The 72,089-nt window shown below is 38.7% G+C and overlaps 1 protein-coding gene across 1 annotated transcript; it reads left to right on the top strand.

Moving 5' to 3' along the window:
* Positions 1 to 15,202: 15,202 nt before the first annotated feature.
* LRRC9 (leucine rich repeat containing 9) lies at positions 15,203 to 54,582 on the top strand. The gene is made up of 27 exons (XM_026087292.1): positions 15,203 to 15,256; positions 16,717 to 16,935; positions 17,508 to 17,648; positions 19,046 to 19,109; positions 19,773 to 19,843; positions 20,846 to 21,028; positions 22,489 to 22,644; positions 24,655 to 24,863; positions 25,832 to 25,960; positions 27,523 to 27,699; positions 30,204 to 30,321; positions 31,693 to 31,828; positions 33,010 to 33,156; positions 34,157 to 34,275; positions 35,262 to 35,471; positions 36,261 to 36,503; positions 37,224 to 37,358; positions 37,864 to 37,994; positions 39,664 to 39,772; positions 40,162 to 40,301; positions 43,201 to 43,337; positions 43,925 to 44,142; positions 44,334 to 44,402; positions 46,064 to 46,186; positions 49,803 to 49,986; positions 50,609 to 50,780; positions 54,549 to 54,582. The coding sequence occupies exons 1-27, from the start codon at positions 15,203 to 15,205 to the stop codon at positions 54,580 to 54,582; spliced, it is 3,828 nt and encodes a 1,275-aa protein (XP_025943077.1).
* The last annotated feature ends 17,507 nt before the right edge of the window (positions 54,583 to 72,089 follow it).

The following is a 72,089-nucleotide window of genomic DNA, read 5'->3' on the forward strand; positions in this document are numbered from 1 at the left end:
AGATTTTTTCAACCTAACTCATCCTAACCATTGTCACACTGCATTATCCTTGTCATTCCCAGGAAACGCATCACCAGTAAGTATAACTCTGCCTTGTTATAGGCCTCGGTTGACTGTCCATACCTGCCTAGCAGTGTCTTTAAAAACTTCTCACAGGTATCAGCACACAAAAAATCATACTTCAGATGTTCCTTCAATAGCTTTTTGCCTCAGTGGTTCTCTCAGAGGAAAATCCCATGCCTGATGCCCTATGCTTCCCTTCCTAACCTACAGAAATAAAGTAAGAATTATAAATGGTCGTGATGGGTCAGGCCAAAGGTCTGTACTGCTCAGGATCCTGCCTGTGAAACTCTCCAGCTGCAGATGATTAAGGAAAGCGCATACAAACAGGGAAAGCATGCAGTGAAATTCTCTGCCCTCCTTCCTCAGTATATCTTTGCAGGTTTCCTGCAATCTGTGCTGAAAGACTTCCCGAGTCAGATATTGAAACCACATCTTTCTGCTTAACAGTCCTTAATGGAGGTATATCCACAAACTTGTCTAATCACATTTTTAATTCATTTATGCTTTCAGCTTCCATGACATCCTATAGCAACGAGCTCCACAATTTAATTATAGGCTGTTTGAAGAAATACTTCCTTTTGTTTGTTCTGAATGATTTTGTGATGTGCTCCAGATCTTGTATTGTAAGAAATAATGGCTATTGTTCCCTATTTACATCTTCATGCTGCTTGTGGTTTTATATACCTCTGTCATTTATCCATCTATTTTCCAAGGTGAACACTTTATTTAAGCTTTCCTCATATGGAGATCATGTTAATTACTCTTCTCTGCATATTTTCCAGCTCTATGTAGATTTTTTTGCCACGGGGGAACTGGGGAGAGCCCAAGCTGCATGCACAATTTAAAGTGTGGATACACAGGGGATTTACTGCTGCAGTATGATGTTATGTTTTGTTGTCTACCCCACCTCTAGTGATTTCTAACCTTTTGCCTGCCTTTCGATTGCTCCCAAACACAGAACTGATATTTTCATTGGATTATCCATAATAACTGTGAGATCTTTTTTCCTGAGATATGATAGCTAATTTAGAGCTCATTAGTGTATAGCTGCAATCATGGCTGTTTCTCCTCATATGCAGCAGTCTGCAGTTATCAACATGGAGTTTCTTCTACTGTTTCACCACCCAGTGCCTCAAATTTTAAGAGGTCCCTTTTGCAACTCTTTGCAGTTAGCTTCTGTTTTTACCACCCTGAGTAATTCTGCATCATCTGTAAACTTTGTCACACTGTTTTTCACCATATTTTCCACATCATTTGTGAGTATGTTGAGTTGCACATACCAGTACAAGTACCCCTTAGCCATTACCGGGAGGATCCATCCACTGAACAGTGTCCCCTCTTTTCAGCCATCATTTCCCTTTCTCCACTCTCCTGTCCCTCAGCTTGCTAAGCTTCCCCTCCCATTTCCCCTCCTCATACTCAGCTTGCTAGATGCTCCTCACAACACTAAATACCACCTCCAGCCCTTTGTTGCAACAAAAGTAATAGCCATCTGTGTCCTGTTGTTTTGGAGACTGTGCACTTCAGGGAGGATGGTGATACCAGCCTGCCTCTGACCCCAACTTTCCTGCAAGGGAGCATATCTGGATTTGCTGCGCTCACTGCTCCTGCACAGTAAGGACACTGGTATGTCTGGAGAAGGGCCGTGCGGCTGTGTAGAGACCGCACTGCACATGTGCAGCAGATGAGCATACAGTGCACACAAACCCTACGTGCACAAGGTGGCTCCATGTTTGTTAACTCCACCCAGATGCATTCATCTGTCTTGGGCAGTGTGGCGACTGAGAGGACTCCTTTGGTGCCAAAGGGTGAAGGCCATCTCTCATTGACTCTCTGGTGAGGCCTGGGTTTTGAGAGAGCAGCTGCAGAATGTGGTTCCCAGCTTTCTTTCTGGACTGGCTTGCAGGCAGGTCCCAACAGCTAGAGAGTCCTGCTGGAGTGGTTGCAAAACTCATTGCAGAAATTTGGCCCATCTCCTTCTCTTCTGGTGGAACAGTAGACAGAGGGGACACAGGCTTTACCCTCTGTAACCACCTTTTCAGTCTAGTTGCAATCCCTGAAATCTTCCTACAGACTATGAACTGCGTATAAACCCAAATGCAAAAAGAAGCTATTGCCTTCTGCCTCTCTTTCACCAACTAGGAGCTGTGATTTCTTTTTTGGTGACTGAATGTCTAGAGGCATCAGAAAGGGACAGAAAGAAGAAATTGGTCCTGCCAAGACTACTGCCAGTGCCGATCCCCAGTGCCATCAGAGAGCAGTGAATATTTTAACCACTGAACCAGAATATGAGAGCATGTTGCAGGCTGTTCGCTGCTTCTCCACCCAAACATCACCAACTTCTGGTTTTGTCTCTTACACCATAATCTCACAAAAGACCTCTCTAATTCTCAGGGAAATGTGTCATGCTTATCTTCCAGGCAGATGACTTCTATCATAACTCTAAGTGGAACAGATCAAGACAGCATGGACTATGTTTGGTATTTCCTCCCACAGGATGTTATATGGGTAGGAGGATCAGTATGGCCATTTCTTCCCCTGGAGTAGAAGTAGCATCCATCTGCATACTCCTGCATTCTCAGTAACTGATTTGCTTGAGGTTACATTGCATTATACTTTCTATACTATGTGTCAGAACAATAAGCCAGAGATTTCCTTGTTTTATCTGAAAGCTGAAGATTTCTCTTCACTTGATGAAAGGCCACTTTTGTTACAAGGTCTAATAAAGTGTTACTCCTCTGCCAGTGACAGTCCCCCCCACCCGAATCCATTTGAATTAAGTTTTGAGAGGTATCTGTTTCAAATACATGTTCCTTCAAATACAAGGAAGATCCTGGATTCTCACTTTCCATTACATTTTATAATTCTATTAAAAAAGCATTCAAATCTGCCCGGCAAGAGAGGATTAGTCTAACTTGATTCAGCTAGTTCAGTCCTCAGAGTTTCATTATCATCCCCATATCTAACATCTTCAGCAGTTTTTCCACCATATTTTATTCCATATTTCCCTACAAATGTAAACTAGCCTTGAAGGAGAAGAATCACTGCCTGAGCCTGTTTTTATTATCTCTGTGGCAGCACAGTCCTAGATCTGTCACACTGCAAGATGCTGTTAGTGTGTTGGGTGACCTTTTCAAAGCATCCTTTGTGGTTGACCAGTACCAAAGCCAAGTAACAGTAACAAATTAATTAACCTTTGCCCTTTCCTTTTGTGGTCTTGAGGCTGAGAACTTGTTTTTCAGACATGCTAAGACAGTTTCTTAAGGCATTATTCACTACATGCTACCACATTTAGTTTAGTACTAAGTTCATTGATGCCATGAGTCAGCAAACATTTTGGCATACACTTAGCTTTAAATATCTGAGCATTTTAAAGTCAGACTTGTTCTGAAATTTAGTGCAAATCTGGTTCTGAAGTAGCACTTTAGCCTCCTTCATGCTTTTTTTATTATTATTTCTTATTATTATTTTCTTATTATTATAATTATTTTCAAACATCTTTGTTGACCACAAATTGCAGCCTGAAACCTGGGAAGAATTTACCTGCCATCAATGCTTAGAATTTTTAAACATATATGTCCCATGGTATGAAGTCCAGGGAGTAGAGCTGGGAACAGTGCAGAGTGTTAGTTCTCAGTTTCTTCCAGAATAACTATTTATCTTATGCTCATAGCCAATTTAATCTCACCAGATAAACTCCTTTATATATTTTTCTCTAGATTTCTCTTTTTCTTTCATTCTTGTTTTCCATTAAATATTTTCTGTTTTCTTTCTTCAAGACATGAACTCCAGGCAAAGCAATTTATCTTGGCTATTTCTCTTGTTTTTCTCCTCTTTTTATGTTCCCCTGAACTCCTCCTATTCTGTTCCGTCTCCCTCCATTTCTTGTCTCACAACCACGACTGTTCCCCATCACTCTGGTATAATGGCCTCACCTGTGATTTTCAATTCTATCTTTTCCCTTACTTTCTCTTTCTTTGTATAATTTCTTGTGCTGAATACCTGCCCAGAGCTGGGCTGGGGAGCATTTTAATACTGTGACTTCTTTCAGGATGTTTTTTCTCATCTGCAGAGAACTAAACCAAAGCCTTCCATAGTTTTACATGAAAGCAAGTGATCTCTTCTCAGTAGGACCATGAGGGTAGGTAAAACACTAATCTCAGAAAGAGAGGTAACACTCCAGAGAAGTGTCATAGCAGAACATCTTCAACCCCAAATCCAAAACACTGGGCTTGAACCAATAGTCTGGTAGTCAGGACTACCTAAGACTTAGCTTCAAATGCTGACAGGCGCCACACAGGCAAGAGTGGGACTCCAGACGGTGCAGCCCACAGAAGAAGGCTTTGCTCTGGGGTGCTCCCCAAGAGCTAACGAACCCGGCTGCACCACGGCCAGAGCCACCACACTGTGAGGTTGCTGTAGCCTAGGGGCACACCCTCTAACGACCTCATGATTGACAAGTCCAGACAAAGAAGAAGTGACACCGCAGACCCACACCATAAACATCCGGGTGCTGCGCAGTCCCCCAGAGAACGACCTGTTAATGGGCATATTGTTACCAACTGAGCAGTGTGGTGGGCTGAGCGCTAGGTTACCTATAGATATGCATATTGTCATTGACTAGAGCCATATGGCTTTTGTATAACTGTGAGCTGGCATCATTTTGACTGGCTATAAAAGAGAGTAAGCCACACACTTTTGTTGTGGACTCGGACCAATCGTCAGCAGCTGGCCTGTGGACCCGAGGATCCACCCCTGATGGCAACAGCATGGTGGGGAGAAACCGGGGAAAGCTGCACCAGAAGGGTGGCCCATAAGGGGCGAGAGTGGTCATAGTACCATACACCCATTGCTTGAGAATCCGGGGAAAACTATACCGGAGGGGTGGCCAGTCATTGTGCTGTGCACCCATGATTTAACTGTAGAGCTCTGATATGTATATATATTCTCAGTTCTATTATATTTCTAGCTTTACTATACTTTTAGCTTTGTTATAACCTCTTATCTCTAATAAATTCTCATACTTGACAAATGATGATCTCTCAAGTTCAGTGCAACTAACCCTGGAATCCAAAAGAATCTCGGACGCCCCTCTATTGGCGCATCACAAACGCCCACCTAGTCTAATTCATGGGCCTTTCAGCTAAAGTCTCCTACATCCTGGAATGTCCTTGCTATTGGAATACAGATTGTAATGAAACAGGGCTTTCATCATCTAAGGGCATGTATGGTCTATATAAATAAATATTCACAGGTTTCATAGATTAATGGGATGCAGCTCACTTCAAATACTGGAAATACATGAATGTGACCCTTGTGTTGGAAAAATGGTAACTTGGCCACCATTACCTCTGAGAGCATAGACAACACTGAGGCTTGTCTAGACAGCTAATTAGATCTTGAAATATAGAACTGGTTTATAATGAAGCATGTCTTTCCATCTTTCACTCATCTCTTGGAATTAATTTGGTCTGTGGGAAGCACAGTCAAGAAGCAAGTCTCATGTTCTGTCTTCGTTAGGTCTCCTCTCCCTTTTAATCCTGGAAGGTGCTGTTCCTGCCCACCTGTGTATGTTGCTGTTGATAACAAGCCAGCCTTTGCTACTGTTGCTCCACTTTCTTGCAGGGAGTTTGGTTTAGTAAAAGAAGTATCTCTTCCTGGATATACTGGCTGGAAATCCTCCCGGAGATCCACACCCATGATTTAGCCTACTCTTGGAATGAGTGTTGAAGGGCATTGGGCCATGTGGCCTTCATGTGTGTTTTCTGTTTTTTTTCTGGGGGGAGCAGTTGCATTGCTTTGTTTTTGTGGGTTTGTTTGTTTGTTTTCTTCCTACTCTTTTTCCAGCTGCATTTAAAAGACCAAAGAGCACCAGTTTCAGGTATGAATCTTGCAAATGGTTACAGAGATGGTAAGATGAAAGTCTGGGAATAGTGTGTATCTAAAATTCTCAACATCAGATGTCACAGAGACAATAGAAGCATCAGGGCAAAGACACATTCTTCACTCCAAAAAGACAGAGTCTTCTGAGACTTCTGACTCTTCCTCTAGTTTCCATATTCATCTCAGGAAGACTGGTATATTATACTGTTAAAGCAAATTTTCAGAAATATGAATGAAGTTTTTCAAATGCATTTCAGAAATTGTAATCCCTTGCTGTGAACAGAGGAAAGGCAGTTGTCAGGTCTCTTAATACTCAGGTGCACCACAGACCTGGCATGTCTACTGACAGAATCATTGTACGTTTCAGATGGATTCCGTCACTTGGGCTTCTGGAAATTCTCCTTTGCTTTGGCAATATCAGTAGCTTGACACATGTCATAGCACAGTTACTTCCATAACAGAAATTCATAGCAATCTTTCTGCCCTAGAATATTTTTATGTATGCAGAGAAGAATGAAAGATACATTTTTGCTAGATGTTTTCAAAAGAAATACATCAGTTGTGGTTCTCAGAACAAGGCATGAATTCTTCAATTTTTTTTGATTATATCATAAACAGAGCACCTGAAATCCTGAAGCCCTTTTCCAAAAAGTAGATTGTTTTATAGCAATAGAGGTTAATCATTCCTCAGCTTTCCCTTCCCAAAGTATAAAAATGTTTAGCAGCCTTTGGGATTTTTAGAAGGGTGTTTCAGTAACTTCTTCAGAATATTAACTTCGTGTTTTTAATAATTTTGAGTCACATCCTTCAGACTGTGTTATGATATAACATTTTTACAGCATGAACCTAGTGATAGATGAATGATTATGGGAAAAAACAGGTTGATGATTCCCTGTCAGATGATTTCAAAAATGGCTTTATGATTTGGAGGTTTTAGATACATTAACATGTTCAAAATTATATTTTTTTCTCTGTCACAATAATAAGTCAAGAGCATATTTATTCCATTTCCTGCTATCAATCTCCAATTCAGGCATCTGAACAAGAAAATGGATGCTTAATACAGCATAAAGGTCCATGAATTCATACTAAGAGTTCAGAGAAATGATGGAAACTCCTGACTTAAGTAGAGCATTAGAAACTTCCAGGTTCTCTCCTACAGCAAAATCTAAAAAGCAATGTAAAAATCAAAGTGCCATTGGACATACTGCTGTTTTCTCTTCCACTCACTAACTTTCTCTGCTAATCGGGATCAACCTTTGCCATTTGTCTTTGGTTTTGGAATTTCATTACTGGAGGCTTTTAGAAACAGGTTAAAAAATAAAAATATTAGTCAGGGAAAGTTTGGAAAGAGTCAGTTCTGCCTTGGAGCAAAGGAGTGAATTACGTAACTTATCAAGGTGCTTGCTAGTCTTGTTTCTATGACAGAGGAAAAAAGTTTGATGAAAAAAGAAATACAACAGAAAAGAAAATATTTTTTAAGATTTCCTTAAGCTGACTGTATAGGAAGACCATTACAAACTCAAATCCATGTTTTGATACATAAGTCTTGCAATATCTTTGTTCTATGAATTATGTTACCAGGTTTCTTCATCACAAGATGCAAATAGCTCAGTGAGGATCTTGAGGATTTTATAATATCAGATCTAGGATGCTTTTTTCATCATATCTCTCAGCCTGGGTGAGAGATCCATGCAGACAGACCAATTAAGGTATTATTTCATCCTGGAAAGCTGAACACACTTGTTCCAGTCCAGCAGGTTTTCAATTTCCACTGTGCCTCAGAGACAAAGAGATATGCCAGTCACTATGGAAAATGTGAGAGAAGAAAAACAGGTGGAAAATTCCTCATTGCTTTTCATTGCTGCTTTTGAATGCAAATCTTTTGCCCCAGATGTTAGACAAAATGTTGTAATGTTGCTTCTGAGGTGTTCTGGGAGTTCATGCTTCTTAGATACCTCTGGTGACAGGCATTACAGCGTGAATGCAGAATATAGTATAACAGCTTAAGAACTTTCTTGAATACTTTTGTTTGCTTCTCCATACAAAATTGTGGTCTTGATCTCTGTGTAACCAAGCTCTGGAAAAAGAATACTCGTAAGTATGCCGCTAAGGCCAGACTGAAATGATTCTTCCACAGCTTATCTGGTGTGTGAGGTTTCAAAAATTTTGATTCCCTGTGTGTAGAATAAACCCATCATGAGGTAAAAATATGACCAGAAAACAGTTCTGGCCTTCAGTAACCACAAAACTGGTCTCATTCCACTGGATTCAGTGGAGCTAGAGGAGTACACACGGTCTGGAACTTAGAGCCAAAATTACTTCCTTTGACGCTTTGTGAGCTTGTAATGAATGACAATCTATGTCTCCTGCAAGATTTACATTTGTTTCAATGGAGTTTGTTCAGGCCCTTGATGAATATAGGGAAGAGAAAGAGGAAAAGGATGGACACAGAAAAAGGTACTGTTCTCAAACTACTGGTGCAAGCAGAGTTTGTTCCCTTATAAAAATTGGAAATATTCACCACTAAGAGGAGAAGCCCACTCACATTTATATACCAGGAGATCCTCTTTAGAAAGGATGAAGAATTTGACCCCCCTATTGGAGAAATGGTTTACTTCATCATTTATAAGCATTGAAAAATATATATTTTAAGCTTTAAAGAGCTTAATAGCTTTGGATTTTATGGATAGATTATAAGGAAGGATAGCATTAAAGACAATAAAACGTAAATCTTGACATTTCTTTTTAAGGATTACCCATGAAAATATCCAGAAGGAGCTTCACAGGTGCTGATTTTGAACCTAACTCAGATCCCACTGAGATTAATGGCACAGAAGAATTCAGCATTGACACAGCACTACCCCCGCTAATGCTGACGATGCCTGTTACAATACTTTGTTCAACCTCAATTTTCAGTGACTTGATCTCATTGTACCTTTCCCTGACAGACTCAAAAGCACTCTGCCGTCAGTTGTATTTTTCCATGTGTATCCATGTACAGTCATTCGGTTCAGCTTTAACCTTCCCTTCATTCGTTAGGGTCTGTTAGTGGTATATCATCAGGTTTGGTTTCCAGTTCTTGGATAAGTTTTGTGGACTCCTTGCCTGGAGTGAAGTCATGAAATGAATACGCTGCTGAAGGAGCTGTCTTACCAATGCCATATATGAAAGAAAGATCCCTTCCCTGTGTTATTCAGTGTTCACCTACTTTATTAATTCATGGATCACGCTGCTCAGTTTAACCAGAGCACTACACTGGGAGCTCAGGCTGAAGCAGTTTGCTATGATGACCCCATATTCTTTTCCTGAGTCAGAGCACTTCAAGACAGGGTTTTTCATCCTATAGCTATTGCCCATATAGCCCCAGTGTATTAGCTTGCATTTAGCTGTATTGCTGGACTATGACCATTTAATTAGGTGATTCGGACCATTTTGTAAGTGTAACTTCATTATTTACTACTCAACAACCCTGTGCCATCTGCAAATTTAACTGGCAAAGACCTATATTACCATTTAGATGGCCAATAAAATGATTAAATAGCTTCATTAAATTGATTAATAATCATTATAATGATTTTTCCCAAGAGATCTGCTTTTAAGCCAATTTCTAATCCATTAATACGTGCCCTGCTAATTCTATTTTATGCTACATTGCTTATTTTAAAATATTTTGAACAAGATTTTTTTTTTTTGCTGTTTTTATGGTAATATTCCTTTGTAGGTACCTACCCTGCTTTCATTAACATTTCCTATTTTCAAGTTATGCTCCCTGTCGTTTACGCCAAATATTCCTATAAGCTCTGGGACAGTGACCCTGCCAAAAAATTGGCATACATCCATTACTGCGTAGTGCTATTTTTTGTTTGCATAAACTAAGTGTGCCAGGATCATGAGTCACTAGGCAACTGCTAATTTATAGATCAATGCTGAGCTCATTTCTGTCTGTTAGCATGACGTCCAGTCCTGAGCTGGCTCAAGGAGTTACTGCAATAACAAAAGATTGTGCAAGTAGTATCTTATCTATTGTTTTTACAAGCACTAAGGAAGTTTTATTGGTTTGGTTTTGGTTTTTTATCTCCCTTCATGGGACTTCCAACAACTATCCCCAAGTCAAAGTCATCAGAGATAACTCAGGTTTTCCTCCTGCATGTTATCAACAGATACATAAGTAGCTTGCCTTGTACCACAGGGAAATTTCATATAGATGCCCAATGCCCATGTCAGTTTTTATGGCCTGTCATCCAGAGCAGTGAGAAAGTGCTACAATCCAGATGCTCTAGAAATAAGCAAAATACAAAGCACAGACATACATATTCTGCTATATGCCCCTATTTACTTCATTTACCTTAGAAAAATGGTGAACAGTTTCCTGTAAAATCAGAGGAGCTTTAAATGCAGCAGAGAAAGCAGAGCACCATAGCAGTGACATCTGTTCTGCAGCATGTGCTCTGTGGCATGGGGATGCAGCCAGGGCTGCTGTGGAAGGGCCTTGTTCACCCACAATTCGCAGTCAGGAGCTGGTTCTAGATAAAAATAATAAATATTATTATATTAATTATTCTATTGATTATTCTATTAAAAATATTATTGTAAATAAATATGAATATGCATTTAAAGAGATAATTCTGGATTGACTGTGACCATTGCCTATCTCCAGCGACACACTTGAAACAACATGCTTTTATCCCATTCTGTCCTACGGGTCAAGCTGCAGCTACCCAGGGATACATGCCAAAACGCTCCCCAAACAACACCCATGAATGGCAGCGCCAAAAGCAAGCAAGCAAGTGCTCTTCTCCCTGCTCCACACTCGTGCTCGGGGTCACAGGACTGTTGTGAACACAGCTGCTGCATTACCACTGCTGGATCAAATCCTAAAGCCTTCCTCAGTCTTGTTTCAGCAGTACTTTTCTTGATGCCCCTGGTAGTCAGGACTCTGCATTAGCTGAAAACACGGGTATAACTAGCTTCATTTTTCCGACTACTGTCAGTGCTTATTCCCCTAACCTACCTGCTGTCTATCACAGCTGAAAGGGTGAAATTTCCTAAAGACTTAATGAGTAACCTAGTATTTTAAATACTTTGAAAGTCATCATGTCTCACATCAAAATGACTGCTAAAATTAGACAAAACAAACCAAAAATTACCTCATATATCTTACCTCACACTAAAAGCGAGTTTAAGTGCTTACAGTTTTATTAACGATACACCTGGAGAGCCTAGTTTCTAAAAATGTAATCTATTTTAAATATTTATACAAGGCCTAGCATCACTGCTTCTAGCCACTTAATCTGACATTTTATCTAAATATACACCAGTTTGCAGAGATGATACTGGAAGCACTTGGATTTTGAAATGACACAGTGGAAGTCAGAAATATTCCAGTGATACCTAGCAGGAGCAGCCAGAGCTGCACATAGATTACAAACAGTATTATTTTAAGGCTGGAGACCTTTCTAGAAAAAAAATTTATGACGACTGCTTCGCATTCTCAGCGAAAACAAATCATCTACCACCCTATAAAAATATCAACAGCAGTAAAAGACAGAGGCAGAAATGCATGTCCACCATGCACAGCGACCCATGAGAATCTGATGAACATCAGCTTCAGAAGTTTCTCTGGTGGTCAGCAAAACTACAACAAGGACAGCTTCAAAAGTAAATATGCAGCAGCAAAGCACCATCAGCACTTGAACAGTTGCTTTGACTGTGCTATGAAATGGTTTCAAATTATACTGAAAGGCTTTAGCAGAATTAGAGCAGAGTGTGCCATAGCAGAAGGTGAAAGATAACACACTTAAAATGATTAATTCAGTCTGAGATAAGTTTGAAAATCCTTTGCATTAAAAGAGAAACCTAGCAACTGCTGCCAGACATTCTGAAAATACTATATATGCAAATATTATATGTTTTAACAGCTTTATAAACCAACACAAAATTATCTAGCAGTAACATTATCTAGGTCTTAATGAGCTGTGCTCGTGATTAATATTGTAACGCTGCCCTGCCTGTTTGCTGCAGTTGAAGAGATTAGGGATATTATGCATACAGATTTTAGGCAGCCAGAGCAGGTCACCCTGAGATGATTGAGTCACCTAGAAAGGACTGAAGGTGTTTCACCAAGATGTTGATTCTTATAATAATTCCCTTCTGGTTAGAGAAGAGTGCTTCCCAGTCAAACCGTAACTCCTATATCCAAATTAGATCATTTGGCTTTACTCACTCCACTAATAATGAGTCACTTAGTTACATGCTCAGAAACAAAAGCAATTGCATTTTGCTGCTGTTTATACCAATGAATATCTGGATTTGCATGAAATGTCCAGTTTTAATGCTTGATCATTCAGCTACTGCTTTAAAAATACTAAGCAAGTCACAAAATGGTATCAGTTGGCCTAGACACAATTTACCAAGAGGGCTGCCCTTCTGATTCTTTGTCAATGGGATATAAAAGAAAAAGAGTCATTTGCTAAACAAGACTATCTTTCTTCCAGAATCCAGTATAAAGGCAGAACATGGGAAGGGAATATGCTCCGTTTAAGCAAAGCTACATATAAACTTCTCTGGAGAGGAAACAATCATAAAAGTGGATGATTGTTTGGGTGTTTTTTTTCCTTGAATTAGAAAGCTGCACTGTTTTCAGGGCGTTAATATCCCCTTTTTAATTTAAAATTGTTCCACTGTGTATTTGTTATATGATACGTTAATTTGGGAGGGCAAATTTGATGCCTAGATTTGCCTTTTTACAAACTTCTGCTAAAAGAAACTTGTATTTTTTGTCTCTGAGTAAGTGAAACGTTGCACCTGTAGACAGGGAAAAATAAGACCCGGCTGGAACATCTTTTACAGTGTAGAAATGGATGGAAGCTGCCTGCCTTATGTGGAACTGGAGGGACATCTGGTGACATGAAGAAACAATGCAAGTAAAGAGCTACAAAAGGGTTTATCAGCCTTCCTAGAACTACAAAAGCTGCTTGAGCAATTTTCTCCCCCTCCATGGAAAATGGTAATAAACATAAAACAGACTTTAACAGAGACCCTTGCAAGTTTTAATGAAATTAACCTCCTTAACTCACAAACCTGACATCTTTAATGACATTTGTTTCAGCAGAGATCCAATTCTCTGCTGCGAGATACTGCCATTGAAAAATGTGCAACCAGTCTCAGCGCATGCAAAAAAATAAATTCAGTGATTATCATTGTTCTTAAATTGATAAAATTAATTCAGTGCAAATGGCTCCGTGAACACAGCCCTTTTGGTTTAAGAACGGCCTATTTTATCGCGCGCTCACATTCCTAATTGATTTAAACTAAGGGGTACACAGCAGTGTGTGGGAGGGCACACAGTGGGATCTGGGGTGCGTGTATGTGAGGGGCACACAGCTCTGTGTGTTTGTGAGCGTGTGAAGAGCGCACGGCTCTGTGTGTGAGGGGCACAGCTGTGTGTGTGTGAAGGGCACACAGCCGTGTGTGTGTGAAGGGCACACAACTCTGAAGGGCACAGCTGTGTGTGTGTCTGTGTGTGAGGGGCACACTGTGTGCACGTGTGTGTGCGCGTGTGAGGGACACAGCCGTTAGGCGGGTGCACGCGCGGAGGGGGGGGGGCCACAGCACGCCCTGCAGGGGGCGGGGCGGGGCGCGTCGCCGCGCTGCGCGTGCGCGGGCAGGAGAGCGCCGGCAGGAGAGCGCCGTGCAGCTGTGCGCGTGCGCAGGAGGGGGGGCGGTGCTACCTCTGCCCGCTTTTTCACCGCCGCCGCCCCTCGCTGAGGTAACCGCCATTTCCACAGCCCCGCCCCGCCCCCTCCGGGGCTTGCCGCGTCACGCTCTCGCCGCTGGTTGGCTGCCGCCCCGCCGGTGGGAGGGGGGAGGCGGTCGCCTAGGCGACGTGCGCAGCTGGCGGCGCTCTGGGCGGTGGGTCCGGGCGTCAGGTACGTGGCTCCCCTGAGAGGTCGGGGCCTGGCCTGGCTCCCGACGGCCCTTGGAGAGGCTCCTGGCGTGGCACCCCCGGCCTGTCCCTCTCCCGGGTTGCCCTGGTCCCATTACCTACCCCTTGCCCGCCTTACAGGGTGGCCTGCCCAGCCCCAGCCGTGCCTGTGTGAGGCCTCGGCCCTCGAAAGGCAGATTGGGGCCTGGGGGCCCTGGGGGTGTCGCGGGCGCCCTGCTTTGTGGTGAGGTGCGCTTCCCTCCTCGCCCTCTGGCAGCCTGTGCCAGGCACCCCAGGGGCCGGGCATCCACCCTTGCCAGCAGTGGGCAAAACACGTGCCGTTAGTATGTGGAAATATATTATGGGGAAGTTACCCGTAGAGCCAGGGCTCCGGAAGCAGTGCTCACAGAGCTGTGCTATTAGTGCACATGCTGTCTTTTGAATGAGGTGGAAAAAATAGCTCTGGCTTCCTTCTGCTCCCATTAGAATCCCAGAGGAACCTGCCTCCACCCAAAAGCTAATTCCAGTCTAATGTAATTCCCTCAGCTGTTGTAACTGGATAAAATATTCTTCATTTCCTGTCCTAAATCACTGGCTAGAGGAGCTGCGTGTCATTAAATACTGTGGCAGGGAGTCAAAGACAGCAGTGGTGTGGTGGTATATTAAGAGTGACTAAAATGATCTTTTGGGTTTAGTTTGTGCATGCTGCGGTTAATATACCATTTAAATGTTTTCAAAGGGAGAAGGAAGCTGCCTCAATCACTAATAAGAGGTTGATAGTGCTAAAGATTAATCATAGCAGCTGTGTGATTACTTTAAAAACATTGTAGCAGAGGTGTTACACTCTCAATTACGTACAGATAATTTCAACATATTTTCCTATATGCAGATAAGCTTTTACTGAGGATTATTTTTGGTGAATTATAAATGATTTGTTCATTCATACTGCACCTTTGTTCTTTATGCAAATACAACTTACTGAATCCAATACAGGGATAAGTGGGTGCAATTCATCATCTTTCCTTACGGAGGTGGTGCAAATAGCTTATCCTGTAGTACTTTCTAGACTTTCAGAATCTAAAAATATTAACTAAAAAAGTAATCAGTCAAAATATTCCAGACATCTTCAGTTTTCTTCCCTTGTGATCACTACTGTGATTCAATGAGAAATACAGATTTTGGAACTAAGTCTGTTAGGAGTTTAGATCTTCCTTTCAAACTGCTTGGAAATCCTATGACTTATGTGGGTGGATACACAGCTGATAATTATACTGTCCTTTTTATAAGAAAATACTAAGAAATGAATAATCACTGTGGAAAACACAAGAGATGATGCAAAGTGATAACCAAAACCAGAACCTTGAGGAAATAATTAAGGAGCTGGTAAGCTTTTCATTCGTATTTGTTTTTAATTTTCTCTGACTTTTAATACTTCTATAAATATCAGTATGTCTTTGCTAAAACATTAGTTATTCTGGAATATCCTGGAGGTGGTGTAGGGCATGCATTAATAACGGTTTATGATGGTCTAAAGGTTTCAGAACTCTGGGAACACACTAGTAGTTAAGATGCAGAAACACAAATCTCTCAGGAGAGAGATACCTGTGTTCAAAGAGGATTTTTAAGGTACAATTCACCCTTTGTCGCTGCTTCTTGTGGCATGCCTTGCAGAATATTCATATATTGGAAGAAAAATAAGTTTTTTATATGAATTTGATCAAAATAAATCATGTAGTTTTGACTCAGTCATGCATTTTCATAGGCATTGGATAGTTATGAGCAGAATCGGGTGGCTAAGATGATAAAAATTTTACCTAGTATGAAGTGGTTAGAATTTTAAAATGGTGACCAACTCCGGAGTAAGGCACCTTAATTTAGGTGTCTGCTGATAGTTGTCTACATATGTCTTTGGTTTTTCAGCCCTCATTTTATCCAACAGAAATCTATGATACAATTCAGTTGCACAAATATAGCTGTCTAGTGCCATTTTAGCTGCCTCAAGATATCTAAGACACCACACAGGGCTGGGATATATTACAGAGGACATTTAGGAGACTGCACCCTTCTGGAACAGCAGTTGCAGGATACCCTAAAGCACCTGAAATAATAGCACTAGTTATCCTGTGCAGCCAACTGAATCCCATTCTTAGCCAATGTAGAATGAGTCAGCTTACTGTAAACATCTACTGTCTGTACACCAGAATGGCTTTCCAGGATCCGTTGGCTGTATTGGTTAGATCTCATGTTGACTAAAATGAGAGCTTTGACAAAGGGCACAGTTGTTTATACCTGATGTTTTGTGTTGTAATCTTAAGCTGAATCTCACCTTTAATGAAATTCCATGTCATCTTTTATGTTTTCCTGGCTAACAGCTTATATTGTTATATTTACTTAATACAACCACTTTGAAAGTGAAAAGCTACAAGACTGATAGAGCACACCATCTATCCCCTTTCATACACATACAGGGGTGTGTGTGTGTGTGTGCGTATACACACGTATGCAAACACATATACTAGTTTATAGAGAAAGTTATACATTTGTGGTGGTTTTTAGTTTGCATTAAAGTTAGCATGACTGAAAATTATTTTGTTTTAAATTGAAGGTGTATTTTGAGGTTTGATTTGACATACTCATGCAATAATTGTGATTGTGAGCAGAAGAAAGCTACTTAACCGTCATATACAGAATGTGGCCAAAATTGCAAATACATCTGAGAGCAGAGCAAATTTTAAAAGACAGTTGATTTTAAGCAGTTAACTCTAATGACAGCCAGACATTCTGCTTCATAATGTATTTTTTACAACACAGACGTAAAACGAATAATTGCCTTTCATTTCCAGTGCACATGTAATGGATTATCTTATGAGAAAGTCGAACAAGAGGGACTAAAAACAACAGCACTGGAGATGTTTTTCTCAGGTTATCCCCAAATGGTAGGCATGAAATATTTCCCAAATTTGACTACACTCACTCTTGTTGGGCAAAGGATTCAAAAGATTTCAGACCTGGAGCATTGCCTGTTACTCAGAGAGCTGTGGATTGCTGAATGCTGTTTAGTGGTAAGTTAACTATGAATTTTATTTCTAGCCAGCTTGAGCCAATTTTAGCCCCTTACAATGATTATTTTATTCTTTCATGAGCAGTTCTTCATCTGTTCAAATAAGAAGGCGCTATTTTGAGAGAGTCAGGATCTGGCACTTCTTTAGTGAAGTATCCAAAAATCTCGTTATAGGCATGGATCAAATTACCTCTGTTGCGCCTTACAGGTTTTTGTATTTTGCAATATAAAGTTGTTGTTTTTTTCTCTTTCTTTAGAAAAAATATTTTTTAAAACTACAATAATTGCATTGAAACCTTTTTCAAGAAGCTGATTATGATGAAGATATTTCAGTGAAAATAATACTGTACTTAAAACACATCATTTATCATGAAGCATTGTAGCTTCTATTACTTTTTCTTTGAGGGCTTAATTGAAAAGCTTTCTAAGTCAGTAGAATTCTGCTCAGTGGGTGTGGTCTCAAATTGTTTGGAGCTACCTTACTATTTTCTATGCAAGTTGATGGCATATGGACAAAAAGAGAGACATTTTGTTGTCCAGTGCTGCAAATTAATACCTCTTCTTCTATTGCAGAAAATAGACGGTCTACAAAAATGTGTAAATTTGGAAAAACTTTACCTTTATTGCAATGAAATTTCCCGGATTGAAAATCTGGAAGCCCTAACAAAGCTGAATGTAGTTTGGTTGAATAATAACCTGATCAAGAATATAGAAGTGAGTCTGGTGTCCTTCTTGTGATTTATTTCCTTCCAATCTGTATAATGTATATTATATTAATAGTATAGTACCTACGTGTATCTAATAAGTAAGGCTAATTTTTAGAATTATTGAACAGCAAGAGAGACAATTTAAACTCCAGAACACAAGAATTAAGGCTGAAACATTATTTGGAAATTAAAGTTTTCTGCATATACAGTGTTAATTAAATCATTCATTTTCTAAGACCTCTGTGATCCCTGAGCAGGAAAAGATTTATTTATTTATTTATTTTTAGTTTTCTTGTAACTGTGGATTTTTGTCTGCTCTTCAGTATTATGTGCAAGAATTTCCATTTAGTTTTTATTTTAGTAAATGTATGCTGGGTTGCAGGCACTGAAAGGATTAAAGTATTTGGATTTTTTTTTTTTCTTGGACAGATGAACTCATATTCAGAAGTTTTATCCTGGCTTTTCTTCATGCTGTCATATGAATATTTGGTTCCCCTCCTCCCTCCCCCAAAATTAGTACTCTTCATGCTAACCTTTCAAATGGAGGGTAGGCCAGAACAAGTGAGAACTCTGTGATCAGCCCTTTAGCATGTAAAAGGAGAAGAACTGTATAAACATCATTTCTGGCAAAAGACCACTTGGTGCTCCGAAATACCTGATTTTTACTGCCCCAACAGGGAGACAGGAGTGCTGCATCTCAGTCCTCTTGCCCTTAGGAGAGTCATGAAAAGAGGCGGAGGGAGATACCTTACCAAGATAAAGGTAGTTAGAGCAGAAGGGGATGCTGACAGGGATGAATGAGAGCAGATCTTCGGGAACCTTGGAGGCCATGAAGAAGAGGAAAGAGAAATCGAAGCTGGGCACGAAGAGAAGGAAAGAAAGGAGAGACCTAAGAATTACAGCTGACAAAGAACAAATCTAAAAGCAATAGAGTGCTTCCAAAATTATTTTTTATTAGAGAGGACACAACAAACACTAGTGGCATTCCACTGCAAAGAACTGCAGTGTCATCGTGGAGAGAAATGACTGACATGAGTGATTTACTTGCCATGGTATCTCAAAGTCAAGACATGGGCTGCAGCCAAAAGCTAATGAGTACTCATGATATGGGGCATGATCTGTTAGGTTTCTAATACACAGTTGTGAAACTAAGGAGCTGGGGAACTATGTTTGTTTTCACTGCAGTATCATTTACAAAGGCTTTCTAAAATAATTCCCATTGGGCAATACATATTCTCCCTTTCCATGTCAAAAGAAAGCTGTAGTTTAAAACAGAGGCTAACATTGTTTAGACTCCAGTCAAGTTTGTTTTTACATTTGAATGATCTGCCTCATAGCCTACAGGCTCTTCAGCATTTGCAGTGCTGTATTTGATTAAAACTGTATTCTTTAAAATATTCACAGGGCTTACATACTCTGCAGAATTTACAAGAGGTCAACCTCGCTGGAAACTTAATAGAAAAAATAGGTAGGTGATGTCTGTCTGGCATTTCTAGCATGAGCATTCTGACTACTACCAAGGATTCATGTACATGGTTTGATCTTTCTTTCATTCTAATAAAAATAATCCTACCAACTTGCGTGGTTCAGAATTGTGTCCAGCGTACTCAGTCCTGATCATCCCAAAGTCAGTGTCAAAACTCCCTAGGGCTCACCTTTGTTTATACCAAACTCTTTGTCATTGCTGTAGCCATGTCAAAGGAGACAGAGTACAGGTATTGGTGGGATATGCATATATGATGCATGATTTTTTTTTCTTGTTCACTGCCTTTAGTATACAGGGCTTTTAGATTCAATCTAAATCATGCTTGTTTGTTTTTTAATGGGAATGTAAATCCTTCTTGCATTTCTAAACAGATACTAGAGAATCTATTTGTTTTTCTTGATTTATCTTTATCTGCAATAAATAAATAAAATAAAAAATCTTTTATATACTATCCCTGCTCTTTAAGTGAAAATGGAAAATCATATACTACTTTCGACGTAACTGTTTGTGTTAATGAAGTATGCATTTTGGGGAGGGGGGAGGTTATGTGGCTAAAACTAATCTGCAGGATGAAAGTGCAGATATCCAAATGGACAATGCAAATAGTTTTTCTTAATTGTTGTTTATATTGGTGTTTAATTTTAGGAAATTGTTTGGACTTCAATATACAAATAGAAATATTAAACCTCTCTGCGAACAAACTGTCTTCCTTCAAGGTATGTTCAGACTTCACATTTGATATTGATGTTTTTAATTGTTACTAGGAGAAGACCTGAGTTTTTCTTATGATATTAGAGAACCGATAACACACAGCTGTGACAGCAGTTGATTTTAAAAGGAATACAATATTAACTTTCACTGTTTTCATAAGGTTTTTAGATCTCTCTCTTTGAAAAATTTCTGTTCCCAGATATTCTTTGTAACAAGGGCTAGAAATTTGTTAGGAAATACCCATTGTGTATATACAGCTCTTTTATGCTTCCTGCCCAGTGTGGTCAAGTTGTAAGTCTTGAACAGGGAGGAGAAGATATATTACATTAAATGTAAAAAAAAGTTATCACAAGTGACATATTAAGTTTGAGAATATAAATATAGTCAAGTGCCAGGGTTCATAGGATATTAGCAGGCATTATACAATTAATTAGTGAATTTCTTCTGGGAATTGAGAATGTTAAATTAGCCATAATGACATTTACCTGGCCATTTTTCGCTTTAGACATGTAGCCCTTTGTGATTTTCCTGGTGTTTGTGAAAGTGCTCTAAATCTAGGCTTTGTGGAGCATTCAGGATTTCGAAAGTTTTGGTGTCGGTGGTCTGACATTTTTATTTCAAGCATGAGAAAGATCAAGTCAGGATTTTGAGGTTTGATCACTTTTATAGTTATTTCTTCACAGAGACTGACCTTCATTTCCCAAATATCCTTTACTTTCTTTTGCTGAAAGGTTTTAGTTTGTTTTCTCAAGAATTTGTGCAACCACCAGAACAAGTGAGTCTCTAAAGTTCTACGTGAATCTTAAAAGATATGCAAAGTTGCAGAAGGTCATGTTCACAAATGCTCTTGCATCTGTACTACCTTCCTTCCTCCCTCTTTCCTGGTGCATTCTTCATTCAATATAAACCCATATAATTAAAATCCCAGTTGGTCTTAGTGCTAAAATTAGGCTTTTTTAAATACAGAGTATTGGCGTGTTGTTGTAGCATTTTCATTGTTTTTTCAGGAACTCACTAATTTGTCAAGACTACCTAATTTAAAAGATTTGGGCCTAAATGATCCTCAGTATGGGCCCAACCCTGTTTGTCTTCTCCATAATTGTACTATCCATGTGCTCTATCACATACCTCAGCTTCAAAGGCTTGATACATATGACGTGTCTCAAAAGGAAATCAAGGTTCTGGCAGAAGTAAGTTCAGACTTTACTTCGTAGGTGCACCAGAAGGATGAATGAATTCATTACTGATGATGAGCTCCACTACATGTCTTTCAGCCAAGATGGGTGCCTTGTGTTACTGCTTAGTACTATGTTGTGTTGTCAAAATTTGAGTTTTATCGTGGATCTTGAAATTTTTGGTGATGGCATGATAATGTGAGACTCTGAGTTTAAAAAAAAGAATACCATTAAGCACAATAGAAAGGAAAAAAGAAAACCTGAAGTTTAAGGGTTTAGAAAACTCCTTATGTAATATTTTGGACTCCTGCAACTTCAGGAGTTGTAATCTGTGTTTTTTGACTATTTCCAATTGGCAGTAGTGTTGGACACTTTTTTTCCTGGATGTTAGTGTATTGAAATAAGACATTTTGTCTCACTGAAAACTGAAAGTACACAGTTATTACCAAATAAATTTTTAATTACTCAATCTATTACGTAATGCCAACACTCTACCTAGACTGGCAACATTTTTGGACTATTGCTATTCAATACCAAGCAAAAAAGGCAACAAAAAAATTGTGCATGAAGTCATATTTAAAACAAAGAACTTGTTAGTCATTTCATGTACTAATAACCTAGTATCAAAACCATGTGGGACTAAAGGACATGAAAGAATTCACTGAAATCACAGAGGCAGATCTTGTGTTTTCAGACATTCCAAGTATTCTACAACAAATGTTACAGGTTCGTGTTCTGTTGGCTTATCTTGTAATGGAGTTACTTTCACGTGTCTTGCTGTCAAAGGAGAGCGTTTTTAAATCATGACAAATTTAACTTGATACTTACGAGCTTAGGAGGAAGCTTTCTGAATGGATTCCACTGTTTAGTGAAACAAGTCATAAAATGTGTTTTGGTGTGGAATATTACACTCAGCCTTCTTTGTGTAGTTGTTGGCACCCATACGACTGCAGAAACATGACAGTTAATTTGCCTTACTTCAGTAAAAGGAGTTCTTGGGGACAAAAGTTGAGACGCATTCACAAGCATTCACAACAGCAGCTGTTCTCAAATGAGAAGTATGATTTTTGATTTATCCAGAGCACTGAGTTCATTTTCTTAATGATGTTATCAAGCAGTGTTTGGATATAGACCAGAGCTAACTGAAGCATGTGGAATGAGTCCATAGTTTGATCTTTAATTACAGCATAAACTTCTTAGTTACAGCGTTCATACAAACAGTGGATTACAAAACTGAGTGTTTTTAGTTTTTTATTAAATTATAAAAACATGTTCATAGCAAGGCACAATCCAATGATTGATGTTCAAATACAGTCAAAATGAAGTATGCTGTATCTGAAATGATCTCTAAAAATGTTAATGGAATATGTGTAACAATAATGCTGTGATTTGCTGTATTCTTCAGAAATAGGATACATGAATGGTTGCATCTTGTTAACAACTGATGAATAATTTTCTGTTTTTCATTTTTAAAGACCACAGTTATGAAAAAAAAAAAGTACTATAACATGCATGTAAAAAGCATTCATAGACAGCTCCATGACAGGCTTGAAAAGCTAAAAGAAAGCAAAAGCAAACTGCAAAATTTGCCAGAAAATAAGATAAAATTGTTCAGCTGCAACATAAAACATGTAAGTTTAAGTAGCTTGAAATGTCAGCAATGTGTCACTTAGAAGAAATAACAATAACTGTTGGGAAGAATGATGGATTCTTGGATGTTAACATTCTTTTAATAGGTTCATTCATTCAGATTCTGTCTGGAGTAGATGTGTAACTCAGCCCAGAATACTTGCAACCTGATTGACTCATTGATGTCAATTAAAATCTTAATTTTTTAAAAAATTGATCTTTTTAGACCCTTAAATTATTTTAGCTCCAGGTTCATTAACACCCAGCAATTTGTACTCATATTTAGCTATAGGAAAGAATTTTCATAACTGAAATTTCTCTTTGTGAGGAAAACTTGATAAAACTTACCTTTAATAAAATATTTTATGAAAACACATCAGTTTTTACTAATCTTTGTAGTCTACGACTTTGTAAGACAGAGTTTCTGCTGGAAAGATAGCTCTTCTTCAGAATAGCCAAAAGCTAAGTGTCTAGGACGTTTAATGTATTGCAAGGGATACATTTCAAGTCTCAGTCCTGCCAGGTTCATAGTTATTTGAATCTGGTCTCTCACACGTTAGGTAAATGCCTTGATCAATGGTCTTTTAAGTGGAAGGGCCCCAAGGTGGAAAGCTTAGAGATCCAGCAGACTGGGTAGGATACTCATCTAGTGTGGTAAACTGAATTTCAAGTTGCTGCTTTTATTTATCCAGCTCAGATGTTTGCCTGGAACTTCCCTGATGAGTTCCCAGATTATGAGTATTGCTTATTCTGTTTGGTACCATGAGAATTTCTGAAAGGTCTGTGTTCATTCTGATATAGAAAACTTCTGCAGGTTGGAAAGATCTTTATCATGCAGGTCTCAAGTTACTCTTTTTTTGATTTCCAACTGATGAATTAACCCTTTCTTTAAGAACAGTATAAGCAACGTAATGGATCAGAGTCAAATTGTGGTTGCATCAGTACAACTGCAACAATTCTGAAAAGAAAAGGTCTATATCACGGATTTTATATACAGCATTTTGTAAACATTCCTAGAAGGTCTTTAATGCGCTCTGAGTGAGCTCTTTTCACATGTGTCTACAGACAAATAACTGAAAAACATATTGCTGATTACATAAGTCTGGCCCCTTCCAATATTTTGATCAAGAGTCAACAGATCAAGATCTCTTGCCAGATCAGGCTAATGCCCTTATTGTCCTATCTTCCTCCTGTTGCTTACCATGTATCAGGCTCTCATGCCTATGCAGGCATGTGCTTCAGTGACATTATCATTTTGACAGGAGAAGTGCTCATAATTGGTGCGTTTGTGAGTATTTAAAATAATATTCACATCGGGATGTGTAGGCAGAATGAGACAAGTTGCTTTTTTTAATAAGTGTTTTATGGAAGTTTTATTTTTAGGAGCCAAATCCTTGCTTGTTATTAAAAAGGCATGAGAGGTAGTTTATTCTCTTGTTTAACTGTCTCAGCTGTACAGTGTCTTGATTAATCCAGAAGATTACCTCTTAGCAAAGAACACAGAAAGGATTTTAACTTTTTTTACTCAGCAATCGGTAGTTATTACACCAGTGATCGAACATGGAGAGAGAGAGAGAGAGAGAGAGATGAACCCTACTGTTAGCTGTTTGAAGTTAGAAAAGTTGCAGTTCCATGTTAACTGTACCTTCTAATTCTTTTCCTTTCTGAGGCTTGCATCGCAATGAAGTCATGTTAAGGGATCAGTCTTGCATGAGTGATGCAATGGTCTAATTGATGGGTATAGGACCAGGATTTCAGCCAGGATACAATAGAAGAATGTGTGCAGTTGCTCAGAGCAGAGCTGTCCTTTTGGCCAAGTAACTGAGCTTTTTCTACTGACAAATTAAGAGTATGAATTTATTAAACTGATTTTCTGATTTGATGTTTTCAGGTATGCTTTTTAGTACATATCTAGAATGCTTATCTTTTGAGAGAACATAAATAAGATAATTTTCATGCCATACTTTAACTTAACCTCTTGCCTCTGAATCCTGATGCATTCTTTTTGTCAGCTGGAATGTGAACTGTCTGAGCTGCAAATGTTGGGTCAAACATCAAATAATAAATCTCTAACGAGTAAAAATCTGGAAACTGAAACTTCAGTTCATGACAGTGATGATGCAGATAAGGCTGCTGAAGAGTTCAGTCTTGAAAAGGCATTCTTACAAAAAATAAATGCCCTGAAGGAAAGAATAACGTTCTGGAACAGAAAACTGGATGAGTATGTTTAGTGAATTGTATATGAACAATAATTTAATGTTTTCAAACATTAATAATTGAGTGTGATGGTAGCTGGTAGTTAGGAGATTGAAGTAGGAGCTCATCTCGCATTTGTTTTAGATGAGGTCCAAACTGTGAGTACTGCAAATGTCATTGAAGTGGCAATTCTTATGTGATCTAAATTGTTGGATTCGGTCCAGTTGCTAGCAGACAGATGTTCCCATTACAAAACTTGTTGCTGGGGATCTCAGTAAATAGGAAAAGGGTTGAACAAAATATCTGGGATGGATAGTTTTATTGGACAAGTGCTTGGTAAAGTTTTCTGGGCCTTTAAACACTACAGAGATCCAGCAAAATGCTGTGATTTTTTTCTTCGCTGTAATTCCAACATGATTTTAATAGTTTATTATTCTTAATTATGGCTTGGGACTTCATGAGTGAAATTTAACCTAAAGGCAATGGCCAGCACAAAGATTATATGCAGTATAAACCCATGAAATAGGGTATGTGGATGATATCAGTGATGCCATAGACCTAGTGTTGAATGTCAGCACAAGTCTGAAGCTCTGTCAAATTTTTTGCCTTGACTTGTCACTAATCTCAGTCTGGTGGCTCACACTGCACCCAAGTCCAGCAGGGTTTCATTAGTGCTACGATTTAGACTCACACTTTTATGAATATTAAATAGCAAACTAATAAATTCTCATACTCCAAGAGGTAATTTCCTTAAATTAAGGATTAAAGCACAATGTTGGGGCTGAAGTGGATGAAGCTTGCTATGATGGATCAGTACAGGATCTTACTATCCACAGTTGTAATCTGGCATAGTCTATCACTTTCAGATTTTAAAAAATAAATAGTTCTGTCATTATTCATTTGTTTATATTCACTCTTTTTAAAAAAAGCAAAATTAACTCATGTACTGTTGTTATGTTGTTCCAGGAAAAATTCTTCTTGTTTCTTTTCCAGAATTGAAAAAAATTACGAGGTGGAAATTAAGAAAAAGAAGAGTTTTAACTTGGTAGTACAATTCTTGTTGATGGAATTGGAAACAGTGGGAAACATTCACTTTGAAGAAGGTTTGTCAAATAATCCCTGGTAAACTGTTTGAGATACTCCAGCTTAAACCCTGTTTCTTATGATTCCAAGCCAATCTTTTTTAACAAAGCAAATTTATTACAAGGATCTGGAGTGTTCTGAAGCAGCAGTGCTCCATTTAGATTCCATTTACAGACAGCTGGTGAGAAAGGAAACACACTCTCCCCTTTCCTTCTCTTGGCTATGTACTAGGCTGAGGCTTTGAGTCTACAAAGACTGATTATTTGTTGCCTTTATTCTTCATTGCCCATTTATGAAGCCCTTGATTTAAAAATACACAGAACAAAAAAGAAATAACAAGCTACCCAATAGCTTTTTAATGACAGCGATAGTGATTATTCTGAATTCCTAGGCAGCTTTGCTTGTCGTAAAGAAGCATTAGAAATTGCTCACCTAATCTTTGTATGAATAACCTTGACACTCTGTTGAGGGGAGATTGAAATTTAGGTTGGCAGTATTTCAAGGACTGTTTTCTGCTTGAGTACTCCAAGATTGTCCACCTCAGCTATGCCCTTTTTTGTGTTCAGGGATGTTTGTTAGAGATGCAGGTAGTTCTGTGCTTACAGGTTCCATTTGAGGTTATTTTTAAATAGCATTCTACTTTTAATGCCACTTTCTCAAGCTAAGGATCTTTTTGTTTTGGCGAAGAGAAATTGATATATGATTCTTGTAAGACTGAAAGCCAGACCAAAGGTGTTTGCATCAGTAATTCTAGCACAGAATCTTTTTGAGAAAGAGTGATGTTTTTATGAGTTGTAAAAATTTTTACTTTGTTTGCATATCTTTTTCTCTTTTAAGAAAACCTTCCACTGATTGAAAAAGGAGGGAGCCTGCTGCATTTCTGGATTTTGTTTCTTTTTTCAAAGATAGCTGATTACCTCATAATCTTTAAGGAATCTTGCAGTACCAGTTGGAAGTACAGGAGTTTATTATCTTCCTGTTCAGAGGCAGAGAAAGGGGGCAAGGATTTATTAGGTTACTTGACTTGTGTACCAAAGGGAATAGGTGGTAGAAGAGAATACTGAGTTTCTGCTCCTAGATTCTGGGCTAGCCGGAAGACCTCCCCTCCTTTCTCAAGTTTGACCATAGAAACCTTTGTAGTTTCTCACAAACCATGCTTGATTTATGCATAATTGTATTGAATATGGGGGAACTGCTCATTTGTATAACGAAGAAGGATTTAAACAGATTTTAAATACAATAGCTTTTCAGATGAGTAGGTCCAGACTAATGAGGATAGAGATGTCTTAAAGACTATGAATTCTCCAGCACATGATCAGCCCTTGGAGGTTTTAGTGCAAATAGAGAAAAGAAACATGGTGAATCACATATAATTAAATATTGATGTTGGATGCTTAATTTAAAATGCAATATTTGAATAAAATGAGGTAAACTCTCCAGTTGAGAGAACAAACTTGCAACAAAATGAAACAGGCTTGAGGTACGGCTTGTGATTCTTTCTTTTGAATAGTAAACAGAAAAAATGTTGTAGATTGCATTGAAAAATTAAGTGCAAAAACAGAAGAAGATATTATTAACTTAGTGCTCTCCTCTGCACACAGGTTTGGTTGCTGTTGTGATCTAATTCAATCACGGTATTGTTTCTGGGACTTCAGAACATATGGTATCATGGGAGTGAAAATAAATCGTGTCTTTAGAGTGCACAATCAAATTCTGAGGCTGAAATTTGAAGAGAAGTTTCAAACGTTTCTGGAGAAAGAAGTTTTCAGTGCCGCAGAGTAAGTGTCTAAGTTTTAAGAGCTCTTTAGTGTAGGACTGGCATGTGAACAAAAAAAACCCTCATGATTTCAAAGGATAGATCTGTTTTTCAAAGTATCACATAATTTAGGATTACTAAGAAGTTTTACCTAGGTAAAGGTGGCTTGAAGATCCGCAAAGTCCCTATGCCTGCTGCTTCTGTGACTGGCTTAAGATCTTCAGAGGTCTATAGCTTAGTAGAAAATACCAGGCACGAGACTTGGTTCAAATTTGTGTTGTTAAAATCTGGATCTTACTTCATCTGCTCCTAATATGGTTGTGAAAGCAGAGTAAATATTGTCATGAATGGCCAGATTTCTGAAAGCAGTGATAGATGAACAATGCAAAAACCACCACCCACCACTACCAACAAAAAAAGCCCATCCAAGTACATGTGCATCTGTATTTGTTCTGTATCACAGGAGAGCACATGCATGTATCTGTTAGGACCGTCACTAGGTGAGTTTGTATCCCTGCAGATGAGTGTAGGTTTTTCTGTGCAGGTCTCAACTTTTGAAATTTGTGTAATTGTAGTTATTTACTTCACTTCCTTCCAAGACTCAGTCTGAGACTCCCGATGCAGCCACGATCTCTAGTGTAAGCACGGGGAACCCTCTGTCCAAAGCAGCTTATAGAACTGTGTCAGCAGTGGAGCAATGGTCTTAGCGCACCTGGTTGCCCACTTATGGCTATGAGACAGAACCCCAGTGACATCCAGTTCTTTCTTTGCATACTAAGCAGTTTCCTCACTTGATGTGTCTGTATTTAAGTAAGTTATGGTTATTATTATTATTACAATTAATATGGTACTTTTCATCTTTTTATGTACATTTACTATGTATGTGTGAACATTTATATATATAAATGTGTATGTGTTGTGTGTATGTTTATAGAAAAATAAAACAGATTAAATATAAACCCATGGTGTTCAACATAGAGGGTGAAAAAGTCCAGACATAGCTCCCAGTTCAGTAGGTCCTGAAAGCCAGAAGCTGCCTCTTAGAGAAATATGATTTTATCATTTGTAAATCAGACTGGGTCTTCTGGCTGATAGCTCCTGCAGAGCTGTGAGCTTGGAAGGAGCTGGAAGACCTTGTCAATCATGAAAGCAAAATCTTATCTCCCTGAGGGGCAGCAGCTGGGTCACAAGAGTGCCCACTGAGCTCAGGACATTTTAGCTCCTATGCTCAAAACAAATTTCCTGGGATTCAGTGCATGCCCCTTCTGAGATGCAGTATTTCAATTAATGGCGTGACATGACTCAAGATGCATTTTTTTTTTTTTCTTTTTGGATCTGGGACCTGTATAGCCATGATAAACATTCAGAGGTGGACAGAGATGGTCTTGTGGATCTTACTACCTTCCAGTTTTTTTCTTATAGATCTTTAAAAGTTAGTTCCTCTGTTGCTGAAACACTACTATTTAGCTTGTGAGAGCCCTGAGACCATTCCAGTACAATGTGAAACAGATTTGTTCACCCCATGGTCTCCTTTACATGAGGCTGCAAATGCAAAATAGCTCTCCCTCTTATAGCTTTACCTCAGATTATTTCAGATAGTAATCTTTATTAGACGATTCAACTACCCACGTCCTGCACTTCATTCTGGCCAGAGTGCAGTCAGATTTTGACACCAGCTAATGTTTTTGGGGCCCTCTTTATTGCCTAGAGAGAACAAAACTTTCCAGGAAGCTCCCCAGTGCAGCCTGTATCATGCTGATAGGATATCATCCAGGCTGAATGAAGAACTATCTAACTGTATTAGCTCCTAGTATGAATTAGCCAGATTAGATCCATGCATATGTATTAGAGCCCATTCCAGCAGGTCTTAGGCAGTTCATGTCCTGAGAAGCCTACTCATTTCCAAGGAACTATATACGGATCTGTCCGTGCTTTCACTCAACACTGTTCTTAAACTGAAACCTCAAGGTCTGATGCTCATTTTGGCAGAGAAATCCTTCAGGAATTAATCAAATCCTCACACTAACCTGCTGACACTCGGACTGCAGTATGATAAGTCATCAGAAGTGGCATTTTTATAGACTAATTTTTTCAAGGAGAAAAGAACAATTATCAATTATGTAGTATTGATATAGAGTTCTGGATCTCCTGTCAATATAGATTCTACTATTCTCTTTCCTCTTAGTCTACTGCTACCTTCCAGCTAGGGATCTTCAGCAAAGTAAAGACTTAGTATTTCAGAGGCAAATAAAAATAGATTTTTTATATGGTACAGGAAATGGAGAGTACTCTTACCGATTATAGAGAGGCAGGAAGAAACAATTTTGTCTTGCAAGTGATCTTTAATGTAGAACACTGTGAACATCAATATTATGGAATTTGTGTTGATTACAATCAGTTATTTTTAGTGAATACTGTGCAATGCATAAACTTTATCTGGGCAGAATGTCTATTCTTGCCTTTTGCCTGCTTTTGCAACAGAATAATGAAAACCTTTTCCTATTTTTTTTTGTTGTTCTTATTAAGAAACTACAAAGAGAAGGTGGACTATCTCTTTTATGTATTTAATCCTGAATTGCCAGTTAAAGAAAAGCAGCTGCTACAAATACTGGAGGATGGTTTCCAGAGTCTGGAAATGCCTACGGTGTGTTGGATTATGGACAGAAGAATGCTATTGTTTAGTAATGGATAGCACAGCAGAGAGCAGACAGAAAAGTGCTGCTGTCTTTTCCTCTCTCCTTTCATTGTTTTCCTATTCATTTTTTCTTCTGTTTTCTTCCTCTCTTCTTGTCCTATTTCTTCATGCTACATCTGCTTCATTCTTCACATCTTTACACCATCTGCAGCAAAGGCATGATTAGTTCTTTTCCAGTTTTTCTTCTCCTCTTCTCCTTTCTTTGTCCATTCTCTTTTTGTTGCAGATTGTCTCTTCTCACTCACCATTTCTCATCAGTGCCCCAGGCAGAGTTTGCAGGGACTGATGCAAGGTTAGTTTGGAAGATTCCACAAAAACAGCTGCATCACCTGTATTTGCTGCCTGTGGAACACATTGAGTCATTGTTTTTTCCAGTCATTTATTTTATAATATTTATTTTTATTTGTTTGCACACAATATTGTTTTAATACTTTGTTCTTCCTCCCTGCCAGTGCTAGCACAAAGCCTGCCTTGGGTTTTCAGCTCTCTCAGTCTCAGTTCTAGTCATATAACATCCTGGGTCCTGTCTTACAGACCTACTCCTAATTCTAAATCACTGCCTCCTTTTGTCCTTAATCCTAAACTGAAACATTGTCCATTTATTTCTGATATCCTCAGATGCTTAACTCTAAATGTGAGGTCCCTGCTGGCAGAGATCTTATTTGTCAGCTGTTCTAGTCCTGGTCATAACCCTAAGAACAGTCAGTCCTGTCACAGTGACCCCTTCCACCTTCAGACTGAAAAATAGCCAAATGGAAGAAATGCATGATTTCATGATGTGTAAGAAGAGAATTTCGAAATTGAAAAAATGCATTTTCGGATAAGGAATTTTCATTCTGACTTATGAAGGAAGAGAGTAGAAAATAGGAGAATTAGTTGAGACCAACTCTTCCTTATCTAGTCTCCATTGTTTTCCTTTTCCTCTTTCCAACCTATTGCACACCCGCCAGAGATCAGATTTTTGGGTGGCAAGATTATATCTTCAAATACAGTATTTATTGTACTGTTCTGCTTTATTTTATTTACATTTATTATATCCTGCTAGTTTTCGGAGTTCCCACTGAGATTACTTTCCATGGCATAACATGCTACACAGGCGTACAGGAAGATAGTCCCTATCCCAAAGAGCTAACAATCTGATTTTCTTGTCTTTTTCTCTTATTCTGTTGAACCTATTTTGTTCTTCACTCTTCACTTTCCCCTCCTGCTATCCCTTTTAAAAATTCATGGGTATATTTTCATGCTGTTTAAAATTGTTGACATTTTTAAGAATGGTCTTAATCAAATACAGATACTTGGACCTTGCTTTGATCTTTGCAGTTGCCTAACACAAAGGAAGCTGTTCTTCTCTGTAACAGTCTAAGCATCTGTGAATGCCCCAGAATAGAGTTTTTGAAACAACAAGCCAAAGCTGAAGGCAAAAACAGCAGTGATCCTGCGGTGTCATTCAAGCATGGTAATTCAAAAGTTTGGAAAGATGTAAAATGGATGGCCTTGTATCAGTAATTGCTGTATCTTGTGTTTTAAGTCTTAAGGACATTTTGTAAATATTATAGGTGGTCGTGAGGTAGCATATGCAGCCTTGAAGGGACCTTTGAAACTTTGCTGAAATCCAGTGACATTTTTGTTTTTTAGAAAGCCCTACAAAGTGCTTGGGCTTCTGGGAGTGAATTTCCAGACAAGAGTTTGAAACATCTATGGGAGATGTCTTAATCCGAGAAATAATTAGATATGTCTAATCTTTTCTAGATCCAACATCTCACAGAAAGGGGAGAGTGAGGAAAGGCACAAATACATTGGGCTAACCCGTGTCCAGGAGAGGACACTGAAGGGAAAAATAGCAGCCAATCTCTTTTCAGCCTGGTTTCCTAAAGGCAAGGGATAGGCATTCATGCTGCATGACTCTGTCACTGCAGTGGCTTAGGAATCATCACATTTCATCCAAATTTGAAAGAGGTTTAGAAGTCCCGAAGGTAATTAACCATTCAGAACTTCTGTGGAACTGTGGCTTAACCTAAATTAGGACACCTCTCCTCCCACCTCTTCTCCTCCCACCTCTTGTCCTCCCAAAGCAGGAAGGAGACATTTCTCAGCTTTCTTAAGGTTCGTTTAACATCAGCCAACAGGACAGTCAGCATAGACTTCCTGGCCAGTCTGCCACCATATATAAAGCTCTAGGCTAGCCTCTGCACGTATTATCTTTTGCTTGGCCTGAGTATCATAAGGAGCTTGGAGGAGCTTGGTTTACTACAGCTTGGAAAAAAAAGGTTGGAAGACACAAGTCTGAAGGATACCTAGCTTCATTGGTTTCACTACCTGTGAAATTACTTTTATTTCTGATATCACTGGCTTTAATATTAGCCAGTTATAAATGTTGGATTTCACTATGTAATCATTTTTTTTTCCTCTCAGATGTATTTGTTTCATGAAAAGCATAAACCCAGAATCATAATATATTTAAATACGTATTATATATATAAATACATATTTGTAAAACATAGATCCCTGTTAGACCATTCATCTGCCAGCCCAAGATGTAGCCTGCTCCTTACTGCACTAAGCACAATTGTTTATTATCCTGCTCCCAAGCTAGAATTAGAAGCATTAATATTAACTGTCTTTTCTTCCTGCACTTAGGGAAAGTGATAATTGCAAAAGTTTTCCTTGGCCACAGTGCTCCAGTTTGTGCAATGAATCCCATCTGTCAAGTCAACTACCCAGGGGCTAATTCAGTATTCAGACCATGGAAATGCCTAGAAAGTGATACATCTACTTCTGACAATAGTATGTATCTGTAGGCGCTTGTTAGCATAAAGTTAAGGTTAAATCAAGATTTGTATTCTAAAATCATCTTTCATGTATTTTGGATTGTGTCAAGCGATTTGATTCCTCAGAAGGCAGTCTCTGCTCAGCTGAAATGCATGTTTTCAAAGACAATGACAAGCAAGAAGTTCCCCATCTTAATAAATATCATGCTAGTTTAGTTCATAAAGTGAAAGCAAGCTGTGCCACACTGCTATTTAGCCTTTAGTTCACCCTAAGAGTAGCCTACTTCATGTAGTTTCATACCCACTCTTTCTTTGTACAGCAGGATTGAATGAGTGTTGGAAAGGGGTGATGTACACATACCACAGAGATCTTCACTTTTAAAATCCACAGTCCTTATTTTTAAGCAAAATAAAAACAGATAATGCTGGGAAATACACTGTTATAAGTAAGCAAATTAAATCCTTGTATCATATGTATTGTGTGAGTGATAGATTCTGCTTTACCCTATTTTTTTGCAAGAGAACACAGAGTGGGAACTGAGTAACAGTTTTACCTGTTCACACTGATGTGCCTTCCAAACTTTCTGGTTCTAACAGGGAGCAACAGCTGTCTCTTTATATAGGAGTTGGGATTGCTTCTGGTTTCTTAGAAGAAATGGAAGCAGATTTGGAAGGTGATCACACCATAATATGATGGAGTAGTTTTGGACACTGCAACAGTGAAAGCAGTGCAGGAGAGCTGTCCATGCTCTCAGGATCTAAGCTAGTTCTTTTGCAGGCTGCAACCTCCATGCTGGAATCTGCCAGTTGCATTTTCTACATGAGGCATTAGAGAGCCGCGTTATACTCCTCTACTAGCCTGCTTGATTCTGCAAGGCAAAGTCAAATGGTAGAAAGGAATAAAACTGAAGCATTTTCATGGAAACAGATACCTTTGATTCATCACATCTTGAAATGAATACCAAACTTAGCTAACAAACAGTAATATATTTATTTCATTTCCTCTACTTTAGAAGTGTGGTCTTCACTGGAACAGAGAAAGTGTGACTACAGGCTTCGGCAGTGTGAGTGGTTTGTGTTTGATCATGACCTAGTCCTGCCAGAATATGTTGCTGAGTTTGAGTACGTTGCACTGGTATGAACTTTGTTTTCCTTAATGTGATGTTAGAGGGAAAGCTTTAGTTTTCACAGATCAAGAAAAAAAAGCAAGTAGTTAAAATTAAATTCTGCTCTACTCACATGACCTGACTAGTCCAGGTTCAAGGTTTGTTCTCTTCTGTCTATTGTATGAGAGCCAGATAAAACTTTCATGGAAGTCAGTGAGAAACTTTCCAGTCATTAAAGTGCGAGTTAGATAAAGCTCTGCTTTTGAAGTCTTAAAAAGCACAGCAGAGATAGGAAAGATCCTCTAAGTGTCAACAGATAAATGGAAACACATCTGAAAACTAAGTCCTCTTTCACTAAGAGCTCTCTTCTCTGAGGTGCCATGAAAGGTAAAGCTGGTGGTATTGACTGGGTAAACGATCTTGTTTTCATGAGGTCTTGAGGGAGCAACTGATTTTTAGTTGTTTGGTTTAAGTTGTGTGATGTGCGGTTTTGAAAAAGGAAAATATATTTTATCATCAGCTGGGATACTGAACACGTTCTTCCATGATTTAAAAGAAAAAAATTGCTTCTATTCATTTTTGTATGCCATGTAGTGCTCTGTTTTTCACTCATCTGCTACCAAGATGCAAGGCCTTACTTCAGGCTCCAAGTCCCTATGTCAGGTAGAAGCAAGAGTGTGGGGAGGTAGGATGTTCAACTCTGGGGAAAGGAAGAGGAAGAGTGAAGAGTGGAATTCAGTTATGCATCAGCTCTGCCTGGTCCCATGGTCCAGCTGTAGGTTCCTCTGCTGTGATTCTTGCACTTCAGTGCGTAACTGTACTACTTAGTCTCTAGCCAGAGTTCTGTGTGGTATACAACAGCCCATACAAACAAAAACATCATGTAATACACTGTGATTATTAGGCAGTTAACCTCAATTTTTAGCAGATCAGTGCCACAGAAAGATGATTCCCTAACTTGTTTTCTATTAAAAAAGAAAGTTTACAACTTTCAAATGCCTTTTATTTTAAATAGGTCAAAGATCAGTCTCTGTTTTCTACGTACAATGTAATTGGGGAAGAGGGAAAGAAAAGCACAGAAGGATTTATTCTGTGTCATGATTTGCAATGTGATGATGAAGTTTTGAACATGCAACCACCAGTAAAAGCCAGGCCTAAGATTGCTTGCTTAGATGAAAAAACAGTGCTTTCAGTGGCTAAGGCCAGTATTTTCAGTCAGGTAAAGGTGAGGAATTGCTGTCAAATTTACAATAGAAACAATGTATTATATTATTGATACTGTGTTGTTCAGATTTCCCTGTGACCTAAACCAGATTCACTGTCGAGTCTACTGTGAGCTGTGAATTCAGTGCAAAGGTGCTAATTAACTTCAGTCCCCCTTCTAACTCCCAATCCATGCTTCCAGATGTGATGCTGGTAACTCCTGCATTCCCATTTCAGTGCCACAGATTCTGTTTTACTTTTGGACTTTGATGGGGAGTGGATTCAGTGCCTCCACAGCCATCGTCCTGCTCCATTGCATGACTTGGCACAGTTGCATGACATGTGGCATGACTTGGAGATAGCTCACATTCCTCTGGAGAGTAGAGTTGCATCTGCCGTGGTATAAGATGGGAGGAAGGTCATCCCTGATGCATGAAAGAAGTCAGAGAGTCTACTGAAAGCCTGTAGTTTGAGAAAGAAGCGGGCAGCTGATGCCACATACAGACATCTTTGCCACTGTTAGGAAAAGAACCAGTTAGCCAGGTGTCACCCCAAGAATCTGTGCCACTGGCAGATGGGTGAAGATGACCATGAGTAGGCAGGCTTCTCTGAAATATTTCTTTGGCCTTGTCCTGCTTTGAGTGGTGGTAGCAGGGGTAGCTTCTCTGCAGAGATCTTCAATCTATGAACAAGGAGGGCTATCAGCAATCTCTTTTAATTCTGTTTGCATCAGAACCCAGTAACACAAGCTTTGTAACTTGTTTTACCATCTATGTCAGCCACCTTTTTATACAAGTCACTTTACACTAAGTATGTCTTGTTTATTTTTCAAGGAATTTCAAAGCTCACCAAACTTACAAGACTTAGTGTAAATAACAATCATCTCACCAGCCTGGAAAGACATGTGTTTCAAAATTTGTCTCATCTTCATTACATCTCCGTTGAGAACAACAGAATCACTTCTTTAATTGGTTTAAAGAAAACCTATTCCCTAATAGAGCTATACATAAGCAATAACTTTGTTTCTACCAACCAAGAGATACACCATTTAAAGGTAAATATGGATTTACTATTTCAAAAATTAATTTGATTTTTATTATATTAGAAGCACAATCTTTCCCCGCTTGGAACTGAAGAAGTTATACTTGAAAACATAATCGAAGGTTCTGCCCATGGGTGCTACATTCATCCATGTTTACAGTTGAACCCAAAGTAATTAGAACCTCAGTCTAATCTTTTTTGATTGAGTATGCTCATTCCTGAGAAGCAGGTACTCAACCTTTAGCTGGATTGTGTCCAAAATTTTCTGCACAGTTAAATATCATGCATACATGGTAGGCTAAATAAAGCCTTACAATCCATGGAATAATTCTGCGTGTCAAATAAGAAACAGCCACGCCTGCAGCAATTTTAGTTCTTTTTCGCTTGCCTGGAATGCTAATGTATTGCAAACTTTGTTGGCTGGATTCAGACACTCACTGGAGACTGAGGTGCTAATTCCTATTTATGTTCAGACTACAAAACTGTGAGAGAGCACAAAGGCTTTTAAGGGAATGTCAGTATAGTTTACATTCACTTGAAGGGATTTTTTTGTGGCTTAAGTGATGCAAAGAGGTTTTAATCTAAATGTAAAGTCTGGATTTTAAGTGATTTCTCATTTTTGACTCATGCAGATGACAGCTGAAGAAAAAGCTGAAAACAAAATAGCCTGAATGCCCCTTTATATGGATATTTTAAAGTGATGATATTAAAACCAGTGTTTTTTTCTTCTCAGGGTTTAACTAATCTGATAATTCTGGACATGAATGGAAATCTAATAGTCTGGAAACAAGATAACTACCGATTATTTGTATTATTCCATCTTCCCTCTCTCAAAGCCTTAGATGGCATTGCAGTAGTAAGTTATTCTGTATGCAGATTATTACTGTAACTTTTATTAAAATCATTCTTTTATAAATCAAGACTTTGCAGATCAGACTGGCCAATATTATGTGTGGAATCTCTTCATATACTCCATAGTACCCCATTGTCTGTTTCTGTCTCTCCTCAGTCTTCTTAGGGTAAAGTTGTCTATTTTGTAATAGCACCTAGCATAACGGGGTTCTTTCAGGAATTTTAACTGTAATTATGGAGCATCAACACTTCTAACACCTATGAAATCAGTGTACATTACTTACAAATCTATATTTCAAACTAACTCAGAGAACACAGACTGTCACCATGAATTTGTTCCATAAGAAAACAGCTAGGTCTGCTGATAAAAAGCCAAAATAACACTTGTTAAGTTACTTTGATTCTAAACATTTTTATTTCTTTGATTTACCCTCTGGGCTAAAATGTTTCTTGCCTATACTGCTATAATAGTTCTAGATCTGCATTAATGTAGCAGGCATCACTTCAAATTCATTTAACAGGATCCAACAGAAGGAGAAAGTGCAAAAGATTTGTTTGGAGGCAAACTCACCTCTGATATGATTGCAGATGGACTGGGACATTCAGACTTCACAGAAATGCAAGAATTAAATTGGACAACCTCTAATATCAGGTGCAGTAGTTTTCATAAGTGCATTATCTGTTAAAAGTAGCATCTGATATCACGGTTAGAATGTGAAAATCTAAAGCTAGAACCTGTATTTAGCAGATGTGGCTGATATCCCCTACTGTTTGTAGGTAAAGTTCTCTTGACTGATCCATAAAATGAGAGTAATTTTACATTGCAAAGGATTATTTTCCACAGTTTCACTGAATAAAGGTTCTTTCTCTAGATGCTTCCATTTTTCATTCAGAGAGTGGTGCTGCCCGTGCAGTTTGACAGAAAATGTCTAGGATAGATAGGGTACCTACTCCAGGACAGTATCTAGAAGAGAGATTCTATTTTATCAGAACTCATTTGATCTGATTCCTTTCAACCTAAATTTGTTCAAAGCGAGAACAGATATGTCATATTTATGTGCAGTACTGCTTCTCCCATCTTCTGATTTCTTAAAGAGCTGTCTTGTCCATCATAGATCTACAGGAACTTAGAGCAAGAATGACCTGTGAATGGTTGCATTAAAAGCATCCTTAACTGATCAGTAGTATTTGCTGATAGTGTGACAGTCACTGTTCCGCAACAGAGGATTTTACACAGCAGTAGTCACATTTGCCTACAAGCCATCATCTCTGATAATAATAATCTTTAGGAAGGTATTTCTGTGGCTTGTAAGTATATATCTGCCTTTTTGGAGACATATTTGGATTTTATTCTTCCCCAGTATCCTGCATCTGTCAGTACAAGTCCCTCACTTTAGAACATGTGAAGACAATTATCATGGCACAGTCCACAGTCTTCATCCTTTGATCTTAAATAGCCTAGAAGGCTTTTAGCAACAGTGGCATCACCATACCAGGAATATCAGCGTCTGTGGTCTGATTGAGATAGGTGGGATCTTGACTACAACTCTTGTTCACAAAGAAATTTTAACTCCTTAGTTCAACTCTTGGTTTCAGAAAAATATTTTAGACATGGGAACAGATAAGAAGTATTTAAACACTCTTGTCAAGTTTTTTTTTTTCCCCAAGGATATTCATTTCCTTGAGGCTTTGCTGTAAAAGAATGTAGCCAAATGTTATAACACTGGCTTTGCGCCTTTTAAGGTATTACAATTGCAAGTCCTGAATTTCTTGAAGAGATATATCAACGGTACAGGGGTGAATTCCTTAGAGTTACTTGGGGAATGTCTCTCTGACCATTAGAGTATCTTGCTTCTACCATTACGTTGCAACAGGCATCTTGAAAGCAGGCTCTGATGCAGCTGCAATATGCAATTACAACCTGTGGGATGTTTTGGCAGGCCCTGGGGGAAATGGAAAATAGAATACGTCATTTGAGTGATTGGCAGCTCCAGTCTGCCAATCTGGAAAGTGATGAAAACAGCCCAAGAGGGACAGAGCTGGTTTTCCAGTAACGTGCTGTAGAAGCAAGCAGAGCAGACTCTCGTAGGCCCTTGCCTTCAGCGTCAGAATTAAGTCAAGTGTTTACTACTGGAAAAACAACTGTGTTTTTGTTGTGAGGTTTTCATTTGGGTGTTTTTTTCATAGGAGTATGTTTCATTTCTTTCTTACACAAAAGCCAGCATGTTAGGGATCTGCTTATGCTATATATCTCCTGTATATCTTATTTAACTGTGTTGTCTGTATTCTAAATCCATAATTATGTTCTTTACTTAATTCAGAACTGTAGAGCTGGTGCCAGCAGACCAGTTTAGAAATGTCTGCAGCGTGAATTTACAGAACAATAATCTCACATCTTTCAGTGGTTCAATCTTCCTGCCTAATGTCAAGGTGGGTTTGTGACACAGTCTTTTCTATAGCAATAATACTAATGATAAACTGATTTCCTTTGATTGAAAAAAAAAAAACACTTTAATCTCCTTTATTCAACTGTTGTTTGTGGGTTTTGTAACATCAGTAATCAGTCAGCACAAAGCTGGTGAATAGGAAAATGTACACTGTGAATTGCAACTGTTGTTGCAGTTTTACAATATTGTTACAATAAACTGATTCAAAATCAGTGAATTGCACCAAACTTTCTAAGCCCTTAGCACTTCAGATTGAGCAATCATCTTTCTAAAAATCAAATTTCTGAATCAGAAAAATGTTGTAATTGTCTGTTTTGCTAATATGTTAGCAGAGCAGCATTCTGTTTCGTTAATTATGTTTGTTTTGTGCAGGTGTTGTGTCTGAACTACAATCGCATTGAATCAATACTGCCTGGACAAAAGCCCCCAAATCAGGCAACAAATAGGCAGCAGCTGTACCAAAAGGTGACCTCTAGTGGCTATGGACAGCAAGGACTTTCCAAAGGAAGGAGGTACCATCAGCTTTTAAAATATATTTTTCTCTCTCCTTTACTGGGGAGGAAGGAGATGTCTTCCATGTCAATAGCTTAGGATCTCCCTCTTTTTCCCTTCTCCCTTGAAGAAGCCCAGTAGCTGCTTGTACTCATTTTGCACACTTACAACCTGTTTGATACAATCTGGTTGGCTTTCTTTCCTAGGTTCTTTGTGGACAACTGGTTAGGTCACTTCATCAAATTAACTATCCCAGTATTCTGCCATCTGTTCTTTGGATCCTGTTGCATAGGTGGGTAGGCATATCTTGAAGGTTTTTCACCTTCCTACAAAGGAATTCATTTCAAGTAGGGGATCCATCTACCTCTCTCTAGCCACTAGTTTGATCTGGGAGAGCATGGGCAGGTATCTGATCAGATTGATCACTGATATCCTATGTTTGCAGTCTTTAGTTAGATTTGCATAACATTACACTACAGAATTTTATCAGTGTGAGCATTATGCTGAGACGTTATTGCACTCCTTTAAGCATGATCTGGGAAAACTGAGCAGCCTTACACTGTATAGTGTTCTGATGGCAGTCACAGCCACTTACTAGAATCAGTGATCTCAGCTGATTCACACTATAGTAGCTTTTATAAGCTTTTTTTGCATATTCATCCAAAGTTCCTCTGCAATATTGTATCTAGTCTAAGCGGTCATTTATCCTGCCAATAAACCTCCTTTTCTTCTCTCTTTTTATAAGTGGTATTCTTTTTCTCATCCTCTTAAAGAGACATTCATACTTTTTTTTTCTCCTTTTGCCATCAACATTAGGTCAGTCTGTGTCCTAAAGAGCATTTTCAAATCACCTTTCAGTCTGCATTTCTCATCTGTGCAGTCTGTTAGGACTGAAACTTCTGGGATCTGTCAAGATTCATTTACTCAGTTCTTCACAGATAAGACAACATCCATAGCCAAATTTGGTTTTATCCTATCAGACAAGGCTTGCGAAGTCACTGTGCAGAGTTCCCTCTATACATTGGTTAAGTTTTATAAAGTGACAGTGACAGAGCATCAGAGAATCCTGCAAAACCTAGTTATTGGTTTTCATATTTTTCAAGAGCTTGCTCAGCTCTTCTTGTCTTCATTCTTTGCATATATTCAGCATTGACATTGTTTTATTTTTTCTCTGGGGTGTGGGAATAACATGAATTTGTTTCAGATTCTCTGGAGAAAAATGACAGGGACAGAAGCACACATGGTTATGGGCTTTTGGGGTTTCCTCCATAATAGTGTGGCAAATTTCTGTGCCCATTTTGCTCATGTTACACATCTGCTCCTTCATGAGAGATGAACATTCTTTACACAAATTGGGAACTCAAAAAGGGCTTGAAATAATAATTTATTTACTACAAGAATGCCCCTTTTGTTGATAGGTGGGATCTTTTTACATGAATGCCTTCCCACTTCCTCCCCTTTCCCTTTTTAAATATTGACAAAATGTTAGCTTTCTTGCAGGCCATTGAAACTTGGCTGATGTTCCCAAACTTAGTGAAAGTCAACATAAATAATCCATAATGTTTCTCAGCCAGCTTTTTCAAATGCAACTTATTCAGAGTCTCTGATTTAAACATGTCAGAGTCTCGCTCTGTAGCTGCTACTTAACAACCTTTAAGTCAATACTGGAATGGAAATGATTCCATTGTCACTGTATGATATGAATAGTATTGCCTGGGGTTTTTTTTCCACAAATGCAGAGCAAAAGTATTTAGTGAACACTTGTGCTTCTTTGCAGCTGTATTGATAGTTCTATTGTCTTCAGGTAGCAGTGGTCTAACATCATTGTCAGGGTTGTTTTTGTTATTGATATACTTTGACTCTTTCTTGCTGTCCTTAATGCTACAAGCCACTGGTGTCTCCTTACGTGCATTTGCTCCTTTCATCAATTTTTTACAGATTTTTATTTCCTGCTGTCAATTTCTTTATTTTTCCATTTGTTGTAGCTATTTTTAATTTTTTACTAAGTAGGTACTGGCTTTTTAATGACTGCTGTGTTCTTTTTTAACTGTGAGTCATTCTAGGAACAAAAATGTTCTTAAACCTTCTGCTGTTCCTGTTGACTCTTTATCCAGAAGTTGAATTAGCTCTCAGTTTTTGTAGGCTTGTGAGATAAGTCTGTGTTAAGCACAGAATATGTATTTTACATATTTACAAATATTAACACAAGTTAATATTACATATTAACATCCAGTTTGGATATTGTTTTGTTTGTGCTGTATGAATGTAATCAAGTCATGACCACTAGCACCAAGAGTTAGTGGTATCATGGAAATAGAGGTTGCTCAGCACATTGTGTCATTAGCTGGTCGTAAGGAAGTAACAAAGCTAAAATTAAAACCCCTTTTTCCCCTTGTCTTTCTTAATCTAATACATCATGCTACCTAGTTATGTGTCAGATGCTGCCAAAATGAAGCTTTTACAAGCAAATTAGTGGAACACTGCATGTTTTTTTATTTTGCCCTGCCACCATCCAGCTGTTGGGAGAAAACACCAAAGGTTGCCAATAAATATTTTGCTAAATTAAACAGCAGTTTCCAGCTGTTTTCTTTTCACGTCCTCAGACTTCTGCGAGCGGAAGAGTGGTTTTCTATGTTTATTTCATTTTTGTGGTCTGGACCCAGAAACCTCCATCTAACTTTCGCAGAGTCGAAGTTTGTATATGGAATATTTCTAGCTCCAAGTAGTAGATTTCTTTCAATTTTCATCAGATTTTTGGCAGTATATGGTATAATTCCTATGAAACCTGATCCAGCAATTAGTGAACTTCTAATCATTCATATATACTTTTTGTAAATGTTTTTTTGGGTGGGAAATGCTGAAGCTCTTTTGTCCAAGGAAAATTATGGCCTTCTACTCCTGTTTACTTTATTGGTTTAGGGATGCAGTATTTGGTGGAAACCTGCCCCCAGTCATGCAGAGTCTGGAAGTTCTCCATCTAGGCTACAATGGAATTACTAACATGGCCCAGCTACAGCTTAGCAGGCTAAAAAACTTGAAAATTCTGTTTTTGCAGGGTAGGTAGTAACGTCTTTTCTGTAAATTCATTCAGCCATTTTACAGTGTATCCCTTATGTCCAGTCTTCACTCGGTGTCTTGGATTTGTAGGGGAGAGTCTTCTCTGGTCCTGACCCCTTTAAGAATTATGCCCTTACTTTAGTTCTGGCCCTAGTTCCAAGATATTCTAGAGACAGAACAGTAAAATTCTTCCATACTGGGTCACTGTGCCTCACTTGTCTTTTACAAGGGCAGAGCAGGGCAAACAGCATGGAAGAGACATGTTTGTCAGCTTATGGCCAGCAAGCTGATCCATACTGAGGAAATTTTCTGTTCACTATAAGCAATACTGATGATAATGATTGACCTAGGTCTTGTTCCTCAGGTGCCCAGATTTTAGTTAGGAAGATATTTTGAATTAAATAGGGATTGCCCACAGATAGAGGAAATCAGTGACACTGGAAGACAGTGTGTTTGAAGTGGTCCAAAACAACATATAGGTAATTCAGGAAGTTCACAAACTGCTTTTGGTCAAGATAACGTTTTGTTAAAAAGGAGTACCAAATGCGTTAGAGATGATTCCATGCTTTTACTCTTGGTATACTAGGAAATTTTATCAGTCACATTGAAGGACTCGAAGGCCTCCAGTTTTTGCAGGAGTTGGTATTGGATCATAACCGTATTAAAATGATTTCAGAAGGCTCCCTTGCTAAACAGAATGCTCTTTTGGCTCTTCATCTGGAGGAAAACCAAATACGAGAATTGAACAGTTTGCAACCTTTGGTAAAATTACAGAAACTTTTTCTGAACTTCAACAGAATTCAGGTACAGTGCATTTTTGTAAAAGGTATAGATTCAGTGGGCAAAAGGTTGTGGACTGTGTTCAGGCAAAATTCTCATTCTCTTCTATGGCTTTGCCTGAGTAAAATTACCACTATTGTCCCCCAAATATATATACTGGCTGTAGGATTTCACAGAACTCTTGATATATGGTTTATTTTTTAACTTTTGGACAGGAATTATCTGAACTAGAAAAACTTGAAGTTATTCCCAGTCTTAAAGTGCTCTCAGTACACGGAAATCCAGTGAGTATATGAGTTTGCACTGTGATCTAAATCAGATCTATATTCCAGTTTATACACTGGGTATTTACCCTTTCTAAATCATTAAAACTATTAAGAATTTCTCCATAAATAATGAATTCCTACGTATCTGCTATTATTATGCTTTTTTAAGATTGAAAGCTTCATAGTATGCATGATGATCACATTGCCTCACTGTGCCTGTCTCAGTGCCACACTGTGATCAGAATGCACTCATTCTTAGCACACTATTCTTCATAGTGCTGCAAGATAAATTTAAAATGTATGTGCTTGCATGAGTATGTTGCAGTGACGGGCTGTCCTTTCAATATTCCAAAGCAGGTCAGATATGTGAAAACAGGACAAAGAATGTTAAAGTATTTCTGAAATATTTGTTTTTATTTTAAAATTGTTCAATAGTAATCTTTTTTGTTGTTTTGTACAACACTCCCAGAACTGTCCCAAAGGAGAATTTTAGTTTCTTTTTTCCAGCCATGCTCCTGTTTTTCAGTGTAGTATTGTGGGTTTGCCTTTTCTCTCCCTGGGAACAAACCATTGGAACACTGTTAAGAAGAGTCTAACCCTTCTGTTTTCATGGATATATAGCTGTGGGACAGAGGATGGCTAACCCTTCCACAAAGTCAGAAAAGACATTCCTAGTAACCATAAAGGGGCAAGTGGAGCTCAATGGGGCCAAATGTGTGAATAAAGTTTGTAGAAGCTTAGCTTTAGGTATTGAAGTATTTTGGCACTACTGAGCTTTAAAGCAACATTAAGCATAAGTGGAAATCAAAAATACATTTCTCATTGCTGGCTTGAAAACAAATGTGGCTTTCTAAATCAGAGCTGAAAATCTAGTTCATGGTGCTTGTTTTCATAAACAGACCCTTAAAGATCAGGCTGAAAGCCTGAGTTCTAAATGTCCCTTAATTTTTTTACCATAAACCTGCAGTTTTTGACCTAAAGCTCGGAACACAGGGAAGAGAGAAGGTAGGGGCAGGTTGGAGCAGTCATACATATGATACAGTCATGTACTCTGTTTTCAGTAGCTGACTCAAAAGAATCGTTTTTGGACTTGTGACATTTTTCAAACTGACTTTCGAAGAGTTATAGAGAAGGGAAAATGAACTGGCTTCTGAAATGGATGATAAAATGATAGGAGCCTCTCCAGCAAACTATGAATATCACCCAGTAACGGCAAGAACAGTCATGGCAGAATTTCTGTTCCCAAGGAAAAAAGCAAAACAGATTCCTCTTGGGAAACTGTTGTTCCAGGGTTTCCTTCTTTAGAACTGCAAGCCTAGACTTCTCCTGAAGTGGATCAAGGGAGTGGTCTCAGCTGTCTTCTATACAAAGTGGCATTAAGAGGTACATCTCAGAGTGTATTAGTAAGCATCAATTAGTACCCATCAGTGGGGTTTAAGCACCTGCCATTAGGAGGTATCAATCTGCCCACAACATGTCTATTTGTCCATGCAGTTATTCATGGCTGCTTAAAGTTGAAACCATTGCTCAAAGGTATATAGTAACTTATGCCCGGTTGGATTCTGTTTCTAGGAGAATAGCATTGATGTAAGGTTTTGTTCAGGTGCTCAAGATACTCTCAGATTGTCTTCTTGGACAAGCATCCCATTTTTAAGTTAATTTATATTTTCTTTATACAGATTTCTTCCAAGAAGAACTACCGTCCTTTGCTTTTGCTTCGACTGCCAACCCTGCAAGTGTTAGGTGGAACTGCTGTAAACGCAGAAGAGAGGATGCAAGCTGACTACCAGCCACTGGAACAAGTAAAGCAAATGTTGTAATCAAACTCCAAGAACAGTATTCAGGTCACCTATGATGGGTGTCTAATGTAGTTATCACAGCATTAAAATAGAATTTTTTCCTTCTATATTGCTTCAGAGAGTCTATCTCAGGTTTTCTAGTAAAGAGAAAGACATACTACCTGCTCCTTCTCTTCCTCTCAGAACTTAGTAAGAACATATGATAGATTCTCTCTATCATCCTGCCAAGCAGATGCCTACTATTTGGCTGTTGCGTCACCTTCACTGAATTGCCTATAATAAGCATTGCAATACAGACCAAATATTTAGAACATAAAAGACCCTTTAGAGTCTCAGGCTTATCTCTCTATAACTATAGATGACACCATGATCTTACTGTCCAAAAATGTGAAATTTACCCCCAGTAGTAACTTATATTTACCCTGAGGTTCCATGCACATCCACTCATTTTCCCAGCAGGGTTCAACCTCAGCACATATGCTTAAGAAGTTGTACGGCTTTTGGATGGGCTTGACTACGGATAGAATGAGGTCATGGGGAGAAATTCCATTTGCAGGTGCAGTTCTGATAAGCCAAACCCCCATGCACAGCAGATGCATACCAGTGTCATGCAAGTATGTCCATGCTGAACACAAACATACATATTTAGAAATACCCATGCTTTCAGAGGGTATAAAATATGAAATGTATTTTTTTTTATTTTTATAAAAGCTTCAGAGGAACCTAATTCTCTTACCTCATAATGTTATTACATATTGCAGTATCACAGCAATACTGCACAAAGGTTCTAAGCTATAATTTCAAGGTACACTATTCACCATTATACCTTATCTGCCCATTTTTTCTTGATAAATGGGATTGTTGCCAGACTTATTCCAGTTTCTCTTCATGCTGATAGTTACCTTCATTATTCTTCTCAACAATATTTTGATAATGCAATATCATCTTCTCTGGTCTTGAAAGATTCTGTTTTGTCACATCTGCATCCATTGTAGTTTCATCTTACCTCTCACTGTCCTTCCTCATAAAAGTACTTGTCTCCCTTTGTGGTTCAGTTTGGTCTGTCCCTAGGCTTCCTATTGAGAGTGGAGTCATCTCCTAACCCCTTGAGATGCAACTGCATACCTTGAGCAGACCAGTATTACCAGTCATCAACATCCACTTGTTCACTGCCATATTTCTACCACTGCAACTCCTTTTGTTGAGATGGGGCTCCATGGACAAACTGCATTGTTATGCTCCTTCAGACTTTGCTCTGAAATTCTCTCTGACTATGAAACCAAAAGAAAACTTGACAGCAGTTGGGCATCTGCTGAGACCAGACTGTCACACTGACCAGTTTTATTTCTCATTATTTTCTTGTGCTCACCCATCTGTCAGTCTGTCTGCATTCATTGGGTGTGTTTCATCTCATTTTACAGTATAAACTCACTGGAACAGAGAATTTTACAAGGGTTCACTATCAGGTTTTCTAAATACAATAGTAACAATAACAACAGCAAGGAGTCAGAGAGGAGCCTGGACCAGCATGTGCTTCCTACAGACAGAAGGTTCATTGTCTCTGTGATTCTGTTTATCACTAAGATCCCACCCACTGAAAGAGTTTGTTGTCACCACAGCAGACCTGTTTTTTCTATCACTGCGTGAAACTTCTCCAGAGTTTTATTTGATGAAAAGAATTCTTTCCTTGTGACTCAAAAGACTGTTGTATGCATTTTAACCATCCGTTTCCCCAGAAGGTCCAATGGAGAGTAATGAGGTGATCTAGAGTCTGTTCTCGCTCTGTATTTTGCAAGCCATTCCTCTCTTCAAGTCTCAGTTTCGTATTTGTGGAACACAGTAACCATTCTTTTACACATTTGAAACCTAAGTACTAAGGATGACTGAAAGCATCAGCAAGATCAGCTTTATTCTCCTTTCCTCATCGCCCTGTCCAATTTTTCCTCAAACCTCTTTGCATTGTGCTTTGCAGATGAGAAGCACTGCCAGTAGACACCTACACCACGATGTTTTTCTGCTTCAGTTATCTCCTTAAACTAACTTACTGCCAGGATGCTCTCAGCGTACCCAGCCATGTCTAAGCTGTTGCTGAGCTGCGAATACTGCTTGCTGCGCTGAATTTAATCTCTTTGCTAATATCTTATGCTGCCCAAATCTATGTGTTATGTCCATATCGTATCCTTAGACTGTAAGTTCTTGTGGCATAAACATGTCATTGTATACCCTTTAGTATGAGACTAGCTTCTACATACTACTGCAATAAATACTATTATTTGATGCCGTTATTAGTGGTATCTTCACTGGTTTGTCAGCTCTCAGTCTTAACATTGATGGTAGGACACTGCCAAAACCAGATGATAGGTTAAAATCCTGTACACTTGGGTTCTGTCTGGGAACATCATCCCTCAAAAATTTGCTATCACAGATCTCTGTCTGGCTACATTAATATCTCTCTTTGCAGATTCAGGACCTTAGTAAGTTAGTGTCCTAGTGAAACACATTTTGCCACTTGAAGCCACAACGCTTGTATACAAGAGTTCAAAGCACTTGTGGATTGAGTAATTTCGTGTGTAAATGTTTCATTTCAAAACTGACCTGTACTTTTATTCATTGGACATCACTTGAATAAAAACATGGCAGAATGAGTAAAGCAATAGAAGCATATTAAGACTATATCTTTAGAGAAATCTCTGTTTTATATTCAGGTTCAATGAAGACGTTATACCTCATTAGCTACAACAGAACTGAGCCATTTTCTCATTAGATCATTCAAGTGGAACAACACAAAAGATTTTTCAAGTTTGTCAGTTGCATTTTAGTTGTGCTTTTTAAAGTGCTTGTTAAAAAGCAAGAATTGAAACCGTATGGTATTGTTTAAGCTTAAAAAGTGCTTTTGATGTTAAGCTTCAAAAGAGATTTTCCCAGCAGAAGGTAGGTTAGCACTTTATTTAGTACTGCTTTAGGTTGACACCAGAGCACTCTGTACATAATATTATTTTCTTTTTTCATTCTATTGATTAAATCTCCTTAAGGTTTTCACTGCTGAATTAGAACTGACTTACAGGAGGCAATCAATTACCATTGTCACTGTACTGTACTCAGTTTTAACAAAATTAGGAAATCAGCAGTCTGGCACACAGCTTTAAATCAATTGCTACAGGAAGCTGTGTTCACATAGTGAGACTTATGAACTACTAAGTATTTCTAAATATTATAAAGATCCTCCCAAAGCTGAATTTTTATCAGCCCCTTGCCAACCATCCTCTGTAATTGGTTTACATATGAAAATGTATTGTTTTCCATCTTTTTCAGTAAAATCAGCTCCAGTGCTTTACAGTAGGTTTGTTCTTGGAAGTGTTCACAATTTTGTTCCAAGCATTTGAGTTTTGTAGCTACTGATGCTTTTTAATATATACAATTTGCATAGCTTCTGTTTTTGTCCAACAACTCATCTAGAAAGTTCAATAGTAAAATCTTAAGCTGATGACAGTACTTTGAAGAACTGATCCTTTACTGACAAAAAGTTGATCATTACTGTGTTATTACTACAAACCAAAAAAGACATTTCTATCATAAGGGCCAAGACATTGAATCTTTATTTTTGTCTCTCCTTATCAAGGGTTTCCAAGTTGCAAACTCTCCAGAAGCCTGTGGACTTCCTGCATTGCCAGCAAACTTTCCAAGATATTTTCCTCTCAGAATAACAAATGTGAATCTGAATGAAAACTTAAACCGTTTCTTTGGCTCTGATTTTACATTTCATCACAAACTTGAAAAGCCTGTACTGACTGTGTCAAATAAAAGTAAGCATAAACAAACATAAAAAATATGCATAAGCCAAGTGTTCCTTTCCTGAATACTTCATGTAGTTATACTCCCTCATGCTAGATATTACATGGCCCATATAAAACAGTTTTAACAAGGGCATTTTGATCTTCCCAGGGTATCTTGCAAGCAAATCTGTAATTAACAAATTTTATTTACGTTTAAAGCAGTGAATATTGCAGCAGGTATAATTATTTTTTGTTTTGCAATACATTTACATCCCTGTAAGTTTCTAACAACCTTCCCACAGCTGGGAAATACATGTGTTTTCAGGAGGAATATATATCTTTTCCAGGTGTTCTTCACCTTAGTTTTGGATCTTCAGATTCAGTCCGAATCATTGATTGAAGAATTAGCCTTTCAGAGTTTTCAAAAGCTTTACTTTTTTAATGATTTATTTGTTTATTAAACAATGGGCACCAATTTCAGTCTGTAAATTAAAATTTTAACTGTGCTAAAACCTCAAAGGAAATGATATAAACATCATTGTTCTGGCTAGGAAAATTAGGAGGAAGAAAAGGGGAATGAATGGCATTCTTGGTGATTGGTAGCTGGGAAAGGCTGTGTAGGGAGAATATCCATGTGCATTTTGTGTTGCAGATAAGTCTAAGAACCCAGGAATTATAACAAATAATCCTCGAGGCATCCATGCAGAAAGAGTTCTTTGGCAAGCCAAAGGAGCAGCAGCTAATCTTCTAAATCATTTGGCGCACCACAGTGCTACTTCTCGAACCACCCAACTACATCAGAACAACGGAGAAAATAAAGGCAGGTGAGGCTGCTACCAGACTGAAACACTGCTTTTCTTTTTCTTGGTTTTGCATCCAAAGCACTTCTCTTCTTCCTTCCTTTGCCTCATGTGCGAGAAAATATTACTTTTCTTTCTCCAAATGCTGCCAATTTTTCTTTTCCTCAGTTTCCAGCTTCACCAAAAATGTGCTTTTTCTCTTTCTTCTGGTAAAACTCACAATGCATCTAGAAAGACAGAGGAGAAAACAACTTACAATTTTGCAATTAGAACAATGACTGTAAAATGGGGTCAGCTGTTGAACAGAAATAAGCTTGTATCACCCAAATCCCTGTTAGTCCTGTTCTATTGCTAGCTCAAGACTTTTGGGTTTATTCTTTGTTTTCAGTCTTGTTTTGTTAAGTAATCAAAAATATTAAGTACAGGAGCAGGAATGTAAGAGTGAAGCTGTTACTGTGATTAAATATGTCTGAATATTGTGATACTGATCACAGTATCTTGCTATCATTGAGTGCCAGCAACTGAAATGGGCCAGCGTGTGATGAAATATTACACCAATTTTTCTTATTGTATCAAATATTTCTCTACAATGGGGAAATGAACAGACAGGTTTGATGCTGTGATTTTTACATTTCCATCTTGATTACTTAAATCTACTATCTGAAGAGATTCCTTCAAAATCAGTTGTGTAGATCAGTGAGATGATTCTTTGTGGAATCAATACGAACAGTTGCTTTTCTTGAAAGATTCAGTCCCAAATGAGTATTATTCTTAGGCATATTTCATATATTATTATACCTATAAACCGTGGTATAAGCCTTTTCCTTGCTAGAAAAATGTGTTAAAAAACTGTGGGTTTTATTTTGCCAATGAAAAAGAGACAGCTATTTAAGGACTTGTTCCCAAAGATGTTTCTCACACATCCTTCTGCCATTGGTGTTGCCATATGCACAAAGGGGATAGGAGCAGTTTCCAAAGTCTCTAAAGTGGTAAACAGTTCGAGTGAACCTTATTCTACCAGGTAGTACCATGCTGATACACGTTACAGATAAGATAGCAATAATCAGAGGAAGTGACATTACTCATCGTGACTGATTTCCTCAGGGAAAATTCCCCCTAAGCGTAGATTTAAGTTGGCCTCTTCACAGGACTGAATTCTACCTTAACTGCGTACTATCCAGAATGCTTTTACAGGGACTTCTGTTTCACTCATAAAGTGGGTTTTTCTGACTTAAATGTGTGACTCCTTCCCTGTGTTGTGGATTGATCCACACACATAAAAAAACACATGGGCACCATGGATTTTTAAATAAGGTAGGTGAGAAGGTGTAGCAAGAATCCTCTTTGACGAGGTGTGTTTGCCTTTCTTCACATGCTATGTGTTCTTTCATCTCTTCCCATTCCCCTCAGCGTGTCGTAACATTACAAAACTATACATAAAGAGTCTGTGAGGTTCAAATTTAATCTTGCTTTTCATGAAATCCAACATGCAAAAATTAGAAGAACACAGCAAAGGCATCCAGATCGTCATAAAAAATGTTTTCCTCTGATTAAGCAATACTAGTGATGTCATCCCAAATTAGATGAAGTGGTGTTTTAGGACAAATAGGGACTTTTTTTAACCTTTCCCCTCATGGCATCACTTCAGGCAGAGTTTAAGCTATTCATGTATCTTAACTGTATACTTCCTACCTTACTGTGGTTTTCTTTGAAGTATTATCTTCCTTGAGTTTCTCAAGTTTAAAACACTCAGCTTGAGGATAGTTTTACCATCTCTTAGCATTTTTACATTTGTTACTGATATTTACACATTAATTTCTATTTTAATGGAACCTTTTTTAATAATGAGAAATTCATACAACCCTAAATAAGAGACCAAACAAGAATGCTGTTATTCAATTTTCATTATTTCAGATACATGGGATCTGTCTTTAGTCCCTATTACTTTTTAATTTTTAGCTTCAGGGAAGATTCACTGATGTATCAAAGCAGGAAGACTGCAGTAATCATTTCAGCTGTGTTTACAGTTGCTTTGCATCACCAGAAAAGTGCAAAGATAGGAACTCATGCATCTCCTCCTTAATCTGTAGTCAATGAGTTAGTTTGTATTGTAATGTAAATTCAACATGGACCATGTATCTATGTAGGAAGGAAGATCCAAGTCTCCTGAGTCCAAAAAGTTTCAGTTTTAAGGTTTCTTCAGGTCTTCTGACAATACTTTTTCAACGCCAAAGTCTGCCCTCTGTCCTGTTGCCTTTGCTCCATTGATATTCAAGGTACCATGCAGCCATGAGATCTTTTAAGAGAGCTACCATTCATTTATCAGTGTGGACTTTAATTCACTGTGTCCAGTCTCTTGTGCTAGTGAGTCCTGGAATTGTTGCGTGAAAATTAGCTGTGGATGCCACAGAGCGATTGGTTGATGTACCAATATTAAGACAGTTACCCTTTGGAGTCAGCTGAATTCTTGCCCTAAGTCTATATGTGACCTATTTAATCAAAACACTTGTACATGATTTTTATTAATAACTTAGATTTACTGCCACCTAATTTATTCAAGTGTAGTCTATGTATAATGTATATATTTCTCTTGAAAGTTTAAAATGCATGTGTTTTTCCTCTTTTATGATCAGAAAAAGAAATGACTCATACAGGAAGGCAAAGCTCTTGAAAGATACAGTTTCATTTCATTTTATTTCAAAAAGTAACAAAAGGGTTTGCTTGCGTTTTCTTAGACTATTCACTCTTTCAGAGAGCTCATTTGTGTTTGGGGAAGGCATTCTCTGCTTCGTGTACAAAAATAGGAGTTCGAATCCCTACTTACTCTGCAAAACCGAACTTTGCTTTATCAGTGGACTCCCCATGACAGTCCCCTGCTTGTAACAGAGCTTCAAATTTGTTTGCTTTTTTGAATATTAAGATATTCCAGCCTTCAGCATGTCCAGTTTTCATTATTGTAGTTGTAAATCATATTTCAATAGAAGGCAAATTCCACTAAAAAGAGGCAATCAAAAAGAGGTATTTGAACTGGAATGGAAACACCTGTGTTTGAGAGTGTTGGCTTTTTATCCTTTGATGGCACAAAGCAGTAGGGGATCACTCCATCCATCAGCTGGTTGTAGATGAGAGTGATAACAAGACAATACATTATTATCTTATGGAGTTCTTTCAGGTCACGTTCTGGGACACAGGCTCCCTCATGTTGGGTCTGTACGGTTTTCATGCTGTGATTATGTAACTGGAGCAGCTTTAAAAGCTTTCTGAGTGTCCAGAGAAGTCAACAAGTTAGACTGGACTGAGTTAGCAGATGCAACAGGATGTTTATGAACTACAAATGGCATAGTGCTCTGCTTGTCACTTGTGAACCACCGGTTCATGTGGGGAATATGATAGTTGACTTTCAGTGGGATTGAAACTAGTAAGATATTTAGGTCTTGCAGGGCCAGCGAAGCAATACCTAAGTATGTTTACAAATCTGGCCCTAAAGGACTTCAGTATCAGATCTTCTTTATGAATCATCTCTTCTTCATTAAAAAAGTTATTAAAATGCTTGAAAAGCACATGGGGGTACTAAAATACATGGCGAAATCTAGGCCTGTCTGTATTAGTGACAGAGCTCCAAGTTACTTCAGCAAAGTCCTGATTTCATCCATGAAGTGTACATAATAAAGCTGTTGCCACCACAGTACCTGACTTAACAGGTTATTAATGTCTTAACTTCCCTAAATTAATATATCTTTTTTTAAAGCAAAGTCTCTATGGTTTGACTTTGAATTGTTTCTTTTTTTACAGGAAGCCAGCCAATAGTCTCTCCAAGCTAAATTGATCATAAGAGTCAATAACATCTGTGAAAATGAGAGAAACTCTGGGAAAAATTCTTCCTGAGGATTGCTCCACAAACTCAAGTGGTGTTACAGGAGGGAGAATTTGGCCCTTTGTACTTGCATTCACAATCACAGTATAAAAATGAATTATGAATGAATGAAACATGAATTAACTAATAAAATTCTTGAATTCAGTGAAGCAAGCATTCTGCACATGTAGAATATCTGGATCCTAAGGGACACAAAGAGATCCCTTCGGCTTGTTCTGTTTTCACTCACCCTGTTATAAATCAGTAATCAAATTCCTGAGCTTAGCTGACAAGAAGTCTGAAGTCAATATGATTTCTTCAGATTTCCACTGGTGAAATGGAGGGCAGTGTTTGATCTCTCCACCCTTACTCCATACTGTTTGTTTTTTTTCCCAACAGCCTCATGATCTGAATTAATTACTCTTCAGTTTTAATACACTGTGAAAATATCATGGATCGTGGTATAATGAATTTTCTTGTAAAGTTAAGGAAGAAAGTAAGTCATCAGTATGTATTGAATCAAGGTTTTATGCTGGTAAATTTACAAAGCAAGTTTTGTTCAGCCGTTCAGAAATACAGTTGTAGGTAATAACAAAACTCGCCACTTGGTTATAATACATGCACTTACTATATCTATAGGGCTTTTCATATGTATGTACATATACATATATTTGTGTGCGTGTATGTGTGAACAAATGTGAACACTGATACAAGGAACAGTAACAAAAGTACATCTTATGGACTTCAATATTGCACTTATTTTTTAAAAATACAATTAATTTTCAAAATTATGTTTTAAAGTATATCACAGGGTTGCATTGGTATAAATGACAAACTATCAACATGTTATTGTAACTGCTGATTTTTAGTAAAATTGTAAGTATTTTAGTGTATTTTAAGTATTTTAAAAGTAAATGCTAGTAAGTTACCATGTTATTCTTTAAATTAAAGTGCTTAGAAGATTTTAGAGTACTATCTCTAATGTAAGAGCTTACTTCCAGACTTAATATACTTTTCATAGCATTCACTTCACATATCAGGTCAAATTAAATGGCTACTAAAGTTATTGTGATTTTTAAATTTCATAATTTGCATTTGTTTAATTTGGAAACAAACATCATTTTCTGTGAATTACATGTTTTAATTTTTGTAATGAAGAAATGATTATGTTCATTTAATATATTTTTGATCTGAAAGAGGGATTAGCGTTAGTTTATTTACAAGTAGCTGGCGGGTACTAAGTACAAAGATTGTTACCAGACCGCAGACATTCATGTTTCGGTCAGATCCCCTTCTCAGCCGGTAGTTTTCTTTGTCTCATGTGCGGTTTGCAGGACAGCCACGAGGTGTCTTTGTTGCACTGTGGATTTTCTGGATCAGGGTTACCAGCGCGTGTTAACAGTACCTAGGATAACAGAGACTCTCCTCTGACTTCCTCCAAGTTAGTGTACATTTGTACCAGCCTAAGAGATTACAGTCAAAGGTTTAGGTCCCCTTTTGAGTTTTAGAAAACCAGGAAAGACCTGTGTAGTGCTACAGAGCTCAACAGGGGTCTGTGAGGACAGCACAGCCTACCACATGTCTTTGGGACCAGATTAACTTTGTTTTTTGATGAATTTTGTGCCCTGACTTCTTGGGAAATAGGTCAGAGTGTCACTGGTTTTATTTTTTGTACAAAGAAATTGGATCACTTACGTCTAAAGGTCACTGCCTGGCTGTTAGCTGCTAGCAGTCAGGTTTGGTCGTTGCAGGACAGGTGGAGGGAGCTGAAGAAGGACGTAGCAGTTATGTTCAGGGAGAGCAGTTTTACCTCTGCAGCGAGCCCCAGGGAGAAGGAAGCATGCGAGTGAGTAGCTGGTGGAGGTAGGGGAACAGCACAGAAGGAAGATAGCCCCTTGTGAGTGAACTGGCTGTGAAAGTGCTGTGTTGAGGAGAAAGAAGAGCAGGACTGCTCATGCAGCACGTGGTACCCGTGGCCTCATGCTGCAGATCCCTGTACAAGGTCAGTCACGGCCCCCCCCCAGGTAACAATCTGCTTTTAAGGCAAGACTTCACAATTGGCCTATTCACAGTAGGGACAAGGGGAGGGGAAAGGGGCGAGAGTGACTTCATACAGTTCTCTGCAGAGACTGCTCAGTACAGCTTTTTGCTCTTATGCTCTCCTCACAAGTTTAAACCCTGTAGAAAGCCCCTGGTATAATCCGCATGGAAATATCCTGTGCCTTAAGGCAGCCAGAGTTTCCTAAAGGGCTCTGAGCTTCTGTGGCATGCGACACCCATCCGAGGTGGAGAGAATTGCTCTCGCAGCCTGCTACAGGAGAATAACTGCTCTTTCCGTAGACTGTAAATGCACAACTTGATGAATGCCAAATTAGAAATGTGTGGGTAGCTGCTCTAGCCTTCCTTCTTTTCAATTCTCTGGACTTACCTATGCTTGTGCATAATTTTTTTTTTTATTTCCATGTCTTTCAGGGATTTTAAATTCTGCCTTTGCCTGTTGCCAGGGCTTTTTAAGTGTAGAATTTTGTAATGGAAGCATAATTCTGTTCTTGGAGGTAACTGCACTCCATTAAAACACACTTTCAACATCTCCTGTTTTAGCAAAAATTTTCCATTATAAGTAACAGTATAATTAAAGATAGTTAAATGCAGAAGCACCATAAATATACAGGGCATTCACATTACAAAGCTGTTAGAAGAGATCTCTTCATGTCTAGGACACACTGGTACAACACTGGAGATTTAGTATCATATATATCAATTCCAGAAAATTCAAATTCAGTGAGAAGTTTCCTAAAATTTACATGTTTTCTCCCAAAATTAAGTTGATATATTTAATAACATTTTGTTTGATTTTAATCCATGCTCCTTGTATGCAACTATGAACACTATGAAAGTGTGGCAAAAGGGGCTGCAGCAGAAAGGAGATAAAGGCCTTGAGACTGTAGTGTTATATCCATGCTTCTGGTTCTCTGGTGTAAAATTTGGGGATTATTATGAGACTCTAAATTATGTTGGAGTATGAAGGGTGATGGAGGTCCTTCTCACCCCAACTGAAGTGTGTATGTTTGTGACAAGCCACTCTGCCATGGCCTTTGCAGTGGAGAGGCATTAGTAGGGTATCACCACTCCCAAACTTACCAGTGCAAGCCCAGACGTGAGTGGTCAAACGTTTCACAGACATTTGGCAGGAAAACTATAATTAGGTTACTAAATGGAAGAGGGATAAACCTTCAAGAAAAATGCCAGACAAGGATTTAAAGGCTAGCAGTAGAGACACGTGCAGTGCTTTGGCTGGATGCACCCAGGATTGTCGGGATTTACTTATCAATCTCTTCTATGGGAAGGATCTCAGAAGAAAGCAAGCCTCCTCGGAGCATCTTTGTTGAATCTCATTCAACAAGCTTACTTCCACTGAAGGGAACGAACTTGCCTCTGCATACACCATGAGGAAATTTGGCCCAGTGAATTTCAGTGGTGCCACAGAAGAGAATAGTTTTGATCCTATATATGCATTGAAATCAATGGGACATTTTGCCTGAAAAAAGAATGCCGGAGTGGCCCTTAGTTTTTTTCTGGCTTCTGAGTCTAAAGAACAGTGAAGCCTCTCTTTAAATGCCATTTGCAGCCAGACTTGTTACATACAATGTATGTAACATGCAAAATACAAAATGAAAGCTTAGAGCCTGAAGAATAAAGACAGATCTGCTACAGAGGCCTCACTTCTGCGACTGTCCCCTGGACAGAACTGTGAATGTAGGAGTCTGTCTATTGCCTTGTTATATAATTTTGTATAAAGTTGATGATTAAAAAAAAAACAAAACAAAACTTTGAATTTCCCCATCTGTGTATGCACACAGGCATTTAAGAGGTACTGGTACTGTACCATTTCAATAGCTCCCGTCTGTAAAGTGTCGTTCTTTTCATCAATCATTTAATTCCTCTAAGTGGATGTCGCTCTTCTTCCCATTATGGATTTCTCCATTGCTTCTACGAAACATTATTTGCATAAAAGGAACTAAATAATTGATAGAGGATGTGAGCAAGAGCTAGCACACATCTTGGTAGAGGTTTGCTGGTAATCCCAGTGAGGCTAACACATAGCTCATAGCTTGTTTAATGGGATGGAAAGTGACAGGGTTTTCTTGTACCTCTGCTATAGAACTCATAGCTTCTGAATGACCTCCTTGTACTTAGCTACTTTTCTTGTTGATCTCGCTGCTCCTTCCCTCCATTAACGGGAGAATTCTTAAAGGAAGTGATACAGTATGCTACAATTTGTGTTCACGTACACCATAAAATACTGCTGTATTTGAGGTCTGGGGTTTCATTCTGTTGCTTTTATAAAATAAAATAAAAAGGAACAACAATCCTAAATGGATTGTGTTATTAAAGGCAAAATCTGGCAATAGCTTTCATTTGCAAGTTTGTTTGATGTTGAATTCAAACCTGAGTTTGATCTTGGGGATTTTTTTTTCCTTATTAAGACTTTTTTGTTGGAAAGAGTCTACTAAAACTGTAATACTCAGAGTATGCAAACTAGTTTTGATAGTGTTCTGTAACAGAAGTGATGTACTGAAAGTCTTCTGCATTTTAGATGTCTCCACTTAGCAGGATGACTGTCAAAATGAATATATCCATTTCTGAAAAGAAAAAAAAAAACACACAAGTAATATGTCTTGTAAATAAAACATGATTGACAGTTGTCTGAAGAATTATCTAAGAATAAATTAAAATCCAATAATTATTCTTTTAGAGCATTACAAAATTCTAACGTATATATTTTTAAGGATAAGCAGCAATATTAGGAGAGTCTGGAAACAGCTGGAACGATTAGCATTTTGTTTGGTGAGGGAGCTGTCTCAGCTGCTCTGACAAGCAAGCTGCCATTTTCAGTGTAATCACTTTTGATTCTAAAGCACTTGCTTTGCTTTTAACTTTGTGCAAATCCTTCTTGATATTTCTCTTTTTAAGGTAAGATGTATTTCCATATGTCCGTAAAAGTTTCCCTGACAATTCAGCATGCTGTTCAGAATGACTTTTCTTACTCCTGTTGGGTGTTTTCTGAAATGAGGTTTCTTTGTTTATTAAGTGTACATGAACATAATGTAAAACATACTTAATATCCTTAACCACTGCACAGATGTTTTGTGCTGAAAGGAGACTTAAAGTTTCACTGATTTAATTAACCTTTCTTTTTCTCCCACTTGTAAAGCAATTTCTGAAGAACTCTTTCTATTCCTGACAAAATATGGTGTTCTGTGGTATAAATATTTCTTTTAAAAAGAAATAGCTTTCGGGAATCTCTGAAGAGGAATATTTGAGAATTAATTTTTTTAAAAAAACAAAGCTATGAGAATTACTTTTTTTAAAACCAAAGCTATGAAAATAATAACCGTGATCGAGATGTTTCTGTTCATTCTGCCATTTTCTCTCTTCAGAACTGTGCCTGATGTTTTTTGGGGGAAAAGGTTTTCTGTGACAAAAGCTACTGCATGGCGTATTTTATTAACGTCTTGATATTTTATTCCCCAAAATGTTTTACATGTGCTTCTTCTATTCTCATAAAAATAAATAGCAAACAAATATATATCATCAGTAGCATTTTTAAATTTCAGTTCTTATTCCTTCCCATCAATTTGGCTGAAAACAGGTATTTGCAAACACTGGTAGCCTAATTTCTTATGGCCTTTCATTTTTTATGAAGTGTTTTCAAAAGACTTCAATCAACCTTAATGGTGCGTTTTTAGTTAAGGAAACAGAATGGAGAGAAGTCAATTTAAGCTCCCCAATGAACAAGTGTGTACAGAAAAAAAGGCATAAATGGGTTTAGAAAACAGAGCCAGTACAAGCAAAATGCAGCGAGCAGAGCGCTCAGGGAAGCCAAGATATAATGGAAAGAGTAAAATACTGCAGAGCTTTTTAAACTATATACAATTGGAACAATGGACTGGACCCAGACATCTATGTTAAACTGTTAGAAGATAGGTGAAAAGCAAGCTGCAATTCTGTAACTGGGGCTGCAGAATACTAGAATGGAAGGGCTTAAAGCTGAAGCAAATGAATGTAGGGTAGTTTAGCCAGACAGAAATCAAGTCAAAATTGGCATATTTCACTGTTTAATTTACCATGTTGAAGAACTGTCTCCTGGCTTTCTGTATTAAAGGACTATTAGTACCAGCCTCTTTAATGAAGCTGCTTTTATGCCATCTCTGAAATAATAATACCTTTTTTGCACACCTATTTTTACCAAAATACTTTAAAAGCATTGGGTAATTAAGTAACGTAGCCTCTGTGGGAATACATTAGCTACAATAGCTACAAAATATATAAATAGAAATACACCTGGGAAACTGTTACCCAGTGATTGTTTAATTGTCTCCCATTATTTAAACATGGCATTAATAATACATATAATGTATTTTTCCAAAGCATCACAACCTCACTGGTAAAAGGGTAAGTACATAAATATTAAAAATCCAAAGACTAAAATAATTCAGTTCTGCTAAACCAGACTTATGCACACTCTCAGGTGTCTGGGTCCACTCACCTATTTGAAACAAATTACTGTACAGTGTACCAGCAATTATTATCACTTGTATCGTAGTGTATCAGTTTATACTTTGCTTTTATGCATGCTTACAGCTGAGTGCAATTGTTTTTAATGTCTGCCTTACAATATGATTCAATCCATTTGGGTAGCTTAATGCAAAGATTTTGTAATGTACACAAGGATGAGTAGCACTAAGGCAACGAACATAGTACTCTATTCTTTTAACGGGAATGTCAACAAGAAGAGGAATCAGAGAGGAAATCGTTGTAACTCCAAAAGAACATCTGACTAACCACTACAGATGACATGTTTTTTTCCCTTTTTATCCTCTTCATGATCCATAAAGGAGGATTTTTCCAAAACAATTAATTTGGTTGCTGGGTTCTTCTTAATTCTAAGGAGATTTAAAACTCATCTACTTGGAGTCTGTCTCATGGAGCTAGACCCACAACCGGATTACACTATTCCATCGTATGGCTGTTGTTAGCCCAGTTGCTCCTATGTGGTACATAATTGGACTGTTTAAAAAAAAAAAAAAGGCATATATAAACCCCCAAGTCTTCTTTACATTAAGCCCACTGGCACCTCCAGCATTTTATTATTTGCATTACTTTCTCCTCAAAATAAAAGCTCAGCCATCTGAGAGGAAACGAGTTTCAAAAAAACTTCTTCCAAGTAGCCTTGATATACAGTCCTCAAAATAAACATTCATGCTCTAGATTAAATCAGTCAGTAGACAGCAATGTGCACTTCAATCCCACAGCAAAATCGAGGTTTAAGATAGTATGTAAACTGGCTCTTCTTTGTGTCTCATGGTGGAGAGCATATGGCAAATTTCCACTTAACAAGGATCTTGGTCTGCAATACACACTAAGTCCCGTGTTAATTCTTTTAATTATTCTCTGTGTTTGCACACACACAAGTATGTGTGTTGTTTTGTTTCTTTCAAGAGAATTAGTGATCTTAAAAAAGCTGAGAAAGACTTAAATCCAGATTCACCTCTTATAACACGGACTCAGTGCAGGGGTCACGGTAATGTTTTCTTTTTCTCTGCCTGTGGTGCACAATGTTCTCTGCTTGATCTTTGCACACGAGAGCCAAGATAGGGCCAACATTTAGATGATGTCTAAACTGACAGCTGTGGTCTTGGTCCTCTGATCACCCAAATGAGAGACCTCTTGAATACAGCAAATCCACCAGCAGGCCTTGGTGCATGTTTCCTTTATGTGGGAACTGTAGAGGCTGTGGAAGATGGAGGGATGTACCAAAGTCTTGTCCTGAGACGGCATTAGAAGCATTATTGGGTCCACTAGTTTGGACATGCTGTTGGAGTCCTCAGATGAAGATTTCATCCTAAAATATAACGTATAAGTTCAATTGCTTTTTTTGGCTGCTTCATACTCTTAATGTTCTTTCAATGTATTTCTTTCTTTTTTTTTGTAATGTAACGTAGGCATATAATTTTTATTAAGCTTGTAAGCATCATCTATAGAAGCCCCAGAAGTGCAGCTGCTTGCCCATCTCAGTGCAAAATTAGCAGGTACTGATAGGTTCTGATAGAAGAACAAAGTTCTTAGCCAAATGCATTAATGGAAAGGTCCTGTTTGCGCCATGAGTTTAAAAAAAAAAAAGTTTATATAACATACATACCAGTATTCATTAAAGACACTGCTTTACGGTTTTTCTTTGCCAACAAAATAGACTCCTGTTATGTTATTTTGTAATTGCCACTCAGTTCCCTTGACATTAATCTGATGATGTGCAAGTGTGATAACAAAGTTCCAGATCAACTAAATACACTCGTCCCCTCTACAAAGATCAATAACACAGGGATGTCTGCCAACGTCATTTGTTCTGTCAGCCCCTTGCTGCACTCAAACAGATTGGCCTAGCAATAAATAAGTGCTCTTATCTGGTAATAGCTTTCTGATTTAGCAAATCTAAACCAGATCCAAAAATGAGAAATCTGTGCTCTTTATCTGTCCTTTCACTCATCCTGTTCCTTTCTAACCAGCTGTGACTGGACAGGATATTGAGTGCACTGAATGCACTCAGTCCATTCTCTTTTTCTTTCTTCTTCTTCTTTTTTTTTTTTTTTTTTTTTGCTGACCTTTTATCACTGTTATTCCAGGGTTAAATATAAGCTGAGTTCAGACGCAAATGAGTAACCTGTGATGACTCCAGATCTGACTGTCCAATATGCATCAACACTGGAAAAATACTGGTGCAATTCATTATTTTGAAAGAAATAATAATCAATGAAATACAAAAAAATGGCAACAAAGTGGTGTTTGAAATGCAGCTTGGGCTGATTATTAGAAGACAGAATATAATACAGGATAGAATATCGGCCAGAGAATCCCGTGCCTATTCTGCAACCAGAAGGGATGAAATATTGTAAGTCAACTGCAAAAGGGATGCTAATGTACATGAGGACCAATCATGCAAATTCCTGATTTTACCTATGCCTGAATTATTTAAATTAATTTAAATGCTTGATATTTGGTGTGCTAGACAAATAGCTGTTTAAAGCTAAATATTTAAATTCAGAGAAATTCTTTTGAACTGCTTTCTTCAGAAACAAAATGCATTGGCACCAGAGTTTCATCTGTGGGTTTCAGGGTTCCAGCTTTTAGTAAGTCAAGAGTCCAAGTTTGCCCTGTCTAGTAAATGCTGCCCTTGTCCCAGAAAAGAAGTCATCCCATGGTGCCCCTACCCTGACTGCTCCTCTTTGGAGAGGAAGGCTGAAGTTTGAGCTTATGATGAATTCCAGCTTCTGAATTCAAACTATTTGGCCTCCCTTTCTCTAACTAGAAGCTTTGGCACTCCATCTGCTGTTCTGCTCAGCAGTGTATGGGATCTGGTTTTGCCCTAGCCCAGAATAACAAAAGGGAATTTTGTTAAGGCATCCCTTATTCTTGCTCTCTCCAGGGCTCAGAGAAAGCCCCATCTTCGTTTCCTTTTTATACATCTCAAGCCAAATCTAACATTAATTAACAATACCCCTTCCTATACCTGTTTTATTTGGTCCATTACGTCATCTTGAACCAACAAACTGTGACATTTCCTAAAACAGAAGTTGTTTTTAAAAAATTCAGGCTGGCCAGCTGTTTGGCATCTCCCAGCTGGGAGCGCCGCCTGCAGAATCCGCACTTGCTGCTCCTCCACGGCCTCGGTGTTGCTCACCCATCTGTCTGCGTGGCATGTCGCCAGCTCTTCCGTTGGCCTGATCTTTATCCCGGGTACCAAAGCAACATGTATTTGCACTGACAGTCTTAGTAACTGCAAGTGTCACTTCTTCTGCTAGAAGTCCCTCTTCAGTGACAGCATTGCTTTGCTTGCTAGACTGCTATCTCAAGTTGGTATTTTGCTCCCACTGGTCTTTCAGCTCTATTTTAGAAATAGATGTAGAGATATTAATGTATAGCCATAGAGTTACTAGTGAATAGACAATAATAAAGAAATACTGCATTTTTATCTTGCTTCCACTATACATCTACATATCCCTCCAGTTAAGAAGTACACATTTGAGATACATGAAAATATTAGAAAAGGTATTATTGTATAATATAGAAACTAAGTCATGAAACTCCCATTGATTATATTGTGATAAGAATTTGCCCTTACAGTATTTTAAATATATTCTTAAAACTTTTTTAAAAGCAAGCAGGTTAGGACCTGACTTTGCCGTCATTAGATGAGCAGGACAATGCTCCAAGAGAAGTCGCACTGAGATGAATGAGGTTTCTGCTGGAGACACTATTCATCGTGAGTTTGAGCACCAGCATTAGGTTCTGAACGCAGTGAATGTGGCTTTTCAGGTTTTTTTTTTCTTTTGTATAGTTCCATATGTGAATGATGATTTAGATGGACTTCTTTCCTGACACCACACTGGAGAAGGTTTCTTGTTGGGTTCCTTTGCAATTTATAAATAACAAATTTCTGTACCTCTCTCGGAAGCAGCCTGTTTACTTTACAAATTCCTCTTAATTTCAGTCAGCATATTTGCTCCGCAGTCCTCACACATCAACAAGGCATTGTTTTTTCCTTCAAAGATCTAGGTAGCTTTTGTTTTGGATGGAGGAAGGCAAGTATCAGGCTGTCATTTCACCCACATTTTATCTCTCAGTTAGTTGTTACACAGTGAGAAGTAAAAGCTTAAATCTTTCATCCTGAAATAACTGAAAATTTTTATGTCCTTTTTATCATTTTTGACATAATAACTTTTGTTTTATTTTCAGGACTTGGCTGTCCATACTGATGTATTGTGAAATAGATGCATGGCTTAAGTATTAGTTCTTCTTTCCTAAGATCAGCTGGTTTAGGCACAGTTGATCATATCTGTGTAGAGATAACTCACATTAACTTTGTATTAACTAGCATTTTAATTAAACATTTACATTTAGAGGCTTTTTCATTTGAAAACAAAGCAAACATCTTTTTAAGTGAAAAAAAGTGCCTTATGCAAAGAAAAAAAAACAGTGAGGTGAGATTGACATTGATACTTCCTTGGGAAAACTTCCTATGGCAAAGCTTGGATCACTTCGACATATACAGCACAGCCCCTCGGAGGATCTGATGGTTTTCACGACAGCGACCAGAAGTCGGGGCTGGTTGCGGGAAGGGTTGCTGGGGCTGGTCGGTGGAAGCACGTGGAGCCCCCGCGGCTCCATAGGGGCCGGGGGAAGCAAGCGGCTCTGCAGGTTGCGCTTCCTGCGGGTCCAGGGCTCTTGCAGGCTGCAACAAGGAGGAGATACAGAGCCAGGTGTTCACAGCTGAGCCCTGCGCCTGAGACGGTGCAGCCCTGCCCAGCCGCTAGCAGGTGCCCCTGCTCAAAAGCCATCTGCCTTGAACGTGCGTTACCTAAAAGAGCACTGACTTTTTAGTAAAGAACTTAATGCAGTATGTTCATCTTACTTCAGAGTTGCCTCTTGTTCACAGCAGTATGAACACCAGCGAGAGTTACTGTATTACCTGAAGGACATGCAGACCAGCATTTGCAAAAAGGGAAATTTAAGTCACCTAAATATGTATTTAAGCAACTTTAAAAACTGAGGTGCTCAATTCATAGAGTATTCTGACAAACCAAAACAGCTACAGGAGCTCTGAAAGCTCCGTGTGCTCTTGTCATGGCAAAGAAGATTACAAAAGGGAGGCAACTTCAGCACTTCCATAAATTTCCGAATTATGTACTAAAACCTCTCTGTGCTTACCAGAAAGTTCTTGTAGAAAACAGCGTTCATGGGCTGCGCGTTCAGTACAGGGATAGGGTTTTAATTAGACATGAATATGGAATAAGGATTTAGAATTAATTCCAAAATTCCTTATTTTCATTCTTTACATTTAAATGGTTTTTTTTAGCTTGCTTATATTTTCTGTTCTTCTCTTACTACACAGTCTAAGAATCTTCATCAGATTAAGCTTTAAAAGAAAACACATGCACAGCGTAGCGCACAGCTTCTGTACTGTGCGGAGAAACGACGTGAAACCTGCAGCAGCAGAGAGCTATCCTAAACCACCCCACTAGTTATTCTGGTATTCAGGCTCTGTCAGTCTTCTTCGGGGGCAGTAATAACATTATAATGGGACTGGTAGACAAAACTGTCAAATTCTTTCCAAGACAATCTTCTAGGCTCATCAGCATAGGCAATCATTCCTTTCACTTCTAGAGTAATGGGAAGAATCTAAGCAACATCTTTTGATTTGAGTTGGACTTGAAAAATGACATAGCTGGGGGCCTTATTTTAAATGCAACGAGACTGAAATGTAAAGTGCAATTTCCCATGCAGTCTGTGGAGAGAATGAGGCACTTGTCCCAGTTCTCTTAATTGTCTCTGATTGCTGTTTGTGTAGCACAGTCACTTCCTCATCTTCAAAATCACCTTCAAGGGCCCCAACATTTTTCACTTCACTGTTTTAAATCAAGAAGGGCTAAACACCAACCCATTCAACCGTTACAGCTCTTTTATGTTATTTATGTGTTTTATGCTATTAGGCTTTAAAATTTTGTTTATTTAATTGGCTCTAACAAGTACTTAAGTAACAGTTTTGAGGACACATCAGTGGGACTCAGCACATGTTGATTAAGTTGTGCTTAACCTGACAGTTAATATTTTGTACCATTTTCCCAGCAGTTGTTGCTGTTATGGAAGAAGTGCTAATTTTCCAGAAATGTTTAGAGCTTGATTATTACGTGGCTCTTTATTCACATGGCTTCATTATTTTGTTGGCGCTGCTCTGTGAGACATGAAGTAGTGCTATTATTTTTACTCACAACTCCTTTCAGTCTCTTGCAATCATTTAGGCACATGCGTGACATTGCTCAGATGAGTAATCCTGCTCGCCTTCAACGAGACCGGTCATATGAGTAAACCCCATAAAAAAGTTGTCCACCTTCAGAAGTGACCAGAGTGTTTCCTGACTTCACTCATACACTTGGAGAGATCAACAAGAAACAGTAAAAATCATCGTCATATGTCTCGTCAAATCTTCTCTGTTAAAGTAAACAGTTTTCATTCAAAAGAGAAGTTCTGTCAGCTAGGAGCCCTAGAGACTCCTCTGTGTCCTGGAGCCTGAAGCAGCCAGATAGCTAAAGGAGGAAAAGGTCAGGTCGTGGAAATTTCCAAAAAAGGTTGCAGGTGAGTAGAGGCCAGAGAGGTCACTTTGGCCTCTAAAACAAGAGAGGCTATTTTGGTCTGTGAATGCAATATTAGAAGCTGGTACTCCTGAGCTAGCCAGGATAGCAGAAGTCCAGCTTAGCTTTTTACATCAAATTGTTCATGAAAGTCAGCAGGAGTTGGAGATAAACTATTCATTTTGTGCATATCTAAGTGAAACTCTCGGGAGAGATCTTTGTGGTCCTGCCAAGAAAACAAGTGGAAACATTTTAAGAATGGGAGGAAGCATTTATAATTGAAATCACCAAAAGCGTATTTGGATTAGTTAATTCTACCAGAATAAAGACGCCACCTTTCCTTAGACGAGCGGGTGGCCCAGAGGAGAGCAGAGGAGGACGCGAGGCTGGAGGGGCTGTGACGGTCGCCCCAGTGCACGCTGGCATCCTGGTTTAAAAGTGGCACCGTTGGGCCTCCGTGCTTCTGATCCTAAAGGCATCCTCGCTGGACCGGAGAGTACCCAGGAAGACCTGCCACCGCGCTCCTCCCCTTCTTCCTAAGTTGTCAAGATAATACCAGCTTTTGTCATACCGCTGATGGAGACGCAGCTAAAACAATGTCTCGTACAACCTAATATTCACCCAAAGGGCTTCCAAGCCTGTGTGTTGAGTAGCTCTGACTCCCTAGCCGTGTACTTGCAAATGAAAGGCAGGGCTAGAGAGAAGGTTTTGTCTGCTTCCGTTCACTGAAGAAATAAGAAGCTGAAATACTTACTGGATGTTGCCTTATTTTGTCACTGCTTTTGATGTTATGATCCGCGTTACCATAGCACCTCTGTCCAATCATGGATCTGAACCCTTTGGCGCTGGGCATGGTTCCTGCCCCCAGGAGTGAACAACAGGGCGAGAGACCGCAGATGGGCAGAGACCAAGAGACCGGAGCGGAAGGAAACAATCAGATAAGCCAGGTTAGCCTGATATTCGGGGGAGCGCACAACACCTGCGCTTTCACCCTACAGAAAATAAGACTCCAACAACATTAAAGACAGTAGAAATTTCGGACCATTTAAGCTAACTTTTTTTCCCACAAAGAGAAAGTTAATGCTACACAAAACGCGATTTTTTTCTCTAAAGCCCCTAGTGTAGTGAGAGGGAAAGGGAATAAAAGACAATTTTAAAATGAAAGCTTTTGCTTTAAATACGGCATTCAAAATGAAAAGTATTAACTGTTTTTCATTCTCTGTCTTTAATAACATGTTAAAGTGCTTTTTAGCAGTACTTGTGACAGTGGGAATAAGTCAGGGTTAACTTGGCAGAAACCCCAAACCACACTTAGCTGTTCCCTATTGTAACAGCGAACAAAGGTTTTATTAAGATTTTACCCCTCGTTGGGCCCAAGAGTCCCTCTTTTCAACACAACAGGAGCTTTGAGTCTTCAATTTACAGCTCTGTGGAGGGGATTTATGTCTTCAGATTGAGAACGTTGTTCAGAATTTGCCTACATTTATTTCCAAGTGTCCCCTTCAAAAAATTATCTATGAGAAGCAGAGATTTATGGAAAAAATATATATATTTTTTAAATGTATCCAATATGGGCACAAAATCAACACATGAAAAGCCTTCCAAACCCCAAAAACTGAGCTGCAGCATAAAAGAAGGGATGGAGGAGGGGCTGCAGTTCATGAAGTCTGCGTTCTGTAAGAGCAGCAGCGGAAAATCAGGGCAAAAAACCCTTCCTTGAGAAAATCTTGCTCCCCTGGTGCCTACCGGTTCAGGTGCCTCAGAAAATCACAGCTGTCCTGTTATCAGGAGTAAAAAAGGTGTCACACCGCTCGCTAAGAGAACCAGTCGCATTCATCGGCCCAGCGTGCTGGTAGACCTTGTGGCTGCACACGCTCTGCGTGAAACACCTCTGTGGGGTGGTAGAGCCTCCGCTGGTTCCCGTTTCTAAAGGTAAGCGCATATAAAACACCCTGTGGTTATCCGGACTGGAGGGAGCAGGTATCTGGGTACCCATGATACAGGGAACTTCTGAAATAAAGAAAGCGAATTTTTGTCAAAAGGACATAACAAACTGCTTATTGAATGTTACTGTTGGGGCACCCAGAAGTAGCAGGAGGTCAGAAAAGACCCAAACTTTAACAAAATACGGCCAACAATTGCCTCCTGTGTCCAGTCTCCTCAACCCCCCAAACTAGCATTGAATGGGATCAGATAGAAATAGCCTGGAATGACTCCTTAAGATCTTGTGAAAAGATGACAGTAGAGGCTGCATAGTGAGATTAAATATATCCTAGTCAGCAGGAAGAGAGATAAATAGCAAAGCAGCAGCACCCACACTTTACACTGCTCTCAGAGAGCACATCGTTGCCCCAAACGCTTCAGTTTCAACCCTACCCCAGTCCAAAACAAAAGTAATTAGTTCAATAACTCTTGAGGACCCACAGTATTGCCAATACTTGTCCCCCGAGGGCAATCTGCTATTACCTGGCAAGAGATGTTTCCAGAACAAGCATCTAATAGTCACTTTTAAAGAGAAACCTAAAGCTTGCAGTCCTTCACAGTAAGGTGGTGACCACAGCCAACATGTGTGGCTTCATCCCATGCGGAGGGCAAAGACCTCACTCACAGACTTTCCCCACAAGTGCAATACTGCATATTTAACTGGGGACCAGAGGTTCCCTCTTCCTAATAGCCAAGGTTTCCCAATGCACTTCAATATCCAAACATGTCGGCATTTCCTAATGTATTTTGTGTTAAACTTCAAGGGAGATTAGCATATTGTGAGAAATGCGTTCTCTTCCTTCTCGCAAGTGGAGGACATTTAACCTTGCAATGATCCAGGCTCTCACGCTCTTGGGAACTGCACTACTGTGCCGTCAGGGCACTGGGAAGAAGAGTTCCCCATGCTTTTTTGTCCTTTCTAGTGTTTTATATTGTGGAAAAGCTGGAGGTAAAGGGAGTGGCATGCATTTATAAACCGGAATCCAAAAAACACTGACTTTGCAGGTAGTTATACCAAATTTATTTTTTTTTTCAAAGCAAACAGCAATTTTCAGCCTCTTTGCAAAAAGACCTGTGTTTCTAATTAGTGCTTCAGCTGCTGTAATTGCAAATAAAGCCGGCTGCTCTTCTACCTCGAGAGGGCACCACAAGACAGTTTAAAAAAATGAATGGAAGCAGACAAGCTTTACCTCAGGCACCAAATATTCCTGCCATGAGAATGTTTAATTACAGTAATTAGCAATAATCGCATAAGCACCAAGAGCTTCCCTTACCTCCCTTCGCCCCTCCAAAGAAAGGGGTCTGGTTCATTAAAACCTCCGCTTCCTCCTTAAATCCCAGGTCCAGGTCATGCACATCTCCTGTAGAGACCTGAGGACTTGGATTCTCCATTAAAGCTTCCTAGTATGACTGCTGAGATACCTGGTCAACGTGTTCATCCCCAAAGTACAAACGCATTATCAGCAATCACCTGACTTCAGAATGGAAATTTTAAAAAGGGGAAGAAAATCTTAAATGCTAACAAGGCTTATTAAACAAACTAAAGCCTATCGTTAGCGTCACTACAACTGTTTTCTGTAACAACTCTGACCTAGTTACAAGGTATGAGCTGCGTCTATGAAGCAGGATTTGGGTTTGTTTTTTTTTAATAATTATGTTTTCTCTCCTACCACCTGATATCCAACAAATTGAGACTGACACTACCCAATTTGCAGGGGGAAAGCTGAAGTTAACAGATTTAGTTAAGGCCAGATCAAATCACATCTGTTTAAAGAAAACAATTTTTCTTTTTTTCAGCCTGGAAGAATCTCAGTCCAGTGGCTTAAACCCAAGCCTGTTCTTCCACCCGCTGAATCGATGCTTTCTTCCCAGCGGGGAGGTGCAGGGCACCAGGCTTGCAGGGCATGCAGGCAGCAAGGCAACACCAGGCAATGGGCTGGGATATGTTCAACTGCACAGGGAGCTGAGCTGGGAGCTAATGTCTGCAGTCCCAATCTCTGGGAACACAAAGAGAGTCACGCTACCTTGTTGTGAAGACCCTATGCCCTGGCCTGCTCGATCAGTGAAGGTAGGAGTGAACAGTTTAATTGCAATTATCCTAAGATAATTTTAGCAGCACTTCTACTTCCTTTCTTAGCTACATCTACATTAATGGTTAATGGTGTTATTCTGGTTGTACTCCTTATTGACAAATCTAATTTTTGATGTTATTGATAAATTTGCAACATAAAAACTCAAGGAAACCAAAGAAATTTCGAATCAAAGAAGTAAGTTTAAAAAGTAAACAATGTTTATCTGTTAAAAAATATT

Source organism: Apteryx rowi, unplaced genomic scaffold (genome assembly GCF_003343035.1).
Source record: "Apteryx rowi isolate R43461 unplaced genomic scaffold, aptRow1 scaffold_710, whole genome shotgun sequence".
NCBI lineage: Eukaryota > Metazoa > Chordata > Aves > Apterygiformes > Apterygidae > Apteryx > Apteryx rowi.

Coding starts and splice junctions, on each gene's coding strand:
- LRRC9 (XM_026087292.1), top strand. CDS start 15,203: ATGATGCAAAGTGATAACCAAAACCAGAACCTTGAGGAAATAATTAAG. Junction 16,936..17,507: donor TTGCTGAATGCTGTTTAGTG/GTAAGTTAACTA, acceptor CTTCTATTGCAG/AAAATAGACGGTCTACAAAA. Junction 33,157..34,156: donor TACATCTACTTCTGACAATA/GTATGTATCTGT, acceptor CTACTTTAGAAG/TGTGGTCTTCACTGGAACAG.